At 41.8% G+C, this 71,320-nt stretch overlaps 4 protein-coding genes across 5 annotated transcripts; all 4 read right to left on the bottom strand.

Moving 5' to 3' along the window:
* Positions 1 to 9,868: 9,868 nt before the first annotated feature.
* On the bottom strand, positions 9,869 to 25,113 carry si:dkey-250d21.1 (uncharacterized). The gene is made up of 13 exons (XM_053516227.1): positions 24,781 to 25,113; positions 23,085 to 23,205; positions 22,907 to 23,008; positions 21,959 to 21,995; positions 20,054 to 21,864; positions 18,696 to 18,723; positions 16,804 to 18,572; positions 16,678 to 16,723; positions 16,494 to 16,577; positions 14,609 to 16,410; positions 14,466 to 14,502; positions 14,258 to 14,374; positions 9,869 to 14,160 (listed from the first exon to the last, which is right to left on the bottom strand). The coding sequence occupies exons 1-13, from the start codon at positions 24,867 to 24,869 to the stop codon at positions 10,697 to 10,699; spliced, it is 9,507 nt and encodes a 3,168-aa protein (XP_053372202.1). The 5' UTR covers positions 24,870 to 25,113; the 3' UTR covers positions 9,869 to 10,696.
* Positions 25,114 to 31,105: 5,992 nt separating this feature from the next.
* thap12a (THAP domain containing 12a) lies at positions 31,106 to 38,034 on the bottom strand. Of its 2 annotated transcripts, none has more exons than XM_053516230.1 (5): positions 37,423 to 38,034; positions 35,515 to 35,635; positions 35,254 to 35,334; positions 34,677 to 34,713; positions 31,106 to 34,568 (listed from the first exon to the last, which is right to left on the bottom strand). In XM_053516230.1, the coding sequence occupies exons 1-5, from the start codon at positions 37,509 to 37,511 to the stop codon at positions 32,692 to 32,694; spliced, it is 2,205 nt and encodes a 734-aa protein (XP_053372205.1). In that variant the 5' UTR covers positions 37,512 to 38,034; the 3' UTR covers positions 31,106 to 32,691. The 2 variants fall into 2 exon arrangements, with proteins under 2 accessions (XP_053372205.1, XP_053372204.1); XM_053516229.1 differs by having other exon boundaries at positions 34,677 to 34,716.
* Positions 38,035 to 38,880: 846 nt separating this feature from the next.
* si:ch211-266i6.3 (cytoskeleton-associated protein 2) lies at positions 38,881 to 44,352 on the bottom strand. Its single transcript, XM_053516232.1, has 7 exons — positions 44,092 to 44,352; positions 43,201 to 43,274; positions 42,134 to 43,065; positions 41,632 to 41,929; positions 41,008 to 41,068; positions 40,498 to 40,792; positions 38,881 to 40,065 (listed from the first exon to the last, which is right to left on the bottom strand). Exons 2-7 carry the CDS (start codon positions 43,219 to 43,221, stop codon positions 39,777 to 39,779), a joined length of 1,896 nt encoding a protein of 631 aa, XP_053372207.1. The 5' UTR covers positions 43,222 to 43,274; positions 44,092 to 44,352; the 3' UTR covers positions 38,881 to 39,776.
* Positions 44,353 to 45,668: 1,316 nt separating this feature from the next.
* Positions 45,669 to 57,888, bottom strand: lhfpl6 (LHFPL tetraspan subfamily member 6). Its single transcript, XM_053516234.1, has 4 exons — positions 57,726 to 57,888; positions 53,693 to 54,207; positions 46,842 to 46,940; positions 45,669 to 46,585 (listed from the first exon to the last, which is right to left on the bottom strand). The coding sequence occupies exons 2-4, from the start codon at positions 54,075 to 54,077 to the stop codon at positions 46,467 to 46,469; spliced, it is 603 nt and encodes a 200-aa protein (XP_053372209.1). The 5' UTR covers positions 54,078 to 54,207; positions 57,726 to 57,888; the 3' UTR covers positions 45,669 to 46,466.
* Positions 57,889 to 71,320: the final 13,432 nt, after the last annotated feature.

Here is a 71,320-nt window from a genome sequence, read left to right on the forward strand (position 1 = left end):
AATGTGTTTTGACGTGTATATGTGCAAGAGTGTATGAGCCTGTGCAGGCCCTGAGCCACAGCCGGACCCAGATGCTCAGGTGCAAAAATTGGGCAAAAAATCCTTTGAAGAACTATAGGACCTTTCGGACACTATGATGTCATAGGGCTGCTGTCATAGTGCTTGTGCAGGTGAGCAGTTGTTCAGATGTCTGTGCACATGGCTCGAGGCTCAGTCCAGGTTCCTGTATGCTGACCTGAAGATCAAATTTAACCCTACACTCTGTGTAAACGCACTGGAGTGGAGGATTAACACCTCTGAAGGAGCAGAGGATCAGGGTGAGTCTCTACTGGAGTTCTCACATCACCTGCACACATCGTGATCTACTAGACCACAACCTGATCTCTCTCTGCGAGTGCCGAGTCCTGATTGGTCCTTAGGTCTCGATTAAGTCTCTTTCACAGCAGCCCTGTCAGTATGCTGTTAACCTGATGCGTTATCGTTTCCATAGTAGCGGCCCGTTCACGGAGACGTGTGCTGTTGCTGATCCGGTGAAGATTTCTGTAAATATAACTTCAGTGGAAGGAGTCTCCAGTGTCAGAGCTGTGTAGCAGCTCACTGTTTTCAGGAAGGAGGAGCAAATAAAAGCATGTTAATATTTCTTTCACATAAACACGGTCAACTTTTGACCCTGAGGATTCCAGAGGATCAGAGAAGGATCGGGTTTTCATTAAACATCCAGTTTTATTGAAAATGACAGTGTTTTTTTTTAGTCATTTATTAAGGAAGCCGTGTGCTTCGACAGGAGAACAGCGTGTGCTCGTCTACAGTGAACCGTTTATGATTAAAACCACTTTCATGTCAGTTAAACAGAGCGAGAGAGAGAGAGAGAGAGAGAGAACTCAACTGAATTGTTTTTGCTTTTCATCTCATCGTTAAACTCGTTCGTCTTGTTTTGCACTCATCTTACAACAAATACACAGAACACCGAGTCCAAATTTTTACCTTAAACACCCTTTATATAAGCAGAGATTATACAAGACATGTTTAATTATACCAAAAATAAAAAGCTGGAAAATGAAAATGTAAAAATGGTCTATAAACACGGCTAACACAGAAAGCAAACATTCTCCGTCTCAGATGCCGTTCGAGCGGCTTTGTGTCTTCAAAAGTCTGTTATTGCAGCACAAACAGAGCAGGAATGAGTGTGTGACATCAAAAGCCCAGCAGTGTGCGTGTATATGTGTGTGTGTGTGTGTGTGTGAGTTAGATGGAGAGGCTTCTGCTGCCTGACTGTTTGAACTGAGTTGGAATCCATCACTCGAGCTGCAGTAAATACTCTCCTCCTCCATTTACTCGAGCCGCTTTTCTTTTGAAAATTTTTCACATTTTATCGAAGCATTTAATCAAATAAACATCCACAAAGAGACGCCACATGAAGAGATTGTCTAATTTTCAAACGCTTAAATATAAACGTTTATTATTTGTGCAGAAAGTTCTGAACGTGAAAATGTTCAACACTCGGAGTCTCAGATCAGTGTTTGCATGACGCATTGTTCTGATCTCTCATTACTGTCTGGTTTGTTAAATGAGTGAGTCTGCTCTGTGTGTGTGTGTGTGTGCGCGTGTGTAAGCGCAGTTGTGCAAACACACCCGAGGAGAATCGGTCTCAGCAGGAGCAGAAGGTTCCCGAGGCCACCGAAGCTGCTGCTCTTCAGAGGGTGCCATTTGTTTCGGAGCGCTCCTCCTTGTTGTAGGCCTCGGCTTCCTTTCATGTAGCAGATGAGAGGCGCTTGTCTAAACACGTCCTGTGGACTTCAATGGCTGTGGGGACACTGGTGACTCGAGCCATGGTGCGGAGAACAAGGTCCTGTCCGGCGTCGGTCACTCTGAGGTCACAGCGCTGGAGAGACGCTAACACACCACAGCTACAGAGTATTAAACATAACTGTAGTGTGTGTGTGTGTGTGTGTGTGTGTGTGTGAGGTTGTAAATGTGCTACTCATCTGCTTTGTCTGCTACATGGTGCCGTGTCTCGTCCATTGTCTGTACTAGAGATTCCAGACTAACAGAAGTTTCTTATAACGGTTTGGCATTAAGGCTTTATGCTAAGTTGTGGATACAATTAGGGTTTTGTACAACACTTCACCCCAAAGTCTGGTTCACACAATAGTTCTGCGCTCCATCCCAGAGTCTGCTTAAAAATTATACGAGTGTAAATCAAATCAGAAACAGAAGACATGCGTACCTGAGAGCGGAAGTAGATCACTGCTTAGACATGACGCCATCAGTGCCAAATTCTCAGCACGCGTGTAGCATGCTCCAATCTCATCATCTGCCCTAAACAGCCCATGAAGACACGCGAGAGCGTCACTCTCAAATATCAATAATATCAGGTACAGCGTAAAAGCTAACTTCCTTGTTCTCGTGTTTGACGCAGACTCACAAATAAAGTAGGTGCATACTGCCACCTGCTGTATCGGACAGTAAAATATGCAAGTGTACCCGAGAACGGAGCGCAAAAATCAATTTGAATGGAGCAATCGCTCCTGAGCAGGTATAAATCAATTGCTGCTAATGTGAAAACACCCTTAAAAACCTCGTACATGGATTCTAAAGGTTCTGACCCTTTAAGCCTTTGGACCTACAGACAAGTAAAAGAACCTTTAAGTGTTCTAAAAGTGCATCTGATCAGTTCTCTTTCACACTGAGGCTAGGGCTGTTAGACATAGAACAGAAACGAGACAAAACATAGAAAGGAAATATTTCTATCAAAAACAAACAAAAACCTCAGAGTGTCTTCTAGACGCGTCTTATTCTCCCCACACGTCCAGCACTCCCTGCTTCCACAGTGCAGTGTTTCTCTGGTGTCCGTGTTTGATCTTGGCGCTTGTGAACTATAGAATAGGTGACAGAAACGAGGAAGTGTAGGACGGGAAACAATGGTGGCTTGTTTCTGAATCAGCATGAGACACGGGTGAAAAATTAAACTGGAGTCCAACAAGAGGGAGCAAATCTGTACAGACCTCGCTCTCCCTCTGTGTGTGTGTGTGTGTGTGTGTGTGTGTGTGTGTGTTCTAAAACATTTGATTGCTTCCTGAATAACAAGATGAAAGCAGAGGTCCTCTGGTGAGAGGTGGTTTGAAAGGGTGTGTATTGAGGCGATGTTCTCATTACCGTCGTCCTGGGACGCATCCCGTGTTAGTAAGCAAAATGGCTTCCTCAGTGAACCTGTGCTAAATTCCATTAACCACAATCTGAACTGGGTAATGAAGCGGTTCTTGTGTGTGTGGGGGTGTGAGTGAGAAAAACAGTAGGAACATCTCAAGGACCTGGTGAGGACGATCTAAGACCAGAGTGAAGTTGCACCTGAGACAGTAGGAGAACACACACACACTCTGGGAGGTGAAGGCTCAGGCCCTGATGCTGAACACACTTATGCAGTGGAGATTTAAGGGGCACAAAGTGGCCACAGGACAGAACAATAGATAACTTGTGCCACCACATCTGGTTCTGATCGATCCGCCTGGGCCGGGATTATAGAGAAGAAATCAGAACCGGGTTATGAGGAGCTGAAAGACAATCCGCTGGCGGGGGAGGGGTTAGTGGGGTGGTGGAGGGGGGCACTAAAGCCAACAGTGCTGTAACTTAATCGCCCCCAATCACTCGGACTCGGCAGGTAAACCCCTCTCAGAGCCGAGCTCAGGCCCGACCCGCATCCGTAAAGCCACACAATTAATCAGCGGCACACAGCGCTAATGCTCCTGAAGTGGAGGAGCGGAGGAGTGGGCAATTCTCTCAGGATTTCTGCCCTAATCCCCCACAGGTCACACACACACACGCTAATGCACACACTTCTGTTTAAATCTGCAGCACAAAGAAAAAGAAAGAGAAAGAATGGTGGGAAGAAAGGGAAAGAGAAACAGAGAAAGAGAAATAGGGAAAATAAAAGTGTATTGAAGCACATAATGCAAAATTCAAAAGAAACGTTTCATCGTGTGTGTGTGTTACAGGAGGGATTGTCCGATTCTTCGTGTGTGTGTGTTACAGGAGGGATGTTGGTGATGAGGCTCGACCCGGTTTGGAGGTGAAGACGTACAGCTGGGAGTGCGGTTCTGGTTCCGAGCACCGGGGCCACGCAGCTCCAGGGTTCCGCTCAAGCCGCTCTGATGGAGCTGACCTTTGACCGGTGATTCCATGAACTTTGGTTCTGTCAGTAAGTGAACAGGAAGGTGGGGCTTTCAACTCGGTGCTCGGTGAAGGACACTTGTTTTTACCTTTCATTAAAAAAAAAAAGGTTCTCTGGAGGTTGATTTGTGCCTAAACTACCTGTTAGCCTAGCGCTCGCCCTCTCGTTAGCATGACCCTTACCTCTGTGGTCCCTCTAATTAAAAAGAAAACAATGTGCCTTAAGGGTTCCTCGCTTGTCCCCTTCAGGGAGAACCCAGGACTGCTCCATGAAACCGTTCTCTTCATTTTTACAACAAAGAGTTCTTTTAAGAGTTCTCTCTTTGCACTGTGTTCTTCTTCACAGTGAGAACCCGTCAGGAGTTCCGATCACATTAAAGGTTTCAGTAAATAATTAAGAGATCAAACCTTTTTACAGTAGATTTATTTTAATTAGAAGAAAGAGAGATTAGCTAAACGTCTGACAGCCTTCCTGGGTATGAGACAGGTTTTGCTAAACAGCAAAAGAGGTAAAGAAAGCTTTAATTACACTTAAAAGAACCACTTTCCCTACGAGTGTGTTGTTGTTTGTAATACACACTTACCTTGTTAAGTTACTGCTCATTATTCTGTTCTTACTAAACAAAACCTGTGAGGAATTAAACATTTAGCTCTTGCTGACACGCAAAAGATTAGATCCAAAGGTTAGATTCCGAGTTCCTGTCCTCTAGCTAACGTCTAATGACGTCCACACACACACACACACACACACGATCGGAGCTCCTTCTCGTAACCGAGAGCAAAACCCGCGTCTCCGCTCATCCTCTCAGTTTTCATAACTCCTGATAAAGCAGAAGAGGTTTTAAGCCGCGGCGAGATGCAGCTGATAAATTTTGCATTAAAATTCCTGGGCTGCAGGAAAGAGACGCTCAGAGCGCAGAAATAATCCTGTGTGTAAACGGGGCCGAGGCTTTCGGGGGAGATGGAGCCGTTTGCTGATGGGATGAAGCTCACGAAACAAACACAAAGGGATTTCGCTTTCACACCGACGGCAACGCCAACAATCAGGCCCTTGTGTGTGGTGGTAGTGGTGGTGGTGTGTGTGTGTGTGTGGGGGGGGGGGGGGGGACCAGGAGAGGGCACGTTCCAGCTGACGGACAGCGTTCCTGGGAGAGATCACAGAGCAGGAACGGTCCTGAGGAACAGCTGAAAGCGAAACAACAGGGTGAAGAACAGAAAGTAGACTAATCCCAGTGTCAAGAGCACGTGACGAGCTTCAGCATGTAAAGGGAAACTTGCTGGGAATTTTTTGTTTTGAGATTTGTAGTTGCTCCCAAACAAGTAAATTGTAATCACGGTTTAAGAAACAAGAGCTAGAGAACTACTAAATCCTTTGCGTGATTTTAGCGAGGAACGTGAACGTCGTGAGTGCGGACTCGACTCGTACGCCATATTATAAATATCAGTTACCTCAACATGTTTCAATCACTAACATTTACACACACCATGTAAATGTTTTACATTTTTTACTCATAAAAAAAAAAAAAAAAAAAAAAAGGCACTGGGATTAGTGTTTGCTTTCAGCTCTCTGAGAGTTTTGTGGGCGGGGCTAAATCTTATTCTACGTGCATTTTCGGATTTCCAGATAATGGAAGCTTAAGTGTTGTGTAATAGCAACCTTGATGCAAAGGAAGAACTCAAAAATCCAGGATGCACTGCAAACTCTCAGCTAATTAGAGATCTGAGAGGCAGCAGGCGTGCCGATGGCGGTGTGAGATCAGAAGCTGATATGTTGGAGTGGTGACAGAGCCAGACAGACTGAAGCACTAAAGCGGCGCTGCATCACGCTTTTTAAAGACGATACAAAAGCTAATGATGTGTTTGACGAAAAACCTGTAGCCGTGTGTACAAACCTGTAAAGATAAATGTCCTTGGGATTCTTTAAAGCAAACCTGAGAGCATGTGACGAGTGACGCAAAATCAACATGGCGGCTCGGAGCATCGGCAGCAGCCACTGCAGCTTTAAACATCGTCACCTGTTAAACCTGTAACACTGAACCTACAGATCTCACTCCTGACGAGGAATCACACATCACTCAGCTTAGTTAGCCACAGTTCGACTCCCCAAGACCTTGAATTTATTATAAAATAAAATCTGTCCAATGACACACAAATCACTCAACACGGACTTCCTTTAAAGCTCTAGACTTTAACATGGGACGCAGCTTCCACGCAGACAGAGCCTTCTGAAGAGGGAAGGATCCTATTCCTAAATTCATTAGTCACGGTGTTTAAACGTGAACACGTGTCGAACACGTTGCGACGAACCTGGCCTCATCTGAGTGTTGTGATTGTAAGAAATAATGAAGACGAAACACGGGTCTGAGATCACGCAAATAAAAATAATTGATGGCATCGGGAGAAGAAAGGGAAAAAAAAAAGAAAAGAAAAGGCTACGACTGAAGCGGGATGGAAAACACATTTGCAGACGAGAGAGGGACGAGGATCTGAGTAGAAATCAGCTCTTTGGGGAAAACAGCGAATGAGGGATCGATTTTAAGGAGGGTTATTTTACATTTTTATTTTTTTACATTTAATATGTCCCCCGGGAACAGACGTTTATCATGGACATGTGTGTAGCAATACAGCTCCAATCATCATCATCATCTCAGCAACGTTTACAGCAAATGAGCTGATGTGTGTGTGTGTGGAGTTGTTTAGTTATTCAGCTGAAGCTCTTAGAAAACTGTAAACGGTCGAGCTCGGGAAACGCACGCGCACACGGCTTTCTCTCGGCATTGTCGCGGCCGCACAAAAGCCTTCCTTCACAATTAAGTTAATACACTCTTCTTTGATTGATTTGTGGCCGCAATTACCGCAGTGGGGCCTCGTTACTGCCCCTCTATGGCTTTGCTCTCTAACCCCGCCGCCTTTCTCACAAGCAACAATCCTGAAAATAGGTCAGAGGTCATCGCCCCTGAAGCCAATCCCGGGTCCGAGAGTAAAGTGAAATGGGAGAGTGATTGCTTTTCAGCGGCATCTTAAAGATCTAACCCTGAAAACAATATTCAGTGATGGATCCCTTCTCTTTTTCTTTCAGGGACGTGCTGCAAATCATCCGGACGCTCCGAGCCAGCCGTGCCCACTGCATGAAAAGCTAAAGGAACAAAAAAAAAGCCTCCAGAGTTAAAGGATTAATGATTAACTTTGTTTAACCCAAAGCATGAATAGAAAGGGCTGCGGTAGGAAGTGCTGCACTCAACTAGGATTTATGCCAGTTTTTTTTTTTAAAACATGAACAAATAAAGCATTCTGGATGTAAAAGTGAAAAAAAAAACACCATCATGACATGAACAACTAAACAAATAACTGCTGTCTATATATTACTTTTACGCAGCAAACTGTTTCACTTAGAAACCTTGTCTGCTCGCAGAACAAAGCAGGACCTGAAAATATCCCCTGCACGGTTTCAGAATCATAATACACCATGCTGGTTAATGTATAAACTTCAAAATGTCCCAAAAGTCTCCAAAATCAGGGAAGGGTTGGATCAAGAGTTTCCGGTTTGCCGTGGCCCCATACTGTGGCCTCAGAAATCCCCAGATCAAAGCCCAGGGCTTGGTGGGGGGTTGGGAGCTGGTGAGGGGCATGGTGTACCAATTAATGTTCCAGTCCAAGTATCATGTAAAGTAGTACTTCTCAAGCCCAGTCCTGGAGAACCCCATTCCTGCACACGTCCTCTGTGCTTGTCCTGCTCCCTCACACTCTATTCAAGTGAGAAACAAATTTCAAAAGGTTTATCTTATTCATTAAAAGCTGTTAACTAGCCGATTCGTTAAATCAGGTGAGCCGAGAAGACAGGAGGTTCTGCAGGACTTGGGTTGAAAACCAGTGGTTTATAGGAACATAATTTGAAGTGCAGGTACACACAGGTGTGTTAGGATAACTGTGTGTGTGCATTTACAAAGGAACAGAGATCGTACTGAAAATGAGACCTTCGGGACAACCTGTGTGTACCTGAGCTCTCGTCAAACACTAACACACCCGTCTCTGCACTTTCTAATAAATCCCAGTTAATATGGCAACCTTCAGACTTACACACTTCCCAGAGAAAAGGAGCTGACTTAGCCCGGTGTCCGTCTTTTCTGAGGTCACTTTCAGTTTACTGTCCATTCCATTAATTTATTGATCCTTAAAATAAATACATAAGTAACAACACACTGCAGGACATACTGTTAGGAAAATAAGCTATGTTGGCATAGTGTTTATTATTATTATTAATGTAGCAGCTATAAACACTCTTGCATTTACAAGAGACTGTACACTTTCGCTTCAAGTTAATCAGAAAAGCACAAAATGTAATTGCAGCTTGTTCCTGAGAAACCACAAAGAAAAAGTAAGAAAAAAATGTCCTGAAGAGAGCAGAAAACTCAGTTCCAGCTCTACTTATGTTAGAAAACTAACACTGGAGACTCCTTTCATATTGTTGCTTAAATGTCACGTTTACGTAATGGTTATTTCAATATGAAGCATGTGCTATAAAAGCTGCTGTGAATGCGGTGTGACGATAAGAAAAAGCAGCGTAATGCGTGTCCAATCCGTTCATAAAAACCCGCGAAGCATGAAAAAGCAGAACACCACATCACGTTAAAAATAAACCAATGCAATGTTGTAGGAAGTAGATGTGAACGTTGTAATTTGGTTTTGTTTAAACTTGTAGACATGAGGCTGATGTATAAATCAGCATTTAGTTTTGTCATAGGTCTCGCATAGCCACGTAACGCTGCACTGTAGCCTGACATTCAACTTCCCAAGAATGTAACAGCATCAGAGCGACACACACCGCAACAACTGCAGAATTGCATTTCTTCCTCTGTGGATGTACGGCTTCTTTAGCCAAAACAACATGGACCAGATCAACAAAAGACTAACCGCTAAAGTCAAAATATTTTCTGATGCAAAATTTTTTATAAAAGTAACTTACTTGTTGTTTAGTGTGCATTAGCACGACTCCAACGATCCACCCATTTTCATTCACCACTGTTTGTATAAACACTAATAATAACAAGAACACCACTCCAGTAAGTGGTGAAGAGACTCAGCACAGTGGCATGGTAACCACAGCACCAACTAGAGGCCTGGGGCAATACACACACCAGCACACAAGCAAAAATGCTCACAACGTTTTAGGCCGCTTGTGTAGCCTCCGACTTAGGCTCTGCATAGACTCGAAACAGAAGCATAAATCAACCTTAACTATGCACAAAGCGACACTCAAATTACCGAGAGTTACTTTCTCTCACATTACTTTGTGCATCACCACCACATAATACACATAAGTATTTAGGATTCTCTTGCAATAAACAAAAAATGGTGCAATGACAAAATTGTAACACATTCAGAGGTTTTAGTTCAGACACGTCCTTAATCCTAAGATGGCAGTGTTCATCTTTAAAACTACAGGACTTCAGAATGGGCCTTTTAACAAGTAATTATTTTATAATTTGGAAATTATAATAATTTAAAGTCAGTTTGTGAATGCTAAAAAAAAAAACAATGCCTAAAAAGCAGAACAAAAGAAAATGTTTTTTTACACACATACTTGAAAATTCCAGCCTGGAGGAACTTCCTGCACAACACAAAGCCAACACTGCCCTCTTGTGGACATTTTCCTGACCTTGCTCACAAAGTTTTAGAATCAGAATCCAACATTGAAAAAAGATTTCATTTAAATCATTTTTATTTATTTTTAGTCAAATATATATATTTGAATCCTTCTTTTTCCGTGAGAAGGATTTATGGGAGAAAGTGTTTACAGAAACCAATGCATCCAAGTCAAACTGCAAACAAATAAAACTTTTTTTTTTTTTTTTTGACACATAATGGAACGAAAGCCTTTCACCAGTTGTGCCATGTGGATGATCGATCGTGACATGATCCAGGTGATCTGAAACCCACAGGTTATCTGACTAAATGAGTGGAACTGGATCGGACATTTTCTTTTTATAGGATTACATGATTAAAAATAAAAAGTCGTAAAAGTTCCTGAAGATGCTGGGAAGCTTCCAAAAAGCTTGGCTTGAAAGCGCTCTTGCAGACAAACGTAGTCCTTATGTTCCGAGAGTCAGGGAAAGGTTTTGCATAAAGGCACAAAAGCATTAGAGCCCTGGCTGGGGCGTGGTTTTCTTCTTTCCTGCTATTTTTTTTTTTAAATTTCAATTTTTTTTGGCAAGACATTGGTCCCTGTAGGCAGTCCTCTTTCTTAGTCCACATCACACACAAGATAAAAATAAGACAAAACAAAATAATAAAACAATTAGATTATACTTAAAGTGTACAATTCTAATTAGAGCTCTAATTTTTTTTCTTAAAAAAGGAAAAGAAAGGGAAAAAAAAACACTACTGAAACCTACGCTCAGATCTGATCGGCTGTAACCAGGGATACAGTGAGTTAAACACACCGAGCACTTCAGCAGTATACGACACCCTAATTAATGGAAAGCTAGTTTTCGGGGCAGTTTGAGGGTGGACAGGTTGTCGGCTTTTCGCTCTAAAGAGGATACAGCTCGAGTAAAGATCTCTGTTGGTTAAACTCAATGAGACTCTTCTTTCCCTGTCTGATCAAGTCCTCTTTTCTAAAACAGGGCAAGACCGTGAGGAGCCTGAGAAGCGTCTCGATGTTGGGGAAAGCCGCAGAGTCTGTGGCGTTCAGAGTGTCTAGGAGACCAGCAGGAAGAGGATCTTGTGTTGCGTCGGCGTTCAACCACTTCTCCCGCCACTTTAGGAGCTCCGCCCCCAGAGAGTTCGAGTCTGGGAGATCGTCCTGGTACGCCTTGAAAAGGTCCGCGTCCGCGCAGCACCCTTCTGTCTGGGACACGACATAAGGCACAATCTGCATGCAGCGCACGGCCGACAGGGCACGCTCCGAGAAGAGCTCTGTGATCTCACAGATGGAGTGATCTATGGCTCCTTTGCTGACGATGTCTCTACAGTAAATAATCAAGCACTCTTGTGAGGTGTGATCTACGCTGATCCTTAACTTGGACGCAAACCCCACTGCTTCTTGGTACCAGCTTTGAAGGTGTGTGTCGATGTTGGTTTTCATGTCGCTTAGTGAAGAAAGTACTTCGGTCAGATTGCTCACAGCTTGATACACATCCAGGGGATGGCCCTGGAGATTTTGGCTTAAACTTTTAATCGGACTCAGGACGTTCTTCATGATCACTAGCGTCAGGATAAACTCAAAGTTTTGCAGGATGATGAGGAAGTCATCAGCCTGTGTTCTTTCCGTCTGGACATCATGGTTTTCTTTTATATCGTTCAAACTGAGCATGATGGCTTCCAGAATGTCTACGGTGAGATCCAGAGTGTCATGGCTTCTCTCCCACTGGCTCCTGCTAAGCCTATCGGTCAAGTCACTGTGCTTCGCAGGATCCTGCTGGAACAGGGTCGCAACCATTTTGTGCAATACCGCACGCTTGTCTTCGTCCTCAGTCACCCACTGGAGCATCCTCTCCACCCAAGTAAAGCTGTCCGCTATCTCAGAGATGATGCACGATTTGGCCAGCCATGTATTCAGGGACACAGAGGAGCTGAAAGTGCGCACAGCATCCGGGTACCTCTGAGACAACAATGACGCCGCTGCTCTCACTTGCGCACCCGCGGCGCCAACGGTCAGCAGGCTTTGCCCCCGACAGAGGGCCAAGTTTAGACCCCACTTCTCGGACAGAGCTGCTGTCATAGAATCAACAAAGAGATCGATGTCTTGGTCAAGCGGGACATATGCCAAAACATCCTCACATGGCGTCTTCCGTTTCTCCAAGTAACAGATCCCGACGGGAATATACGTATGTCCTTCGATCTCGATTTGCTGCTCACATATAATAGAAAAGAACTTTGCATTTTGAATTTCACTGAAAAATGACTCTTGGGCAGGGGTACTGTAAAACGATAAGACCCCCTTGTGAGGTTCAGCTGCATCTTCACATGCTGCTTGTGCTACTTCTGTGGAGGGATCTGTGCCATCTTGAGCTATTGCATAGGGTTGATTGACACCGTCTTGAACAGTTGTATGCTTGACCTCGTCTGCATTACTCTCTTTTTCGGCAGGTATGGCTCCATCTGACTCGAGGATTCCGGACTCGGATGTCCCATTCTGAGCAGTTGCCACAACCTCATCGGTAACTTCTTGAACCTCACCCTTTAGACCTGTATCTCGAGGTTCTGCTTTGAGGTCTTCAGCGGGATCCATGGGGACATCCTGTATTGCTAGAATAGGCACCATGGCGACATCCTGAGCCACTTGTTTGGACTCATCTTGGGACTCCATGACATCTTTGACTGGTTCTGTGGTCACTTTTTCTGATGCGCCCTCCAGCTCCATAGGCACGTGGTCGGCTGTTGATTCAGTAGGAAGTGTTGCTGTTGGTTCTGAGGACACACCCTGCTCTGCCTCAGTGGTGTCCATTGGGGAATCTTTGTCTCCTGGCATGCTGGCCTCTTGCTCAGCTTTAACAGGCTCCTCACTCTGCACTGCTTCCGTAAAATTTGTGGCATCTTGGGACACTGTTATTGGTTCTTTGGTGACACTCGCATCATCTGCGGTGACAGGTTGTGTGTTAACATCCTGGACAAGGTTCTGGGCTTCTGATGCAGTCAAAGAGGTTACTTCCTGAGCTACGTCGGCCTCACTGTTTGTGACAGGTTGTGTGTTAACATCCTGGACAAGGTTCTGGGCTTCTGATGCAGTCAAAGAGGTTACTTCCTGAGCTACGTCGGCCTCACTGTTTGTATCCTGAGGTAACTTCACAGGTTCAACATCCATTTCCAGGGGCATTGTGGGTTTACTACTAGGGGAGACAGGTTGAGCATTTCGGGGTGCCACTGTGGTGTCTCCGGACGTTGTCTTGTGATTTGAGGATTCGTTTTGGTGGCACTCAGTGGTGGCATCCGGTTCCATTACTAGAGAAAAATCTTTGGGTATGTCCTCAATTTCTGTCATGTTTTGGGGTGGCATTACAGTCTCAGGTGCTGCTGTTACACTCTGGACTTCCACACCAGACTCAGTAGTGACTTCCTGGGCATCATGCTCTGTAGTGGCATCTTGTCCAGTTAAAACAAGCTCCTTGGTGATCTCCTGGGGTTCTGGGACTAGGTTTGTACTAATACCAGGAATTGCTGAAGACATCTCCTCAGCAGCAGCACACTGGTTTGCTGCTTCTTTAGTAAAACTCATGGTGTCTGTAACAGGCTCTCTGATTTCATGCTCACTTGTGAGACTTCGTTCTTCTGCTTCGTGTTCAACAGTAGTGTCTTTGTCCCCATGATCAGGCCAGGGAGTTGAATCTTCCACCACTACAATGGTCTCTTTTGGGATGTCCATATCAGGCTCTGTGCTGGTAACCTGAGCTTCTTCTTCAGTTACAGGCTCTATGCTGACACTTTGCTCTGTTATGACACCCAGGCCTGCCACTTCGTTCACAGGTTCTTCATGCTCCGTGGAGACATCCACAGCCGGCTCTGAAATAATATCTTGTGTTGACGTCACGGGCTCTTCCTGAGCCTCTATTTCTGGTTGTGTGTCAGCAAATTGACTCACTGCCGCCACGTCCATGGTGGCCTCACTGATAGTGGCTGCTGTGCTTGGTTCTACAGCGACAGGTTCCAAGCTCTGTTCTGGCACTTTTGATTCTGTTGTGACCTCCTCAGCTGCGGGTTCAACATGCTCCATGGTGACGTCCACTGCCTCAGCGGTGACACTTTGGGCTGCTGATTCAGTTAGAAGCTCTGTGTTTCTATTTTGTAACTCTGCGGTTGCTTTTTGCTCTTTGGGAACGTCCTGTTCTCCGAGTGTGCTGTGAGACAACACTGTGGATGAACTAATTTCTGTATCGTTTGGATGTCCAGCTGTTGACTGACCATCTGTGATGATTGGAGAAGGCTCTTGTAGTGCGGCTTGTCCATTGGAAGCATTTATTTCCATGGCACTATCCTTTGGAATTGGAGAAGTACCATCTAGTGTAGAAGAAAAGTATAATAGCTTAAAATGGCAAAGAAATAAAAGCTAAAACTAATTTTGTTTTATTAGAATGAAGATTGTTCATTTGCACACCTCCAGTGTCGCAATGAGCTGTAGTTGTGAGCTGGTCTTGTGTGATGCCATTTATCATCTCTGAAACCCCAGAGCTAGTAGTATCGACCCGTTCTTCTAAAAGAAGCTCATCCACCTCTAAAGAAACAAAAGACAATAGCATTATTCTTTCACTTTACAACAGTTTACTGGGTCAAAAAAAAAAAAAAAAAAAAAAAAGACTACTCACCGTTACATATTTTCATTACACAGAAACACTCTTTCACCTAAAACACAAACATCAGATACACCTTTAGAGTACAACAATTGCAATGAAAAACAAAGCCAACAACAAATCTCTGAATATGTATCATGTACTGTGCAAAAACACACCGGAGACAGAACTCCATGGCTCTTTGCATCAAGCTCCATACACCTGTCGATGACTTGCTCCAGAGTCCGCAGCATGGGACGATGCATAAGAAGCATGACCGCGTCTGTCTTAACGGCGCTTCCGTAGTCATTCCCAATCAGCCTCCTTAATGAGTTAAGAGTGGTCTTCATCAAATCACACTCCATGCTAATGCTAGGTAGCACAGCAACAATCCTCATAAGAGTCGTCACGTTAGGATGACCCTTAGCCTCAGGGTGGTGCAGCGTCTCCGAGATGGATGTGGGCAAAGCGCTGTCTTGATACTTCTCTCGCCAAACTGCGGCCCAGGCGTTTATCTCTTCTTCTGCCGCGTCCGGTTCGGGTAGATCGCTTTGGTAGATAGTGTAGAGTTTATCTGGTGCCTCTGGCAGAATAGGCAGCGGATTGCACGTGGGAAGAAGAGAAAGAACTCTCAAAGCTTTTAGGTGACACTCTGAGAAGTTAAACTTCATTTCCTCAATCAGACCACTCAAGACAGGTATGCTAACTGTCTCTCTGTAGCCCACTTCCGGAGAGTCATAGCTGCTGACCACGTCCGGATACGAGAGCGCTCCTGCAACTTTAACAGCCAGCTGCGTTGCCTCCTCGAACCAGGTACTATGCACTACAGTAATGTTTTCCAGCATCTTAACAAGGGTCTCTATTATAACTGGGATCTTTTCAAGCTCGCAGATAATATCGGCCGGATTTCCGCAGCGCAAGACCGTGCTGCAGTTCCGCAGGGGAGCGCAGGCGTTCTTCAGAATGACAAGGGAAATGACAAAGTCCGATTCCCTAATGGCCGTGGAAAGCATCAGCGCGTGTATTGACATGCTGTTGCTCCATGACCCATCAGCGTTGTTGCTTACTGAGTCCAGGCAACTCAGTGCTCCCTCCAGCATGTCCACCAAAATGTCAAAGAAGTCCTCTGTCTTTTTCCACTTGGACAAGCACGTTTCTGGGACTTCTGCCAGCGCTTCCCGAGGAGTGTTCAAAAGACCTTCACGTGTCTGAGAAAGCTCAAAGTGCAGTCTTGGTGACTGATCAAAAAAAACTAACAGATCCTCGACTACGCCGAGAACCTTCGCAATGGGGTCGTTATGAAGGCTGACTGCCAGCCAATACGCAAGGCCACAGGACTCGCTGGGTGTGTTCACAGCCAGGGGAAAGCTCTCCAGGAATCCTAGAGATAGTCTTCTCAGACCTTGACCCCCAGCACCCATGCACATAAACGACTGGCCACGACAGCATCCCATCTGGAGTCCCCACTCGTCAGAAAGGATGCTTGCGAGAGTCTTAGCTTGGGTATCTGCATCAAGGTTTGAGTCTAGGGTGAGGAACCCTAAAAGCTCCACTCTGGGGGTAAAATTGTCCACATAACGGACAAACACAGGAACGTACTTCTTGTCATCAACAGAAACCGCTTTGTCAATAATGATGGAAAAAAATGGAGATTCTTGAACTTCTGTAAGGATCGTTTCCCTCAGCGACTTTACAACGCGCTCCACCATGTCCGTGTCTGATAGACGTTTCAGGTCCCAGTTACACACACCAAGTTCTTGCATGACAAGGTCTTGCTCTTCCCTGGGGAGATCCAGGAACAGGAGTTTTTTCCTGGCCAGTCTGGCCGCCACCATGAAGACCCTTTGAAGATCTTCCTCAGGCTGGTCAGGGTGACCGTTCTCATCCAAAGGCTTGGTCCCCTGCTCCTCCATTACTAAAGCAGGCGCAACTTCAGGAACCTTTTCATTCTCGGCTTTGTTAGAAGCAGCCATGCAGTTACCTTAAAAAACAAACAAATATTAATGTTAACTGGAAATGTTAAGTCATGGTTATACAAATTATCTTTACGGAAAGAGACCCTACCCTCTGCCTTCAACTCGTTGAAGTCTGGGAGCTTTTTAGTTGACACGTCCTGTTGAACTTCCATCTCCTCGTCATTGTGGTTGTCTGGTATAAAGACAAAAGAAAAAGTGGTCAAGTATAAAATACAAGCTGAAACGAGAGACTTAAAAATGGAGAAATGCAGAATGGAGAAATGCTGACAAACCTTCTGTTCTTATTTCAGAATTCCTCAGGTTTTTTGCTTCTTTGTCCTGGGAGGAGTAAATAGTAGTCAATAAAGTGACCTTAAGCATGTTAAATACTGGATAAAGAACTTAAAAAGGAACCTTACCAGGCAGATGCCTTCCAGCGTCTTTGGAGTGACTTTCAAACACTGAGTGACCATCCGATCCAGGTCTCTGTTAAAATTTGTGCCAACCTGAAGCATAGCCAAACACAAAGTCCTGTCCTTGGCGTACGTGTTCCTCAAGTAGTCCTGAAACATTTTATGCCGGTTTACCTCGCCGCTATGCTCCACCGTGGTGCTGGGTAAAACTGACATGATCTTCAGCAATGTGTTTATGTTGGCGAAATACTGCATCAGGGGCAGACGGAGAGTCTGGAATATAGTGTCCGGTATTGTTGGGGAAACCACTTTGGTTTTCCATTTCACCTTCCAGCACGAAAGTTCCGTGAAGAAGTTCTCTGGATCGGGAAGGTCGCCAACGTACAACGGAGGCTTTGACTTTAGGCTTTCAAAGGTGTAGCTCATGGTGACGGAGCATGGGACTAGAGACAGGAAGTTCAGAGCCTCTTTGTGGTCATCAGAGAAATGGTCCTTGACAGAGTCGATAATGTGATCGACTAAAGGAACGCTGATCGAGTCCTTATAGTAGCCGCCGGGTTTTAGCAGGCTGTCCCTAAAACACGGAGCACTGTCGGGTACTTTAACCTGCACGCCTAAAGTTTGAGCGATGGCGCATGCTTCGTCGAACCAGTTTTGGTGAAACACTTTTATGTTGGTTTTGAGGCGGTTGAGCGTCGCTACGATGCCGCTGATCTGGCAGAGCTGTGAGGCTGCACTGAAATGGTCTTTCTGCAGAGCCGCGCTCAGCTCTCTGGTGAAAGATGAGACGTTCTTCAGTGCCACTATCGCTACGATGAAGTCAAAGTCACGGATCAGCTGAAGAAGTTTCTTCGCTTGGTTGATCACGGATAGACTCCACATCGGCGGTGTGCTGTTATGGAACCGCTCCAGACAATCGACTAGAGGTTCTAGCATCTGACAGAAGACATCATAGGAGTCGTGCTTTTCCTGCCAAGAGGAACAGAAGTTCCCTTGAAACTCGTGGATCTTCTCGAAGCTCTCACGTAGACCCACGGCTATGACTTGGTCCAGCTGTTTTTCAAGTTCGGTTGAGCTGCTGAAAAACAAAACTACCTTCTCAAGTACATCTAGAGCTCTGCTGATGGAGAATACAGGAACTGACCTTGACCACCACGTGTTAAAAGAGTAACAGGAACAGTAAGTGCATATCGCAAGAGGATACTTTTCCTGAACTTTGCACGCAAACGCCTTGAGCTTGTACGAGATTTCTCCAGAACCTAGGTAAGCCTGGCCTCTGCAGTACTTGAAATCGAGACGCCATTCTTTGGTGACAAGGTCAAAAAGGCGTTCGCACATCTCCTCTGTATGGAGGTTCGCTTCCACAAACCCCATCAGTTCCAAACGCATGACGTCAAAACTGTCCACAAACCTGAGAAACAGTGGGAGGAAGTCAGTTTCGCCAAACTTCACTGCTCGATCGATGAACAGGGAGAAGAAAGAGTTTCCAGTTTCTGAAATAATCCCGTCCTGCACGACGTCCGCGCACACTTTCAGCACTTCATTCATTTCGGATTTGGTGACGTATTCGACCTCGCCCTCCGAGCCTCCTGGACACTGTCTGCTTTGGCTGTTGCATGCTGCAGTGAGCGCCGCCTTCAGCGCAGATTTCAGCGCCTCTTTATCGGTCCCTGAACACTCTGCAGGTTTTGGTCTCTCCAGCTCCATGTCCAAAATGATTTCTCTCGGTTCCTCAGCATCGTCCTTTGAGGCATCGTTTGTGTTATTTTCTGTTGCTGGAAAACATGCAAAAAAATATATATTTTTTAATGACACCAAAATTTCTCATGTACAATCATACAATTATTAATGTGAATTAATCTCTTTAAAAGTATTCAGAGCATGACGAGATGTTTTACCTGAAGGCTGAACTTCCATCACATCATCCTAAAAAACACACACAAAAAAAAAAAAAAAACATTACAAATGATGTACTGATTAATGCAACTGAATACACCACTTATAGAAAAAACATAAGTACTGGCACCCACATTACATCTCTGAAATTTACAAAGACAATAACTGAAATTTTTTATTTAACGGCTTTTTTAATGGCTTTCATTTCCTCTTAAAAAAAAAAACAAAAAAAAAAAAAAGCAAATTTATTGCCACCCGTAATCCAGTGTTTCTCCAGACACACAATATATACGGGATTATATTGACAGATGCCCAAGTATATTTGTCTGCAATCGATTAACTAGTAGTGGAGGGTACCCTCTCACGCTACTGTACCTGTTTACTCTGCTACCGTGAGAGCGATGTACTGAGAGGTAGAAAATGCTTTAAAAGAATAAGAAGGGTGTACTGACGGTCATGCATTCTCTGCAGTAAAACCCAGTTTTGCACGGTAAACGAGACTAAAAAAAACACTTAAAGTCCTGACAATGTTTGTCGATAAAGGATGCTTCAGACATCAAACTGTGCATTTGGGTTTTTTGATACGTCACGTAGAAGCAAAGTTATCATCACTTTTACAAACTTAAATTTTAATGCTACTAAAATATGGGAATAACGTCGCAAAAATGTAGGACTCATGCACATAATTAGGTCAAAGAAACAACCCTAAAAACATGTGATCTAAAACGATGCTATTTCTGCGCATATATGACGCTTATATGATTTATTTATTAATACAGAAACGGAAAATGAAAAAATGGCTAAAAATGCTCTGGGGTTTAAGGGGATAAACAGTGCCATAGCTGTACACCAAAGACTTTTTTTACTTTGTTTTTCTCTCCACACATGGGAAGATGTAGGGGAGGGCAAGTGTGTTGGATGTCTGAAATGTGAAACTGACAGAAGCATCATATGAAACTAAATATTGTGTTAAAGGTCCTATGTATTTATTTGTTATATGTAGTAGAACACTTTTGTGAAGGCAGGAAATGCTGACCCGCTCCATTGGCGACCATGTATTTTATATCTGTGGGGAAAAACTACAAACAATACCTAAAATATATTACATAAATTATTGAATCAGCATTATTGCTTATTTTTTTAAATAATTTTATTTAATGAAAAACCTAGGAGGTGTGTTAATTCACCACACATCAAACAACCTATCAAATGCTTGATGTGGCTCTAAATATCTCCTACAGCATGTGCAGGTCACTTTATTGAAGGGTGCTAATACTTTTGAATGTGGCCATTACGTAAGGAACCAAGATTACTATTTACCATTAGGAATAACATCTAACCTGTACTATCGGCCATTTACCTTACAAAGCAGCTGCAGAACGTCAGGGTGGCTTTCTACGTACGACTGCACCATGTCGTCGATGTTGAAGTGCACGTCCTGATTGACGTAAACGAACGCCATGTTGCACAGTCTTTTCTCCGCCGGAACCATCTTCATGTAGGAGCGATACCTCTCGAGCACCATATCGTACTGCACGTACACGTCTGCGTCCGCGTTAATGCACGGGATCGAACCCAGGACTCGCAGCAGACTCTGCACGTTGGGATAGAATCCAATATCGGGGATCTTCAAGGTGGCGAAGACGCCGGTGGGCAGAATCCGGCGCTTGCTTGCATGCCTCCACTTGACCTCCCAGCAGCCGAGCTCATCGTAGAAGGAGTCCGGACGAGCCAGATTGTTCAGGTTAGCGTCGGCGACCTTGTCCTTGCGGATACTAAAATTGTGGTCGGCCATGTATGAGGGCACTAGAGAGAGCCATCTCAGAATTCGGACCATCTCGATACCGAGGACTCTTTTCACCTCATCGATGAGGTACTGCAGGACCATTTTGCTTAGTGTTTCCCTGTAGTAGTCCTCCGGCGATGTCGGCGCATTGGTGTCAGAGCCGCCATTTGCAGCAGTGTCCACCGGCAGAGTGACCGTCACGCCCAGCTTTTTGGCCCTGCCCACAGCATCAGAGAACCACTTCCTGTGGAAAATAGGGATTTCCTGGAGGTGCTTGTTGAGCAGCTTTAAGGCATTGGAGATAGTGTATTGCAAAGTGCTGCTGATGCTGATGATCCCCCTCAGGCTCGGGTTCAGGATGCTCACGCAGCACAGAGTGTTCTTCAGGATCACCAGGGTGATAATGAAGTTGAAGTTCTTGAGCTTCTCCTTAAGCTTGAGCAGCTGTTCCACGACAGTCGCGTCCACCTCCGACAGTGCGCTGGTGCACATCTCCCCAATGCTGTTCAGCAGAGGCTCCAGGATGTCCAGCATCGTCTGGAAAGCATCCGTGCTGTATTCCCAATAGTTCTGGCACGACTCCTTGACGCGTTCGACCTCGCCCTTGATGTGGCAGTATGCTGCCGTGATCCTAGCGATCAGCTTTTTCATAAGTGTCTCGGACTGTCTCAGGACGGTGGCCACCTCCTCTACGGTGTCGACCACATCCTGAACGGAAAGGACGGGCAAAGAGCGAATCAGCCACATGTTGAAAGCGTAAGGGTCACTGGGAGCCAGGACAACCTGAGGGAAATCCCGGAGCATGCGACAGGAGAACTCCTTCAGCTTCTGACATAAGGTGCCTGTCGTCAGGTACGTGAACCCTCGACAATGCTCCATCCGGAGACCCCACTTGTTGCGAATCTCGGACATGAGCATGAGGTACAGGCTGTCCGAATCCACATCGCAGGGCAGGAACCCCAGCAGGTGCTTCTGGGGAAACCCATCGCTGCTGACGGAGCGGACAAACACAGGGATCTGATCCTTGCCTTCAATGTTCATCTTGTCCTGGAGAAGGATGGAGAAAAAACGAGCCATGCGCAAACTGTTTCTGATCTCCTCACGCATCGCTTCCTCTCCGAGTCTCAGCACGTCTTTTGAGTCTATCTTTTCTGCACAGACCGGGTCAACTGCGAGTGGCCCGACGGTGGTGGTGGTGTTGACGATGCTGAAGCCAGTGAAAGCTAACGTCTCCTTAAAGTGGATCTTCAGGACTTCCTTGGCTTTAGACATGGCAGGATCTTCCTTCTCCGGTCTAACCGGTGTAGGATCCTGTTCCACAGCGCTCTCTGCAGAGTCTTCCACCACATTCTGCTCCACTGTCTGCGTCACCGGCTGGGTTTCATCTTTAAGGGAAAACACATTAATGTTAGATCTTTTATTCGTAAGGTGTAAAAACGTGTCAAACAAACTTATATCAGTAAAAACTCCATCACTAACCTTTCACCTTTTTTGTTTCCACAGGATCAGCTGCAGTCTGTAAATAACAATTGAAGAAAGAGAAAAAAAAATTCACTGCATGTTATGCAATCATCATCATCATCATCATCATCATCATGTGCCTAATTTGTATTATCTTTATTAAACATGTTACGACAAAAAATAAATGGTCTGGGCAAAGATAGTGTTAGTGCACATTCTAAAGAAGAACTGGCCCAAACAGGAACTGAAACAGACCTTATAGAACCATTCACACTGGAGTTGTGTCGAATGGGACAATAAGACTGATAAACAGTTTGTGCAATAATATAAATTCAACAGGTGGAGATTTTTCCAACCATTCAAGCTACAAGTGTGTCGTTATATCCGGCACAACACAGCGTTAGTAAGCAATAAATATCTAGGGTCATTGTTTACACTTGGCTAGATTAATCAGTTAAAGCTGATAAACACGTATTTAATAAACTAGATAAATTTTAGTGTAAAAAACAATTAGAATCCGAACTTTGAACCTTTTCTAAAGAATTAGAGCAGGCTAGGCAATAATGTCCAGTAGATTAGATGGTCAGTATTAAATGCATTTTAAACTTTCACAGCATATGATGGGTCTATTGGGACATAATCCAACTAAACAGAGAAAAGTTTAATCTGTCCACAGTTCTTTGTAGTTGATGTGTACTTCAGCAAAAGCTCGAGTGCTGCCAGAACAGTCCTGACATCTACTGCAGGACAGAAACACAGTGCACGCCTAGGCGCTTATTTTACATTCATCACAACAACGGCTGAACTTCATAATCGTCTGCCAATGCCTTTAATATTAATTAAAGGAGAATAAACGATAGCGCAGATATTGTAGTGTAACAGGTTAAACAGGTATTAAAACCTGAAGGAATAACTAAATAAATGGAGAAAATGAAAAAAAAAAAAAAGTTTATATTCGAAACGTACAGCTTGGATCTTTCTTTTCCTGTTCTGTGCATTGCCCTTCTTGGTCGTGAAGTCAAATATGGTCGGGATGGCGCCATCCTTTAAAACCGTCTTGAGATCACTCTGAAAGACAAGCAGAATTTAAAATGAGCTGTGAATATGGTTCACCTAAACATTACAAGAACAAGAGTGCACTTACCTCCTTTTGTATCAGAGACACCTCAAAGTGTCTTGAGCACAGTTTAAAGTTCCTGTGTAAGTACTCGGGAGACTTATTCTGCAGGTCGGGTCTGCGACAGTTCCCCACCCACTGCTTACATCTGATGACAGAGTGGAAAAGACACACACATGTCTTTAAAAAAAAAAAAAACTCAACAAACAAAAAAAGAAATTTCATTAAACACACACATGTCCTAATTTGGGAGTGGGAAACTTAAAATGATCAGCATGGGATGTTTAATTTATTAACTCAAATTCTACGCTTTGCTGTAATTCGTAATTCAGTCAGACATACCTGTAATAACAACAAGAGGCTATAAAGATTAGTATTTAAACTTTTAATATGTGAAAGTTACTGGACTTTCCCCTTGGACCTCACCCAAAAACAAATTAACAACAAAAAAATTTAATTCAGGTGCTTCGGTCTGATCGTGATCCTGACTGATTTACACAACAGCCAATAGCCCCGTGTCTTACTCTAATTGATCAAGGATCCCTGATAGAGTAAAATGACAGGACTAGTTAGAAAGAGAGACATTACAGCACATAACTGCCCCAAATCAGAACTCACAAACTCTGCCCACTTCCACATAAATAACAAAACCATTTATACTCCACAGGACAACATTTTAAAAAGGAAAATACACAAGCAAACTACGATTACAGATGATTTAGAAAATATTTCATTGGTTAAACGGAAGACAGGATGAGTCATCGAAAATATTACATTTACAAATCATAAAACATCGGAATATGAACGCCCGGCTTTAAGAATTTTCGCTGTAAGAACTGAAATCAGCGGTGCCAAGAGGAATCAAATTAAAGTTAAGTGAGATTTAATGTCTATTTATTTCACATTTTACAGGACATTTACATGTCTTTCCTAAATCTTAATCTAAAACTGTTATTATATGCACAAATATAATTATAGTGCTGGAATATTTTTGGGTGGCTGTGACACATCCACATAAAAACCTTCACAAGAAACGGAAAACGCACAAGCAAAAATACAGGAAAACAATCATGATTACAGACAACATACTATTACATCTACCCTTTAGAAAGCATTTCATTGGTCAAACAGAAGACAGGATAAGTCATCAAAAATATTAGTGACAAATGTCCAAAATTAATTTTCCGCAAATATTTAATAGTATTTTGTCCACAATCTGTGTATTCATGCAGAAATAAAACGCTTTAAAACACCACTGTTGACATTTCCAGTTTTATAAATCGCCTGTTGTTTTAAGGCGGGCCTGAAGATGGCGCTCAAGGACACAAAGCGTTCTCGTGCGAAAAAAAAAGGTGGAAAAAAAAGCTAAACCTTTCGACTGGTACTTACACAAAAGAGTGATAATGCAGACAATATAAAGTGTTACAATAAAGCTTGGTAAAACATTTCACTGAACATTTATCACAGAGCTGGGGAAAGGAGGCGGATTAGCGAGCTAGCTCGCATTCAATGAATCAAAAGAGAGAAATTAGCGAGCTAAGTGGCTAACCCGCTAGCGGAGGATGCTAACCTGGGTTCATTCTGAGCAGAACAAACACACAGCGGCACCGCGAGGGGAAATACACACACACCGAATAAACCGTCGTAAATACACAGAGAGAGAGACAGAGACAGAGACAGATAAAGATTAGGGGAGAGAGGGGGAGAGAGATCCCGTCCTCACCGCTCGGGCTCCAGAGGAAATCTGAAGAACGAGACGTCGCGCTGCTCGGGGCTCTGCTTACACTCGGCTGCGGCGCAGCTCTCGGGCATTTTGGACTCACACTGCGCTCCCGGTCAGTCAGAACATCGAGCTGCGCATGGCCGAGACAACAACCGGAAGCTCGCGCTCTGTAAACCATCTAACGTGAACGGCGGGGTGCGCGCGCGGAGCTCGAGCTCAGCGTTTAAAGCCGAAGCATCGTTTCCTTGTTGTGATGTTTGTGCGCGTGTGTGTGTGTGAGTGAGTGAGGGATTTCACAGCGAGATTTTAGCAGGGCTGCTTAATCCGAGCCGGAAGTGAGCGAAGAGACAGAGCGGAAGTGAACAGTGCGCGCGAGGGACACGCGCGAGCGCGTCGTCAGAGAGAATCAGGAGGCACGCTCACAAACGCGTGATAGTTTATTTTTTATGTACAGTTAAGTTTATTTACTTGACTCACCTCTGCAAAATAAAGTACTGGAATATTATTATTATTATTATTATTATTAGCAATAATAATAATAATTATTATTATTATTATTAACAATAATAATAATAGGCACCGCAAGGAGCTTAAAGTATGCTGCGCGCGCACACACCCATTTTTTATAGGTTCAGCGATACCTCGGCATACGAATTTAATCCGTTCAGGAGGCGAGTTCTTAGGGTGAAACGCATTTGCTCACAGGAAATAATGTAAAGGCAGATAATCCGTTCCAGTCACCCAAAAATATTTGCAATATTATCAATTTCCAACACTATACTCATATTTTTGCCTATAAAAACAATCATGCTATGATGCTATGTCTTTACTAAATCTTGTATAAAATGCAAAAAGAAAAAAAAAGTAAGTTAACCAGAAGTACATATGATTGACCAGCTTGGTCGATCATATTGCAAAAATTCTTGGTATGCTGAGGCAAATTAATTGCAAAATTTTAGTTCTTAAGTTTGTATGCCGAGGTACCACTACAGTGTTACCCCACAGATGCAAGTATATTTGTCAACCCTTTTTAAAAATATGTTCTTCTGCCATGGATTAAGACAGTTCGTAGCGACACTGAGACACAGTAAATGCAGTGATTGAAGCAGAATAAGAATGCCATAGGAATCACAGTTTCTCTCAGTGAACAGGCTCTTCTTTATAAAAAACACAGAAGGATTAACCCTTAAAACTCAAGCAGCACAGATCCGTGCAACACAAAAAAATAAATCGCTTATACAGAAGTCTTCCCGGTGTGTGTGTATATGAGTACAGTATATATATAAAATCAATGTGGCACATACATAAGTATGTGTTCCTTATAATCTCTTCCATGCTTCAAGGGATCAGGACCAAACTTCAATTGTTTTCAGTTTCAAATTCAGTTGAATTAAATTTTATTTGTATAGCGCTTTTAACAATTGTCATTGTCGCAAAGCAGCTTTACACAATCAAAAGAATTATTTAGGTTTGTATGGAATGTGAATGTGTATGAATCAAAATGGTCAGATAGGCCCTGATGAACAAGTCGAGGGCGACAGTGGCAAGGGAAAAACTCCCTGAGATGGTAAAAGGAAGAAACCTTGAGAGGAACCAGACTCAACAGGGAACCCATCCTCAACTGGGTGACACAGAGAGCAGGAATTGATCTGTATTTATACTGTGTTAGGTGGCAGGCAGTTCAGCATAACGGTTCATGTTAATTGATTTTAATATGGAGTCCATATTAGGCTCAGGTAGACTCGTAGGAAATTCCAGTCCTGAACTATTGAGCAACTGCAGTTAAGTCAAGTCCTTAGAGAAACAGCTGTCAACACCAGTCGAGGCCAGAACCATCTTCATGGTAGAGTGAAACCGTCCCCAGACACTGGACGCATCCCAAAAAGACACACAGGGCATCTATGTGACAAGATCTCCAACCTGAAGCGGGGCACCAAGATGGGTCAGGCAGGTCCAGAGGGCAGAGGCAGTCTGGATCTAGTTCAAGTTCAAGTAGGCTTTATTGTCACTTAAACCATATACAGTTAGTACACAGTAAAAAAAAAAAAACAACGTTCCTCCAGGATCAAGGTGCTACATGCAACATAAACTCACAACATAAATTAACAGAGAAGCTAAACTAGCTAACTAAGAGGCCTAGTTAGCTGGCTAGCAGAGACAAGACAGATAGTCCTAACATAAATTACAACATAAATTAACAAAAACTAACTAAAACTAACTAAGGAAGACTATCTACAGGTTTTACAGACAACAGACATCATAAAGTGCACGTGCAAATGTGCAAACGAGCAACAACAAAGTGACAGTGCGACAGTTGACATATCAGAACATAAAATATGGTGTTGAGGTAGTAAACATAGCAGCAAGAATTGAGGAATTAGTGCAAAAAGTAATAAATATTGTGCAAAAGAGATAAACAGTGAAGCATTTACAGATTTGTGTGTACGATAGTTTGGTGGTGTAGGTCAGTGTGTCTGCGCTTGTGTTGATTAGTCAGTCCAGTCCCAATGTTTTGATGTATTGATGTTTTGATGTAGTTGAGTTAAGCTGAGCGATAATGTTTGTGTGTGTGTGTGTGTGTGTTTATCAGTCCAGTCCCTTTTTGTTGAGGAGACGGATGGCTTGTGGAAAAAAGCTGTTGCACAGTCTGGATGTGTGTGTCCGAATGCTTCGGTACCTTTTTCCAGATGGCAGGAGTGTGAAGTGTGTGTGAGAGGGGTGTGTCCGATCAGCAACAATGCTGGTGGGTTTGCAGATGCAGCATGTGGTGTAGATGTCTTCAATAGAGGGAACAGAGACCCTGATGATCTTTTCCGCTGTCCTCACTATCCGCTGTAGGGTTTTGCGGTCCAATATGGCACAATTCCCAAACCAGACAGTGATGCAGCCGCTCATCGTTGCTAATGAGACCCACCACGGTCGTGTCATCAGCGAACTTAATGATGTGATTCGAACTGTGTGTTGCTACACAGTCGTGAGTCAGCAGTGTGAACAGCAGGGGACTGAGCACACAGCCTTGTGGGGCCCCAGTGCTCAGTGTGGTGGTGCTGGAGGTGCAATTCCCGATCCGTACTGACTGAGGCCTTCCGGTCAGAAAGTCTAGGATCCAGTTGCAGAGGGAGGTGTTCAGGCTCAACTTCCCGATCAGTTGTTGGGGGATGATAGTGTTGAATGCTGAGCTAAAATCTATGTACAGCATTCGAACGTATGTGTCCTTCTTGTCCAAGTGTGTAAGGGCAAGATGGAGTGTAGTGGAGATGGCATCGTTCATTGAGCGGTTAGGATGTTACGCAAATTGCAGTGGGTCCAGTGAGGGGGGCAGCAGGGTCTTGATGTGTCTCATGACGAGCCGCTCAAAGCTCTTCATGATGGTGGGTGTAAGTGCAATGGGACGGTAGTCATTGAGACAGGACACAGTAGACTTCTTGGGCACGGGGACGATGGTGGTGGCTTTGAAGCTTGTGGGAACGACGGCGCTGCTCAGAGAGAAAGAGAAGGGAAAACAGAACAGGAGATGGGAGAGCAGAAGAGGAGAGATAACAGTTAGGTATGATCACAGTCACATAATGTGAATGTATATTTAGTGCGGAGTGCAAGCAGGAACTTCATCAGGACTAACTATAACAGCATAACTAAAAGGGAGAGCCAGAAGGAAACACAGACATGAGGGCTCCCTGACATCTAAAGCAAACAATCACTTCGCTGAGTCCCAAACACTATTTGGAAGACTACTCCATAACTTTGTAACAAAAAGCTCTGCCCCTGCTGTAGTTGAGACACTAGCAGTTCACTTAGATACTGTGGCGCGGGACCATTTAATGCTTTAAATGTAAAAAGTAGTATTTTATAACCAATGCTAAATTTCGCAGGGAGGAAGTAAAGATAAGATAGGGGTGATGTGCTCATATCTTCTGGTTCTGGTGAGAACTCTCGCTGCTGCATTCTGGACTAACCGAAGCTTGTTTATGCACCAAGTTGAACAACCTGACAGTAAGGCGTTACAATAGTGATAAAAGCATGAACTAGTTTTTCTGCATCGTTTAGTGACAATATATTCCTTAACTTGGCAATATGTCTAAGGTAAAAGAATGCTATCCTGGTAATATTTTTTACATGAGCTTCAAATGAAAGACTAGAATCTATAATCACACAGTGCTTACGGATTATGTTGTCCCAAGGAAGCATGTAAAGGGAAAAAGGCAGTGGGCCTAAAACTGAACCCTGTGGAACACCAAACTCCACTAGAGAACATGCAGAATAATTATCATTTAAATCTACATACTGATAACGATCAGTTAAATAGGATCTGAGCCAGAAGAGGGCTGTACCCTTAATTCCTACTAAATTTTTTACTCTATGAAGAAGAATACTATGATCAATGGTGTCAAAAGCTGCACTGAGGTCGAGTAATACAAGCATAGTTACACAACCCTGATCAGAGGCCAATAGAATGTCATTTACTACTTTAACAAGTGCTGTCTCTGTGCTGTGATGGGGCCTAAATCCTGACTGATACAATTCCAGTATGCTATTTCTATGTAGATATGAACATAGCTGCTCCGCTACTATTTTTTCCAGAATCTTAGGGATAAAGGGGAGGTTTGATATTGGCCTGTAATTGGACAACTGACAGGGGCTGAGGTCAGACTTCTTAATTATCGGTTTAATAACTGCTAATGTAAAAGATTTGGAACATACCCAATACTAAGTGAAAAAATGATTATTTTCAACAGGGGTTCTGTTATTTCTGGCACTATTTGTTTGAGATAATGAATTTGCAGAAGAGATGAGTAAAATTAGTTCATTTTCTTCAAGGGGAGTAAAGTATTCTAGGTTCCGATCTGACATGGCTAGTTTAACATCTGCATCAATTACATTGTCTGATTTCAAAGCCTTCATTTTATGCCTAATATTTACAATTTTATTATTTAAAAAGTTCATGACGTCCTTGCTATTGTATGACGTATGATCTTGTTCTATATTTCTTTATACATTCTTCAAATATTTTCTATATTGTGTATTTTTATTGCACAAGTTATTTATTTATTTAAAATAAAACTTATTTATTTATTTTTTTACTTTAGTTTTTATATTTTATTTTATTCTTTCCTGGTTTTATTTACCCTATATTTTAATTTTCATATTTATTTCCTTTACTATTCAGTCTTCTATTTTTAGGTCACGAGCAGTTGTCTAAGCATTGTACTGCATATCGTACTGTGTATGACTGTGTATGTGACAAATACAATTTGAATTTGATGTTGTTGTGGAGATTTCTGCAGTGGTCTTATTTCTGGTTAATTTGGCTACGGTATTAAATAAAATCTAGGATTATTTTTACTATTTTCTGTAAGAGTGGAGAGATACATTGATCTAGCTACACTAAGAGCTTTTCTATAGTTCAGGACGCTCTCCTTCCATGCCATTTAAAATACTAACAATTTAGTTTGACAATTTGACACACACGTCATCCCTCTGGTCAAAATTCTTTCATGGTTTCATCCCCAATTACTCACTCATTTTTAAGAACATACTGATTTCATTTTGTTACACTCTGATTACACACTTATTTTCAAAATGGCAGGTGAGAGACTTTTCAATATTTTGTGAATGTTCTGGGAGGAGCCGAGAATATAAAATTTTAATTGAAAATTCCTAATGAAACATACAAGGAAATACAAAATTAATACAGTGTTTTCTTTCCCTTTCCACCACAAGGTTTCAACTATGAAAAGCCCGGGCACTGCCTAGTACTACGGCTAATATGTACAGTATATAAATAAAAGAAAGGTTTTATTTAAACCTTTGCCTTACTTAGATATCTGTCTGAAGTTTAATCTCTACCATAAGTGAAATTAAAATGTTAAATAAGTAAAAAAGATATTATGAACAGTTATGTCCCAAATTTAATGATCTACTTTAAAATAAGCTACTTATGCACTACTTGCTCAATGTAAACAAACACCTGCACCAATAGATATTAATTAGAAAAGCTAATCTGAATATTTTCACTTTAGCTGAAATAACAGTGCTTAAGTGGTATAAGTGAATTTTAACAGGCTGGAGTGATTTTAAGACAAAACGTCATCTTTATCCTTTTATCTGCTTTTTCCATTTCTCAACTGTGGTTCACTCTCCGATTACCGAACAGGGAGTGTATTTGTCTGAGCACCAAGGAAGGACAACTTAGTGTAAACAAGGCGTAAGATACTCAACCTTTAAAGTTTATTTCTTTGTATTAATAAGTTAGACAGAGGAAAGACAAATGATGAAATAAACTAATAATCAAGTAAGAGAAAATAAAGCAGAACTGAAGATGCTTTGATTTGCTTTGGAAGTGACAAGAACAGACAGGTTTAGAAATAAGTATATTAGAGGAAGTGCAGATAGGACAGTTTGGGGACAAAGTTAGAGAGGCCAGATTAAGATGATTTGGACATGTGAAGAGGAGGCACGAGGGGTGTATTGGAAGGAGTGTTAGAGATGGAGCTGAGAGGCAGGAGAAGAAGAAGGCCCAAAAGAGGTTTACGGTGAAGGAGGACATGCAGGAGGTTGAAGTGTCAGGGATAGATGGAGAAGTCAGAGTTATATGGGGAGAAATGGTCTGCTGTGGCGACCCCTTACAGGAGCATCTGAAAGCAGGAGAAGAACAGAGATGATGTGAAAGATTAAGAGTAATAACCAAATATACTCCTTTTTATAAGGCAGTGTTCACAGACTCGTTTATTAGTTTATAATGCAACACCTTTATATTCATAAAAAAAAAAAAAAAAAAACAGACATGTGACAACTTTATTACTCAAACGCTTCAGGTGAGTTTAGTAAAAAACCTTGGGGGGGGGGGGGCAAAAAAATATATATAGCAGAAACATAACCAAGGAATTCAGGTATTGAGTAGATTACTAACACACACTTTCCTGTCTCTGAAGTGGCACAGGGATTTCATGGCACAAGTGTGTACGCTTACATATAGTGATGTCTAAAATAAAAATATTTATATGTATATTTTTCTTTTCCTAATGAGGGAGCAAAAAGCAAAATGTTTTTACAAGCTGCTGAGATCAGAAACATAACTTTATTACACACAGTTTGATTAATTTCCATTACACCTTGATCTCTCTCTCTCTCTCTCTCTCTCTCTCGCGCGCGCGCGCACACACACACACACACACACACACACACACAATGAAGAAAAGAGGAAACCTAAAATCTGACAGTAAGGAAGAGGGAGAAGTACATTTTTGTGCAGCGTTCATGTGGGCAGAGCTTAATTTAAATTTGAGAAACCAATAAGAAAGATCATGTGAGTATGAGGTGTTTGGTAAAAAACGCTAAGATCGGCTCGGCTGGACACGTCTACCTGAGAACATAGAAAACACTTGGTAGGGACAAATAAAATGGAAGGAAAAGAGAATAGAGAAACATCTAAAAAAAAAAATTTAGAAAAAAAAGAAAGAAAGAAAAATAAATGTTTAAGTAAAAACCTAAGAACAGAAGTTTAAAAAAAAGACAGGAAGAAGGAAAGAATAGTTTAGGTGGGTTATGTAACAGGAAAGAGAAAAAAGAAGGTTAAGAAAAGTAATAGACTTGGAAAGAATGAATGAACAGTTTAGAAAAGAAATCTAAGAGTAGAACAGAGAGGTGTTCTCTCGTAATATACAAGAGTCAAAAAAGAAAAGAAAAAGAAGGAAGAAATTTCAATTATAATCACTAATCATTTCATCACACTGAGAATATTTAAAGCCGACGCCCAGTGATGACATCATAAAAACGTAGTTGTGATCGGCCGATCAAACGCGACATAAACTCAGGTGTTGCTATGGCAACAAGGGCGGTCAAGCTGCTAAATTGATGGCCAAACAAACATGGAGCGCTAATTCATGTTTCTGGCGCGTCACATGCTAGTGTTAATCACGCAGGTTCCTCCGTTGTCTCTTTGTCGGGATACGTGGCAAGATACGCCTCAACCATCAGGTCCACATCCACTCTCGCCTCACAATTGATGCTGAACAGTGCCAGGCTCTTCTGTCTGTGCCTGGGGGGCGTGTCCTGCAGGTACGCCGTCAGACGCCTCCTCGCCTCGCCGCCCTTCTCGTCCGCGAGTGACAGCACCGGGAGGCAGTGAAGGACCTTAAGGAGTGCGCAGACGTTGGGAAAGAACTTAACGTCAGACAGCTGGAGCGTCTCATAGATGGTGGAGGGCAGCGTGACGTTCTTGGCGCCATGCTTCCACTTGATCTTCCAGCAGTTGAGCTCGGTGGGAAGAGTCTCCGGATTGGGAAGGTCATCCTTGTAGATGTCAGTGCTATTCTCCTCCGTGTTGAACTTCAGCTGCGACATGATCGCCGGGACGAGCGACAGGGACCTGAGCGCGTTAAGGTGATTCTCAGAGAAGAACTCACTCAGCTCCCTGATGACCTGAGTGACGACCGGGTACGTCAGATGGACCTTGTAGTACGTCTCGGGCTGGATCTCGTCTCCAGCGTCGGCGCGCTGCTTCCTAAAGAAGAGCCTGGGGATTTTGACGGGAATCTCCAAGGCGGCGGCGAGGTTGATGGCCTCCTCGAACCAGAACTCGTGATAAACCTCGATGTTCTCGAGGATCTCGTTGAGAGAGTGCAGGACAGCCGTCAAGCTGTTGGCGGCGAAGAAGGCCTCGCTGGTTTGTCCCTGCAGGTTCTTCCCGAACGCCCTGGAAAACGAGAGCGTGTTCTTCAAGACCACAAGCGCCATCACAAACTCGAAGTCCGCCAGCGCCTCGGAGACGACGAAGGCCTCGTGCGCGATCTCATCGCTCCACTTCAGCTCCTCGTTGTCGTGGACACTGTCCATGCAGAGCAGCAGGGACTCGAGTAGGTCGACGGCCACCTCGAAGACGTCGTGCTGCTGTGTCCAGTCGGTGCGACACGTCTGCTTGAGCAGGTTCGCCTTGTCTTCGTTCCCCTGGTAATAAATCGAGATTGCACTCGTCAGCTGATCCAGGAGGAGAGGAGACCTGCTGAAGAAGGCGTCCAACTTCTTTAGGGTTGACATGACCAGATGCACACTCGTCAGGTCCATGCTGTGGGCCAGACTGATGTTCAGGGCGTGGCCGGAGCTGGGCGTGAGCACGGCTAATGGATAGCGCTGGCTCAGTTTCATAGCGACGGCTTTTACTTTGGCGGCGTTGACGCCGGTGCTAAAGTACGCCTGGCCTCTGCAGTCCTCCATGTTCAGCCCGTTTTTCCCGATTATTTCGGCAAGGAGGTTTTCTGCGATGCTATCGACATCTCCTTCGAAGAGCAGGAATCCTAAAAACTCCTCGCGCAAGCAGTTGTTCTGATCCACGAAGCGGATGAACGTGGGAAGTCTGCTGTCCTCGCTGATCTCCACCACATTTTCCATGACCAGGGAAAAAAAGCGGGCCTCCTTGACCTCGGAGATCAGCTCCTCGCAAACGCACTTCTCGCCCACCTCCAGGATCTGGGGCAGCTCCGTGGACGAGCAGAACTCCAAACTGGTGGGCGAGCTCTCAAAACGCCTCCGGAGTGCGTCGTCACCGGCGTTGATGCGGAACTCCAGCAGCGCCTGGAAGTTGCTCGGGGTGAAGGCTTTGCTCCTCGGCTCTCGGTCAGAGTGGCCCTGCAGGGGGATGTTCTGGCGCCCCATCATGACCACGACGTCGAACAGGGAGCGGAGGTACTCGCGCTGATCCCGCTCCTTATCCGGGACCTGCGGTTCCTCAGGAGGCTCTTGTCCGTTAGCACTTTCCGCAGCGTTTTCCGCATCCTTGTCCTGACTCTCTTCCACTTATACGCAGAAATAAAAAAACACTATGAACTCACGAGCAGTAAGATATAAGCAATAAAACTTCTGTGTAACAAAAAACTCACTCTTGTCTCCGGAGTTAAACTCACCTTTCTGCACTTTCACCTGCAGTGCGTTATCTGCCTCCTGCTGAAAAAAAAAAAAAAAAAAAAGCTTATATTAATAAATCGTTGTTTTAATTCATTCAGAGATTTAATTTATCTTGAGCTCATAATTTACACACACACAAAAACTATCAGAGCATCATTAATCGAATTATCACTTAAACAAAAGTCTCAACACACAATCACTCCTCACTGTACTGTCTTACTGAGCGTGCTCAGAAATGTGATCCTGTGATTAGATACCCCATATCTCGAAAAGTATGTGCACCCCTGACCGAATAAACTGAGCATCCAATGCTAGGTTTATTTCCATATTACTGCTGTTGTAACAGAAAGAGAGAGAGAGATGAGCGCTGTAAGAGGAGTAACTTCAAAAATATATTTACACTTTTGCACTCCTCTACAGCGTTTAACACTGACAGTGTTTCCTGTACAAGGCTGAATATTTAAATTAGGGTTAAAATCCCTGTAACCCTACAGCACGCTCGGTTATGTGCCCCAGCATTTTGGAGTTTCAGGATCACTAAACACACACACACACTCGCTGAAGGAAAACCCGAACCTTTTCATTTGTCCGTTTGCGGTTGGGATGGTCGAAGATGGTGGGTATCGCCGTGTCCTTTAGAACTGTCCTGAACGGACTCTGAGGGAGGAAAAACACACACACACATCAGCGGAACATTAACAGGAAGAACAACAAAAACAACAACGATAATGATAACTTGTTTGAAGACACCATAGTGAAAATCACTCACACTCTCTCTCTCTTACCCCCACCTCACCCCTCTCACACACACACAAACACACACACACATCTGCTTACGGTTTTTAAGATCAGATCAGGTTCGAAGTGTCTGGCACACAGTCTGTGGTACTTGTTCAGGTGTTCTGGAGTTTTATCTCTCAGATCTGACCGACTGCAGTTTTCCACCCACTTCCTACACCTACACACACACAAGTTATTAATAGTGCTCCGGATATAGTTGTATCAAAAGTGCACATGTGATGTGCAGGTTGTGTGTTTAAAAAGCAGACGCAGAGGCGGGGATGATGATCTGTGTGAAACACGACGACCTTAAACACCTTAACAGAAATCTGGAGATGAAAACACACTGGAACCGATGGAACACACCACTCACACTGTGTGTGTGTGTGTGTGTGTGTGTGTGTGAGGAAACTTAATTCCGCTCTCTGCTGGAGGTAAGGAGAAGCGCAACACTGTGGTGATGATCAGACTAAGACGCTAATTTTAACAGGCAAGAACAAACAAATAATACTAAAAATGACTAAAATAAACATTTAAACAGATGAGTAAAAACTAGTCATTTTATGTTATAAAGGAAATATTTAAGTAATATACAAGAGTGAATCAAAAATGATCCACAATCAGGTTATAATAAAACGGCTGTTGGTCTCATCAGCGCTTTCTGTTCGAGGCTCCTGTCTCCCCGTCTCAGGTGAACCTGGTGCTGAAATAACTCAGAAGTGTTTAGATATCTGTGAACAGAACATGGAGTGATACTCTAAGGAAGGTGAAAGTTTCTTAAAGGGAATCATTACTGGTGACGAGACACGGATTCATCACTACCAGCCCGACACACTTCTGCTCCACACTGGGGACACTCTGAGGTGTTAAAGCGTCTTCCCTATAGTCCTGATCTTACTCCATCATACTTTCACGTGTTTGTTCCCTGAAAGCAGAACTACGAGGACAAAGATTCACTTCTGATGAAGAACTGAAGACAGCGGTGCGTTCATGGCTCACAGCTCAGACTAAAACATTTTTGTTATGAGGGAATACGAAAATGTGTTGACAGACGGTATGTCTGTTAGCACGATGACATGTTTTTTTTATAAAAGTTAGTCGGCGGCACAGTGGCGTAGTGGTTAGCACTGTCGCCTCCCACCCCCAGAGTCGAGGGTTCGACTCCCTTCTCGGGGTCTGTGTGTGTGGAGTTTGCATGTTCTCCCCGTGCTTTGTGGCTTTCCTCTGTGTACTCTGTTTTTATCCCACAGTTCAAAGACACGCAGATTAGGCCAACTGTCTGTAGTGTGTGAAAGTTGAGCGAAGGTCCTGCCACTGACGGACAAATAAGAATTTATACCATGATAATCACCACTGGCGTCCTCTGCCCCTAGTTGGACTACAGAGGTCCCTGGATGGATTATGGAAAAGGTTACTGAAATAAATTCTAGAGCCAGAGTGCTGATCATTTTTACTTATCATATGACATATCATGTGAAGGAATTAAAATAAGTAAGATCCTAATCGAGCAAATAAACAAATCTTTGTTTAATAAGTGTTTGATATAAGTGATTAAGTGTGTATAACAAGTGATCTCTCTCTTCTAGCTGCTTAGTTGCTGGTCTCTCTCTCTCTGTCTCTGTCTCTGAGTCCTGTAGATGGTGTAGACTGTTAGACAGGTGAAGGGGCGGACAGAGAGAGAGAGAGACAGAGAGAGACTAATGTACAAAGAGACAGATACAGATATATATATATAGAGAGAGACGGAATGACAGTGTGTGTGTGTGTGTGTGTGTGTGACCCCACTAAACTTCACCTCGACACTGAGTCTGTAGTCAAACCGACACCCGTGTGACACGGCGCGGTGTGTGTGTGTGTGTGTGTCCGCTGTGAGACCAGGACTGAGACCCCAGCAGAGCGGTGCCGGGTTTAAGCGAGTGAGTATGAGTCGGTGTGTGTGTGTGTGTGTGTGTCGGTGCTACTCGCCTCTCGGGATCCCGCGGAAACCTGAAGAAAGCCAGCACGGAGTGTGAGCTCATCCGGGAACAGTGCAGCGCCGCGCAGAAATTCGGCATCGCGCGTCTGAGTCATACAAATTCACTTTTTAAACAACAAAAAAACTTTTATTTAATTATTTTTATCCGTTTCTTTTGATTAGTTTAATTGTATTCGCTGAATTTATTCGGCACTCTAGTGCTTTGTGTGGCCTGGAGGAGTTAGCACGAAGAACTCGCCTCCTTCCCACAATGCCTTGCGCGGCGCTTCCTCAGCGACCCGGGGCTTTTTAACCAATCACAAAGCGAGGTTTTATCCTTCACAAAATTAATTATTTTTAAAAATGTTAAATAATTAGAATTCCATGATTATATGAATGAATAATTTACCCAGGTATATATTATATCGACATTGTTCCAATAAAGACTACTTTACTTTATTTTTTTTAACTACATATCGTTAGCGTGCGGCTAAGCATACACTTTTGAAGTCATTCCCAATTTATATATAAGAGTAAAATATATAATTCTTATTTACAAAAACGCAGGTAAAATTCCGTCTTGATTAGAAAACAAACAAACACCGTCATGATCTGACTGACGGGCCGTTACAGCAGGAGTGCCAGTACCCGGATGAGAAGGCGGCACGTGATTGGTCCAGCTGACTTCCGGGTTGTTCAAAGAACGTGTAATTCAGAAATGACTTTTTCTATGGAGTTCTTTTCATCACTAATAGAAAATGTCCAGTAAACATATACGTCAAAGCGGTCACGATTTAAACAAGAATGTAACAAAATGATCTGTATATATAATAAAATAATTTATATTATATTATAAATAATATATTTATTGGGCTTCAATAATTTATTACATAAATTATAAAAAAATCATGGCTCAGTTCTATAAATATCTTATTCCTAACAAGGTAAAGAAGTTACCCTGTATTTATCCTGTTAATTCCAAAATTGCTAAATATGTGGACGCTGTGGATCTGTGTCCTTTCTGCAACCATCAGAAAGAATGTATTCCTCATCTTTTTTTACCTGTGGAGTGGTACAGTGGTACAGTAAGCATTCTGGCGGCAACTTGGAAATGATATTTTTAGTTTTATTCATGAATCTTACAATCTTACAATAAAGACATTATACTTTTTCCATCACGGTAAAAAAAATCATTTAAAGTTATACAAAATGAGAAAACCTATTTAACTGTGCAGTTATTTGTATTACAATCGTTTATACCTGAATCTTGTACCTTAATATGTTTCATATTGTAATTGTCATTTTTTGTGATTTAATAAAAAAGCCAAAATGGAATGAATTTCAAAACATCACATCATAAGTATAATTATCAACTTATAAATATTACATTTTATGCATCATTTATAATTTATTTATTTATTTCCAAGTGTAACTAAATGTTATTCTAAAATAAAATAACGATAAAGACATTTCATTTAAAAGAAAGCGGAGTTTATTTCTGTAACACTGGATAAATATATACAGGAAAAAGAAACAGGCCTGCAGAAACAGCAGCAGTTATGGATCAATACGATATGATGATTAACTGATGAAAATTAAAGGTGATTAATTGAGTCTGAGTTAAAGAAAGTTTTAGGAAAGGTAATGTGTTTAGGGCAGCTGGCGCACATCAACAGCATTAGTCACATCTGCAGTGAGCTGACGATGCAAGATAAAAGTACAGATGCACATTAGAGTATTAAAATATAGCACATTTCCCATGGCAGGTAGTTAGACCATAGAGCAGCTTGTGTTGCTAGGTTACACACCTGTCAATCACACATACTGTTAAATAGGTTATAATGTTACAAGCATTTAGTAGAATGAAGAAGTTAACTTTCAGAGTAAAATATCTGCACCCCTTTCTTCAAATCATTCCTCTAATCCAGTACATCTATAAACACTATTTTCAATACAGGAAACTTGTGTTTTTTCAACATTTTAACCTTCCTTTTGGGTTCAGTGGTTCTTTAGTGTAAAGTAAAACTTTATGCATCTAAAATATGTTTATACATTGCAAGCCTTCACCACTTTGTCTGTTTTAAGTTTTCAATTGAGTTTTTTTTTTTTTAGCATGGTCGAGTAAAACGAACATTAAATTACATTTTCAGTTTGTACAAAAAAAAACATTGTTAAACCTGTTAGTGTAGCATTAACTTTCATATTTTTATATTTAAACATTCGCTTTTCTGCTGTGTGTGTTTGTGTATGTGTTTAAGTGAACCAATAGAAACTCACATATTTACATATTCAAATCAACCCACTGTAATTTCTGCAACATTTAACGTTTACATATTAAAGGTTAAAGTGTCCAGGTTTCTCAGCATTACTCAGAGCTCTGGGACTCGGGATGCTGGTCGGGGAGGTGCTGCAGGAGCGCAGGGTTCTTCCTGTAGATGTAGGCGTTGGAGTCGTCGCCGTCCAGCACCTCCAGCTCAGCCAGAGAGGACACGCAGGGGTCGTGTTCGTTCAGCATCCCCGGCAGACGAGACGAGTTCCTGTGGATCCGGGACGAGCGGCGCACCGGTGTCAGGAACTTCAGCTCTTTAATGGAATTTTTACAGCGAGAGCCTGGAGTCCCTGGAGCCATTTCTCCCTCCATCCTCTTCTTCACACTGATTAGAGCAAAAAAGGACAAAACATAACACCGATTTAATCAATCGGCTTACAGACATACAGAGCAGCCCGTAAAACAGTAACAGTAAATAAATAAATCAGTACATTTAAATAACGCAAACAGAACATGCAATTTAAAACAAAATACTTATTTAAAAGGTAAAAGAGAAATGACGTACAATCAAAAAGTAATTACTGTCTTATAAATAAACACAAAATTGTAATAAAAAAATGCAAACATGTTATAAAATAATACAGTTGTAGATAATTAAAGTTAAACAGATTAACCAGATTAGAATATTAAAGTTAAACAAAACGTTAAATATTCAAATTAAATTAATAATTAAACGAGTACCAATATTGTCTACTGAAATTATTCTAGTAATTAGAGTCGTTAGAAGATTACAGAACAATGACACATGAAACGTCACCTCTGCAGAAACGGTGTGGTTTTTACGCTGTACTTCACAACACACGCATCCATAACATCTGCAGCCGTGGAGTCCATCTCCTCCTCCTCATCATCATCGTTCTCAAACCACAACTTCTTTTCCTCTGCCTCATGCTTCAACTTTTTCTTTTCTTCCTCTTCATCCTCCTCTTCCTCCTGCTTCACCTCTTTCTTCTCCACTCCAGAAGCGTCCTTTATTTCTTCCTCCTCCAGGATCTCGTACTCACGCGTTTCTTCTTCTACCTTCACCTCGCCGTTTCCTGCCGCCGTCACGTCTGCCAGGGATTATACAGCCGTTTGATTATTCAAGTTACGCAAAATAAATATAAAAATATATTTTGCATTATGTGCAAGGTGTATGTGCAGAAGAGCATCATTCTAACAAACTTCAGTCCTATTGACTGATTAAAAAAATTCTACATTTTATATATACACACAAATACACACTAAAATAATAATAAAAATACAGTTTTAAAATTAATAAACTTACGGCTCTTGCATGAGGATGGAGTTTCCATCGCCTCTAATCGCTCACACAGGTTCATCACTAGCTACAGAGAGAAAAACAACACTAAAATAAACCATACATTCAAATACAATTTGAACGTGACCTATAAAAAGAAATAACATTAAATAAACAACATATTAAAAATAATTCATAAATGAATTTACATAAACAGTTCTAAAGTTATAATTTATTATTTAACAGTTTTAATTAACTAGATTATTTATAATTATTATTGAAGAAGAGCTAAAATCTTAACCAAAAAAAAAAACATAAATGCGAGTGAAAGTCAAAGGTAATAATTACAAATGGAAGCAAAGGAAATAATAAGAAACCTGTAACATTTGGAGGAGAATTTGAGGACAAATCAGAGTCTCTCACAGTAAATATTCCACATATTATACCCACTTTTTAATAATTTTTTTATCATCGTTTCAACCATTTTTTAAAAACAATTTCTTTTTCTATTAACAATGCTTGCTTATGACACTGTAAAATATATTCTCATAAATACACACATTCAGACTGTTTAAAAGCTCTGTGTGTGTGTGTGTGTGTGTGTGTGTGTGTGTGTGTGTGTGTGTGTGTGTGTGTTCAGAGTAGTAATACCGATTCCATCCTGATCTCGGGCTCTGCAGACAGCTCCGTGTCCGAGTTGTCCAGCAGGTCCAGCGTGATGTTGAGGATGTGACTCGGACTGCTGGAGAACGCGGCTTTCCCCTTTGGAACTTCGATCTGTTTAGTGTCTCTGACCGTCTCCGTTTCCACTCGTTCCCTCGCCTTGGCCTGAGCCTCCTCTCCACAATCAGCGAGCTGAGGCTTACTGCTCTGAGACACAGACTTTTCCGTCATCGCCGGCCTTTTCAGGGATTTCCCTTTTGAGGCCAGCCATTCTGCCAACCTCGCCCTGAGAGAAAGAGAGAGAGAGAGAGAGAGAAAGTTACACAAAAAGCTGATTATTTTCCTCCGACCGCATGTCCACGACTGCCCTATTTCTCTCAAACCACAGCAATTTACCAGTTATCACACCAAATACTTCTTTTTTGTGTTAATATTGTGAAAATATTTCCTACACTAATTTCCGTAAAGAGCTGTAAGGTTACCGACTCACCGTCTCTCCTCGGCTGACTCCACACGGACTCGGTACTGGCTGATGCCGTTCGTGACAGACTTCTGTGGCTTTTGCTCACTAACAGCTGCAGGTTTTGATGGTTCCTTCTTCTTGATAAATGATGTGACTGTCCCTGGTCTTGCTGACCCCGTTGATGGTTCCTTCTTCTTGATGAATGAAGTTACTCTTGGTGGTCTTGCTGACATCGTTGATGGTTCCTTCTTTTTGATGAATGAGGTCACTGTCGGTGGTCTTGCTGACATAGTTACTGGTTTCCTAGAGACAGTAGACGGTTTGGTGGAGACAGTAGACGGTTTGGTGGAGACAGTAGACGGTTTGGTGGAGACAGTAGACGGTTTGGTGGAGACAGTAGCTGTCCTAGCTGGAGGTTTGTTCTGTATCCGTGTCTGAGGAAGCGTCTGCTGCACGTTTCCTTGGGCATCTGGCCCTGACTTCGTTCTGCTCTCTACACCAGACCGGATTCCTGCTCTCGAGGAAGCGTACAGCGTCGTGGCGGGTTTGGCCCGACCCGCTGTCTCAGCTCTAGACTTGTTCTCGCTGGGTTTCGTCACATGGCCGCTCGACGGCTTCCTGAAGCAGTCTATTTTGGACTGTACCACTCGGCCCTTGTAGGTACCGGGAAGGGCAGGTTTAGGAGGAACAGACGAAGGAGGCTTTTGGGTTTCCAGCACCAGTTTCCTGTGTCTCAGGGTTTGTTCGGTGCGGAAGGTCTGACTCAGAGTTTTCCTCTGTGTGGCATCAGGAGCACTGCTCTTGGCTGGTTTTGACGGTTTGACCTGTACCTTGTCTCCTGCGGGTTCTGCCCTCGGGTCGTTTTTGGCCCTCAGCGGCTCAGGTCTTGTCAGCTTCTGCTTTGATATTATAACTGTTGTTTTTGGACCAACCTCCGGTTTGGAGTTTTCTTTATTACTCTGAAAGAGATTCATTAACATATACATATAAAATAAATATAATGATAAAATGACATCATAACGTTTGTATTTTCACATGTTTGTCCTAAACCTGTCCCCTTCCCCGCCCCTTCATCCAGGTCACTTAGTTATTACCTTTTTTACCGCCGTGTCCATCTTTTTTGTCACAGTCACTGCCTCACACTGCGTCCGCAGGGTTAAACGATCACCTGTACAGAAGACACAGTAAATTAAGCTGATTAAGAGAGCGTAATTAACTAACTGCCTCCAGCCTGAGTGCGTGTGCCGCACTGATCAGGGCCTGATTACTGACATCTCTCTCTCTCTCTCACTACATTCCAGTGGCGAGGCGGTGCTATCGTTGATACGGCTGAATGAATGTTTGGGGCGTTTCTGCCCTGCAGGTCAGTTCTGCTTTATTCAAACAGCAGCTTTAGGGGCAACTGATAGGAAATCTGATTTATCGCTTATAAAACAATCAGTGCTCTCTTATCTGTACAGTTAATAAAGTTAAAACAGTGTGCTGTCAGTCACACTGAGGAATATATACTCATAGATATTACAGATAAAAACCAATAAGGAAAAAAAAAGACTCAAAACCTGACCGTTTAGTTAAATAATAAAACTTTGGTGCCGCGCATGCGCAGTAGACGATCAGAAACAGTGAGACTGTTATTATTATAATTATCATTATTTATGTTTTGTTTTTTCTAAAGAAATCTTTAAGCAGATTATAGCAGCATTTTACTGATATTAACCTTATATTAATGTCACTAATTACAATTTAATTAATTATTAATTAAACACCAAATAATGAAAAACAGTTCGCCTTAGTTCGCACGAGACGCTTGACACAGTTTATAATTAATAAAAACTCAAAAATGTATAATGACATCCACGTTTATAGTTAATAATTCATTCAGTTAGTTCAATTCTGTCCGAAACTTAACATTCCTGACTCAGACTTGTGTTTATTAAGTTAAACATCGAATTCAAAGTTGCGGTTTGCAAAATAAAAACACTCACCTTGACTCCTGAAGATTCGTCAATGTAATATTTGATGAGAATCGCCTTGAAAACTGTACAATAACCCCAACAGTGTGTTTGTATTGAACTCACGCCTGCTCTCACGCCGCTGCTTTCAAACTCTAAACCTTCAAACTGATTTGACTTTGGCGCTGGAGTTCTTCGTCCTGATTGGCCGGTGGATGTTCGTGACGCCCTCAGTTTAGCCAATGAAATTAAAGAACCATGGTCACGTGTCAGAAAGAGCTCCAACCCCTTTTTTCAACCGTCGCTTTTGAACCAAAATAACAGCAAACATCCGGATATAACGTTTTTTTGTTTTCTTTTGCTGTACGGAATGTAGTTATTAGTGATATTATGATTAATGAGTTTTAAATACATTCTTCTTTAATGTCAAGTCTAAAAGTTAACGCGTTCCTATCTTTTTTATTTGATCGCGAATTCCAGTGAAATCCTACACTACCCATAATTCCCAAGAGAAACCCACCAATCAGAGGGGGCACTGCTGTTGCCATGGAAGTAGCAACGGTGACGTCATTGTTGAAGAGCGTAAATGAGTCGGCACAATTAAACTTACCAAACCATTTAATTTATTGTTAGGCAAAGAAGAACAATCTGAGCTAAAAACATAAAAAAAATCATAGTGTAAACACTTTGTCATGTATTGAAAAAGAAACAGTGAGGCGTTAAAGACCCGGAGTAATCAGGTTTTACTGGTGAGCCGAATCAAATTAACCGACTCACTGAATATGAATCGATTCAGAGAAAATGAGTCAAATTTCAGATTGTGCTGAATTTCCATACACGTCATTATCTTCTCAAATTAGGAGAGATAATAATATAATTCGGTTATCTTTTATTAATATTATTAGTATTATTTTAATTAGCACATAGTCATACAGATTTAACACTAGATGGCAGAATATTTACACTACAGCAAAAACATGTTTACTGTGACCCAAATCAACTTATATCAAAAATCGTTATTTATAGGGGAAAATGTGTGTGTGTGTGTGTGTGTGTAATTTGGAACATCTGCCATGTTGGATCATGCTCCAAATCTCCAAATCAATCAAACTCATGAAAACTGTGATGTGCTTCTCATTTAAATGTACATAGATACAAGATATAAAGTGTAAAATAAGGTCAGAATGTGTGTGTGTTTGGACACGTTGCTGTATATAAATAGGCTCATTTTCAAACCATCCCATGTGATCGTAACCCACGTGTCTCAATAACTGCTGTTATGAGTTTGTTTATTGAAAAGCGTGTAAAGAGAGAGAGAAAAAACGTTGCAGACGATGAGCACACTATGCATTTTTACTAAAACACATCCAAGCATGGTCATTATGTGATTACATCATGTTTAAGATCTTTGATCTAAATCCTCTGATATCCAAAGGAACACTCATGTGCTTGGTATATCACACAGCATCTGAGAAACATTCCTTTTAACTTAAGGATGGAAGCTTAAAAAGAGAGAAAAAAAGCACTTATAATACTTTTTATTGCTTGTAAAATATTTAAGGCGATAAACAGATTATATTATTTAAATATAAAGCATTACAGCACTAAAATTAAATAAAATGAATAGTGTTTTAGTTATCATCAATAACTAATAAATTGAGACAACTGTGACCTGAATAACTCTAGTTATACACTGAGGAAAAATATATACAGTATATATACAACTGTTATATGTGCAAACACAAATAATTAAAAGGAAGAAAAAGAGCCGAATTTCCTCTCCACTCTGAAGAAAGAAAAATCTATAAAAAAAAAACACCTTGGAAAGGTTAAAGGTCAATCATGCAATAACCTTGCTCCATCTGGGTCTTTCAGGAGTCCCAAAATATAAATGTCTGTACAAGTGTGTAAGGTTTTGTAAAATGATGAAATGATGTGAACTTCCCCTGTGCCCATGTGCTCCTAAAACAACCCCGTCCTGTGTTTCCTGATTCCTTCTATGGTAACGCTTCCTATAGTCCATGTCCAGACGAATAAACGTCCAGACAGCTCGTGTCCGCTGGAACCCTTTTGTCTAACCGGAAAATGCTAATGTATTTCCTATCGTCTGTCTGTCTCCAGGCCTCTCCATGACTGACATGTAATTGATGTATGTGACATCACACCTGGCCAAAACCTTAAATCTGCTCTCTTTGTTGATACTAAACAAAGATCTTCAGACACATCATAGTTGTGTTTGTCCTTCGTGGTTCGGGACACCGCCTGTAAGTGTATCATGGCATGTTGGACTCATCAAGCAAACAAATCTTTTTTTAATTCATTTTGATATGTAAGAATTTGGACACTCTTCTGACACCTAAAAAAGTGTGTGTGTGTGTGTGTGTGTGTGTGTGTGTGTGTGTTGTCTCTCAGTATGGGTAGTGTTTCTGTTTTTTCCCAGCGAAGCAGGACATCCAGGTACACAGCAGCAGGCTGACGGCAGCACCAACACACGTGCAGTAAAACGCCCAGCCGAGTTCACACGAACCTGCGCGCACACACACACACACACACACAGAACTTAGCAAACAAAATCTGTTATTTTATTATCTAAAAAACTAATAAAATAATTTTCTGATAACTAAAACTATCATTATTATCCCACAGCACTTATATTGCAAATGTTTCATTAAAATAAACAAAAGTGTGCCGTGTTCTTTAGTGTCGTGTGAGGGTGAGAGGAATAACACACTTTGGGACATGCTGTAAGAGGAAAATAATGTTCAAACACAGGAGTACGTTACCGAGGTTGAACTGGTCCGAGGCGTTGCTGCAGGTCTCCTTCACCTCCTCGCTGTTCCATCCAAGAGGATACAGAGCGCACCCGGAGCCGATCAACAAGCCTACACACACACACACACACACACACACACACACACACATACAGAGTCTAAGTCATGTTATCAAGGCACACTGACCACCTACATGCAGTGAGTCATTTTACTGAGTCGACTCTTTTGAACATGAATCAAGTTAATGATTCACAGAACACCTCAGGTTTGTTTTTGCCTCACACAGAATGATTCATTTTGTACGAGGGATCATTTACAAATCATCCTAGCTTGCTTTCCATATCTTCTATACGCATTTCCCATGAGTCCACACTAAACAGGAAGCACCTTGCGGGACTGAAGTGATCAGGTGACCATGGAGAAGGACGAACAGTCTTCAGTAATTTACTGTTTGATGTAAAGGAGTCAGAAACAGAGTCCTTACGATAAGCACCTCAAATCTGTCCCTGTGGAAACCTGATCCTGTCCAAATAGAGCTCGTGTTTTACATTAATAATCAGGTGCGTGCTTGTTTTAACTTTCTAACCGAATATTTTTTTATCTCTGACCCAAATTTTGCCCCGAATTGAGCCGTCAGGGCGCTGAAACCCCCTTCAGCACCGCGCCATCTGCCGCCTCTCACACCACTAATAACCATCGCTCTCAAAATAATCCTGGCAGCGCGTCACCACAGCGTGTAGAGGATGCTGGGGGAATAAGCAGCTGGGAAGACCACGGGAAAGGCGCAGTCCGATCTGCCGGCACGTCGGAAACGTGCGTGAAAGCAGCTGGTGGACGAAGATCTCACGCACCTCCATCTGCTTAACATCAAGACCACGAGCATGCTAACAGGGCTGATCAGGAGCGCTTTTATGAGTTTACTGTTTTATTAGGACCCTCATTAGCTGTTCGCACTCAGCAGCTGTTCCTCATGTGCGAGTGTGTCTCGCTTTCACTCGGGTCATGGCTGAGGTCACGTCCCCAAACCCTCTGAATTACAGGAAGGTAGGACGCTGGGACATCTACCGCTTTTACACAGAACTACCTGTGTGTGAGAGCCTTCACACACACAATACGTTGTCCAAGCACAGAACTAGGGCACTAGGTAGGGTGGACAGATCCATGTGTAGTGCACAAACAAAGTGAACAGGAAGTTCATTGAACTAATACTAAAGTCCAATCACGGCTGTGTTCCAAAACGGTTTTAACACGCCCTTGTCCACTCAATCGCACCACTAAAGATGCGTTTTGAGTTTTACCCAGAATGCACTGTAGTCTTACTCATGTTCCACACTAAGGTGACGGATTCCTGATACACACTTTGAAGGAAAAGTCTACGAGTGCACACTACACACAGTATTAGAACACAGGGTGTATCTTAAGGTATTATCACACTGAATCTGTGTGTGTGTGTGTGTGTCCTGTCCCTATTATTAACATTTTTAACTCCCTTTCTCTCTCTCGCACACGCGCACGCACACACACACCTCAAACCCCTCATTAGGAACCTTCACATGGCTTTGAGGTTTTTCATTTACACCAAAATTTTCTAAAAGCAGCTCTGAAGCGAGAGACAACGGAGCTCAGTCGCCCCAAAGCTTCCTATCAAAGAGAATAAAAAGCACACACACACCTGTTATCTCCAGCTCCCAGTTTATACACAAATTTGTGCTTTTGTGTAAAATATTCTCCTAGAAGGCTGCTTTGTCTTGAAGCTGTTTAAAGCCTGTCAAGCAAAAGTCCTGAAGAGAGCGCTTCATCTACGTCTCTGAATGGGGACGGGTTTCCCACCACTGTTTTTAATATTAACATATATAATATTCAATGGTAATCTTTAACATTTGTTCATTTTTGTTCATTGGTTTATCTTCACTAGGAACCGAACCCTGGCCCGAGAACACACACACAGCCAGGCAGAATGAGTTCAAGTAGAACCAACAGGGTGTGAATATCCCCGAACATCAGAACTCACTGTCTGTATCAGCTAAAGATATTTACTAAATAATATTATGATTATATTATTATTAATTATTAATCATTTATTATAATTATGACATGAAGAAAGTCGATAAAGTCAAAACTGTAATAATCTCTTCTTGCGTGTGCGATGGTTTGATATACTGTATATCCACCTCTTCACTTAAAGTTAAATCAATAAGAGTCTTCGCTGTCTCAGTCACTGTTGTTGTAATTGTGTAAGTTGTGTTTGTCTCTTCACTTTTATGTTTCTTTTTTCAAACCAATTAACAACCCACTGCTGTCTGACATCATCTCTGAAAAATAATTATTAATCTTTAGTATGGATCAGTTTGAACAGACTGTATAGTGCACTACACAGGGCGCCTACAGCATACATAAAGTAGTAAGGTACGAATTACGGAAAAAAACATTTTTTTATATATATTGATTTTCTGAATGCAGCACAATTAAAACACCAACATTAATCACTAGATACAGGCGATCATTTAGCTTATTCCAAACATCTATTACTTTCCTCACTAAATGAGAATAAGAATAAGAGCACATTTTATTGCAATCAACACACACACACACACACACACACCTAATGTGAAAGCACTGCTCAACCTCTCCTTAATGATGTCTCTCAGTTCAGTTGCTGCTTTTTCATGAAATGGAAACTCTTCCTCCTCGAGTCGGCTGTGGAATTTTCCAGAACAACAGAAGGACACAGCGGGGGTCGCACGAAGCCATGTGCCATGTTTTTCCTTCTGCTCTCTGAAAATATGATCATGAGGACATTCAGTGGCTTCTGAGGGTGAAAAAAAAAATATATATATATATATATATGCACCGATCGGTGCTGGTGGTTTTAAGGAGATATATATATATATATATATATATACAGTATATTAGGTGTAAAAAAAAAATAAGCAAATGAAAAGTTTATGATCTTGGAGGGAGGACGAGGAGGAGGTGGAGAAAAGGTTCTTCTAAGGGTTCCTTGGACCGACTGGTTCACTTGAGAATGCCTGAGCAATTATACACCTCAAGAGTTAGTAGGTTTCGTCCCAGATGCATGGTCCTGTCCTTCTGTGATGCAGAGGTGACGAGGAGAGCCCTAAGGATTCTACGCAGAACCCCGCAAACAGGTCAGGCAGGGGTGAAGCAGAACGCTTAAAGAACTCCATTTCATAGCGTGCTCCATCTACATGACGTTTATGGTTGTTTTAAAAGAAACGTTCGGTTCTAAAGCTTGCGAAACAAAAAAAGTTTCCTAATTGTACGCTTAACTTGAAAATCTATTCACTTTTATTAAATGAGCAAACATCCTCATGGCCACGCCCCTTTTTTCCTTAATGGGACAGTTCCACAGTTCCTCTGGGAGTGGTTCTCATTAGGTCATCACACATCGCTGCCCCCTGCTGGTGTCTTAACACTGTGTTCTCACACTCCCTCCACTGTGTGTGTGTGTGTGTGTGTGTGTGTGTGGAGTTTGCATGTTCTTGGTGTGTTTCCTCCCACAGTCCAAAGACAGGCATTGTAGGCTGACTGGTGTTTCCAAATTGCCTGTAGAGTGTCATCAGGGACGTGTGTGTGTGTGTGTGTGTGTGTGTGTGTGTACTTGTGCTCTGTGATGAGTTGGAACCCCATAGAGGGTGCACCCCATCCTTCCCTGTGTCCTGTAACAGGCTCCAGGCCACATGTGACCAGGAGAATACACACAGGATAAGCACTATGGATGGATGATGGATGGATGGATGGATGGATGATGGATGGATGGATGGATGGATGCCCCCTGCTGGTGCGGAGAGTCATTTCCTCACATCTGTTGCTGTAAATCCAGACTGATCACTAGCGCAATAAAAGTCCACACAGGCTTTTTGAGACCTGCTGTTCCAGGTTCCTGCTGTTCCCATGATGGGTCACATGATTTCACAGACCTTAGACTTTGAAAAGATGTTGGAATCTAAGCGTTGTGTGTGTTTAGAGTTTAAAGTTCAGAGTGTAAGGTGTAGTTGCACCCAACCGGTGGATTCAATAGTGTGTTTGATCACACTCACATTTTCAAGATAAAGTGTCCTTTACATCATTGTCCCCTGTCATTACACTGGAGTCCCTTAAATGCAGGACAGTAACACAATGAACTCCGCCATCTTGGACTCGTGCGGGTCATGTGACTTACCCGGGGGCTTGTCATGATATAGTCACTTTTGGAGAGAGGATAGAGAAAAGTGTGTGTATGGCTGTGTGTCAACCCAAGCTTTTAACACACCCCAATACACAAGGACACAGAACATATCGCTCCAAACATCCACACACACACCCACACACACAGAGTAGATGTGTGTGTATCCATGCATGGACATGAACTCATTTTCTTTTCAGCCACAGATGATAAAGGCGTGTTCATGAGCAGAACAACGTGAGATTTATCTCAGGAACACTGCCGCCTTTCTTCTGTCCGGCTTCCTGCAAAGAGCGAACGTCCTCTCTCACACACACACACACACACACACACACACACACACACAGACACACAGTCACACACACACACAGACACATAAGACGGACAGTTCAACTGGACCAGCTTGATCTATTCGATCTCTTCATAATTCGAATAAGAAGAGCACAATCCCATGATTCTGTTCACCGAACAAAAGGAAACCCGTCGCCCGGCGCCTTCATGTTCATCAGACACAAGAAGTTACTTTAAACCTAAAGAGACGTCCTGCAGTACCCGACCCCACCATGCAGCGACATGAAGGAACGCAGGTTTACTTCTCCGTCAGAGGGGAACGAGGGAACATTCCAGACTTATTGCTCTGAAAGAATGTAGCACCGCATACCTTATAGAGGACCTGATAGAGACCATGTGCACTGAGACACTTCACTTCACCTGCTCGTGGTAAGTGTGTGATGAAATAATACCTCCAGTTCCACGATATGTTCACACCGGCTAGCTGCGAGCCTCGCATGCTGCCTTACAGACGCGCGAAATCGCTGATAATCACATGTGATTGATTGGCTAGTGTCACTCAGGAAGTGTGCCCCGCCCACCTAGACCACACAATTCCATCCATCCAATCAGACATGGTTTTTTAAAAACATCTCTGCCCTGAGAGTGAGAACATCTGTACAAGTGTGGGCGGAGCTTCAGATTCCCGCCTACCCCGTCGTGGTCTCCTAGCGATACACAACTCAGCATTATTTTGAAAAGAATTCTGATTAAGAGCGACAGGACATGATCGAATCTGCGCAGCCTGCGAAGCAGTCACGCGTCACAATCTGCTCTGGAAAAAAACAACAAAACAACAACAGAGCAGCAAATCGAGGTTCGTTACGCACCGCTGCACGCTAGCAACATTAACACACTCTTCACGCAACACACCTGAGGCGCGAACGTCCTTCTGATGAAATAAAGAGTAAACGCTCTCATCTCCGTCTCGCTCCCAATCGCCCGTCTCTCAACTAACCGTAACCTGTGTGTTTATACCGATAAGAGAGTGGAAATGGACTGATAACGAAACACACACACACACACACACTCCAAAAAAGTGGTGTACTATCTACAGATTTCTGGCTCACACACATCACTATGGGAAACATTCTTTACATTCCTGAGGGAGACATGAGGGAGTCCTGTGGGAGAACACACACACACACACGCACACACACATACACACACACACAGGGTTTATATCCACCCTGCTTATATCCTTATATGAGCAATTCCATCTCTCTCTCTTTCTCTCACACACACACACACACACACACACACACACACACTCTCTATGTCTCTCTCACACACACACATTTCCGTGAGTCTGAGGCACAGAGCATCACCAGTTATTATGATGTTATTATTTCTGTCCACTTGTGTGTGATCAAGTGCACAGAGCCAGAGACGAAAAGTGAAAAGGAAAAAGAGAGAGAGAGAAACATTTCACACCCGAATAAGAGAAAATGAAGTTTGTTTCTCACTACACCGACTCCACTCTTTATCACCCGCCTGTAAGTTTGGCACCTTAAACCTAATCAACAAAAGGTCACGACCTCTCAACTTCCAATACACAAGACGACCACACACGAACACACACACATATCATGTAATGACAAAGATTATAAACTAAAATTAAATGAAGACACAATGAAGGGACGAATACACAAGACACTCATCCGCTAATCCTTTCATTCATCCATCTCTCTATAAACCCGTATATCTGATAACACGTCCATCCCTCAGGTCATTCCGTTCATTCATTTATCCATTGAGTCATTAACACATGCATCCATCCATCCATCCACACATCCATCCATCCACACCTCAGGCCTTTCACCCACCACTTCTTTTAATCCTTATCCATTCATCCACCATCCAACCACAGACCTCCTACTACCCTCAATCCATTTGTTCAACTTTCTGCTTAGTTTATTATGCAAGTTACATCATTCAATCCATCTACACATCCATCCATCCTTTCATTCATCCACCTATCTCTTCATATACCCAATAGCTCCTTCACCATCTAATCCTATAATTTATTCATCTGTCTATTCATCCATCCATCCGTCAGTCCAAAACATTCAAACCTCAAACATTCCATTCATCCATCCCCCTAGTTCATAATGCAGAGAGATCAAACACTGTGGACCAAATGTTTCACATCCATCCATCCATTCAAACAGCTATATCAAGTCCATTCGTGTTTTTAAACTACTACTAACTAAGCTTTCTGCCTATCTGTCTCTCAGTCTGACCAAACATATTAGGACACACGTGTATGTTAAAGCCCGTTCATCCATTAAACAAAGATCTCTCTCTTATCTTTTAACCATCCATCCATTTATTCTCCCGAACTCACCTCCCACAAACTGGATCCCTCCGGCTGCTCGCCCGACTGAGCGTGATATGATGTCTGACAGGCAGCAGCCCATGAGTGCGGTCAGGGCCACGAGCAGCAGCAGGCCACACCCGATTCCTGTCACCACCGTACAGATCCTCCATTCCAGACTGGGGATGCTCAGGAAGGAGGCATAGCGTCCGCAATGCTCCATCATCACCGTGCCACCATGGACCTCATCTCGCACTGGGTACGAGCAGCGCCGGAACGTCCCGAACGACACCGGCTTCCCCATCTGAAAGCCCAGGAGCCAGTAGGGCATGAAGAATCCGACACAGGACACAGCGGCACTCAGCAGTGAGATCAGAGCCCACACTACGCCAACTCGCGTCAGACTATAGCCCATCTCTCACACAAGTCTTATGTATACGTGTGTGTGAAGGTTGTCCCTTGGTGATACACATGCCCTGTGTCGAGTCCTTTGGAACTCAAGTTAGTAAACTTGGTGGTCTGGTATCCATCTCTCCAGCTAAGACCTGTAATGAGGAAAAGAGAATGAAACACCTGAGAAGTTCCTCTGGTGCATCTGTTGTCCATCAGCTGGTCACCCACTACCTGTTTGACATACCATATCTCCTCAACTTGGTCATAAACAAACTGATAAATGGAATCAAGTGGGTTCAATCAAACATTCTTGATCCAGTTCCTCATGTCACCACACTGTCTAACATCCTAACAGACCTGATTACCTGGAACCTTCCTGGATTCCAGACACACTGTCTCTAAACTGATTATCATTCATCAAGTTTAATCTCAACCAGCACCAGAAAAAAAAGTGTTGATTCCTGGATCATCAATCCCCGCTCTGAAGGTATGATCTGATAAAGCGGACGGCTTAAGAGATGATATCTTTGTGTTACCATGACAACAGCAACTGTATTTGTGACCAACATTAAACTGGATCAAGAACACTTTTAAAGCTGAAAAAACAACATCACGTGGTGCAAAATTTATGAAAGTTTTTAAAAAATTTTTTTATTAATGATCCCAGTGAACAAGTCTAACATCATATCATACTGGTAATTTGGGCTTGAAACTATAATAAATAAATAAGTATAATACATTATATTAAAAGACATATCACAGACACTGGATGGTAAATTAACTAAATTATCAGTCTTGAGTTGTGAAGTAACACTCTTCTCAAGATATTTACAATTATTTTAATAATATATATTTTATAATATATATTATTATATTTAATATTATTATAATATATATATATATATATATATATATATATATATATATATTTTATAATGTTATTTTTGTCCTATTATCCACACACATTTTATCCACACATACACACACCTGCATACCTGCTTATATTCCTGCTTATATCTGGCATATATTCGCTGCATAGGCAAGTTATACTGTATAATATTACATTATATATAAATATAATATTATATAAATAATATTCACTGCATATATATACTGTATATATTAGGGCTGACTTCTAATAGTCGAGGATTCGACGATTCGATTCGTAGACGTCTGATTCGACTATGAACCTCATAGTCGAATAGTAGGAAAGTGTTATGTAACCAATGAGAAGCAGCACACTACAGGCCTGTAACGTCCGGACCGCATTTGTTAGCATTTACGGATTTATTGGCTCACAATGGCTTCTAAAAAATTATCAAAAGTGTGGGAGTATTTCGAGAAGGTTAAAGATGACCCAAAGAAAGTTAAGTGCAAGTTGTGTCAGCAGCTTCTTTCATATCACACGACGACAACCAACATGGCTTATCATTTGAAACGGTTACACCCGCAGTTTCATGACGACAGCTCAGGCAGTACGTCTACATCAGCGGCGGCCCCGAGATTAACGCAAAAAAAATTGATTTGAGACCACCACTTTCAGAGAAGAGAAAAAAGGAAATTACTGAAAAGATTGCGGAGTTTGTGGCACTTTATATGAGGCCCGTGCGCATTGTTGAGGGTGAGGGATTTAAAGAACTCTTGCGCACACTTGAGCCAGACTACACCGTCCCTACAAGAGCTACAGTGATGGATGTCGTGCACACAAAATATCTATCGATACGGTCAGATATTTACATGGCTATACAGGACTGTGAAGCTGTCAGTTTCACAACTGATATCTGGACCTCACTTCAGATGGAGGCTTATCTCACAGTCACGTCACATTTCATCACCGGAGACTGGCGACTGGAGAGTTTCGTTTTAGAAACAAAAAAAATGGAGGACAGTCACACAGCTGATCACATTGCACGAGAACTGACGGAGATCATTTGTGAGTGGGACATTCCAAGTAGCAAGATCGTTTCTGTGGTTCGTGATAACGCAGCAAACATGGTTGCGTGCACCAACCAGTTGGTCCAGCAGCCCCGCTGGGGAAAGATGAAAGGAGTGCGCTGCGCGGGCCACACATTACAACTCTGCATAAACAGCGCTCTGAAGCAGGACCCCATCTGGCTTTAAATGAATAAAAGGTATTTGTTACACACCATGTTTTTCTTTTAGTTTTTTTTAAACTCTTTTGTTTGAAATGGAAAAAATCTAGCTGCTATCTAAAAAAAAAAAAAAAAGGTTCGACTATCAGTCGACTACGGCAAAATCAAACGAATCAGATTCGACTATGAAAATCCTTAGTCGAAAACAGCCCTAGTATATATATATATATATATACTGTATATATAGTACATATTTTACCTGCACCATACAAGTTGCACAATGCCAATATTTCCACTGATATATAAACTACAATTTGTACTTCTGGTAGATAATAATAATAATAATAATAATAATAATAATAATGTCTATAAATACAATATACTGTATAATAACTGGAAATTGAGTTACAAAATAGAATTAAAATAGACAATATATTGTAAGTATATAAATTACACAGGAACAGAATTTACAAATTAAATGTGTAAACTGTAAAGTATAAATATATAAACTCATGAAAATGTGTGTGTGGATGACAGCAGCAGTAAGAAACATTGTGTATAAAACAACGTGTCTGTCAGCAGTAGTGTGATTATATCCAGTCATGCTGTGTTTGTAATAATCCAAGTGTTTATTTGTTTATTTATTTAAGTGATAATTAAATACAGGTAAACATCTTCTCAAGGAGATCATTTGAGCTGATATTAACTGTTTGTCTGGATAAATACTTTTGATAGTTACCTATTACAGTAAAATCGTGATATGTGTCAAAATAATCGCAATGTGAATTCTTTTAAAAATAGATTTTCAGTACTTACTTGATTCCTCTGAAACATATTTTTGTCAAGGTCATAAACGTTGTATCATATAACAAACATCAAAACACTAGAAGACACACTCGGTAAGTAAGAGTTCATAATGATAATAAAGTCAGGTGAGTTCAGATAAGAGCTACAAACCTCGCTGACAGAACAGGAGGAAGAACCTTGAGAGGAACAAGACTCTAATTGGTCCCAGTCCTAGTCTGGGCAAATAAACCATTACCGTATACTGGTGTAGTATGAGTACTGTACTGTAGTGAGGTGTGAGCGGCGTGTGTGAGTGCTGGGGTGAGCGGCTCAGAGTGAACACTCAGGGGTGTAACACGGCCCTGGGGATCTCAGAACCTGAACAGAGAACCGAGTTTGTGTGTGTAGGACCCGATCTCCTCCTCTCTTTAGAACCAGTGAGATGGGTTATAAAGTTCAACTAGTTTAGTTTTAGTCTGTAGTGTGGACTTTACAATCAGTGTTACCATGATACACCAAGGTACAGTATGTAACACACACACACACACACACACACAGGAGGTAGTTAAATATTCGCCTATTTTATCTGGTGGTGTAAATGAAAGCTCTGAGTCTCTCTCACACACACACACACACACACACACTGCTGGAATCCACTGAACAACACGAACATGACCTCTAATGTATGTATGAATAATAAATAAATAATAATAACAGCTCTAAAGTGGATGTTACACAGAAACACCGACTCACGTGAGAAACAGTTAAATATAGAAAGTAAAAGCTCTTACACGTGCCGGTGTCGGATCCTCCTAGACAAACAACAACAACAACAACAACAACAACAGAACACTCTTCACGGACACCGCGTTCAGCCCCTCGCGCTCTTCACGCGCTCCTCGAAGTTTTGCTCACCGACAGAGCGCGAGACGGGCACAGTTCCGCCGCCACGCACGTGCGCCCGCTGAGCGCCCGCCCTTGGTAAACCCCGCCCTCGTAGCGCGAGCCTCGCGCCTGTGTGTCCGGGGGCCGGAGTGACTGTAGATTATTATACAGGAGATGATTAAATCCCACACAGAACTGATCGGAACATCACTTTTACTCCACGTGTAGATTCACTGATGGTGCGAATTAAACCTCAGGTCCAGTATCCACAAAGCTCCTAAAGCCGAAGAGTTACGGCGAAATTCTAAGAAAATCCTTCGAATTATGACATTTTCTCAGAATTTTCCATTAGATTTAGGATTAAATCTTAGTTAAGATAAAAATGGAGACTCCTTCCCCTGATTTTACACAAACACAAACACATCTCCTTACAGGTGAACAATTTGACACGTTTTACAAACGTGTTTATTATCATTGGAGGGTCCATCATGCGTCTCTGTGAATGAGCTGTTGCTATAGAAACAATAATGTATTAGCATAAAGGAGCACATGAATATAAAGCTGCACTAATGTCAGTGCTGCTGCTCGAGAGAGAATTAATCAACACCTTCCTCAAGCAGTCAGCAGCTTCTTAGTTAATGTGCTGCACATCCACGTAGTGAAGACTTTGTTCCAGCAAAAAGATGTGCACATTTAAATTGACTGATTGATTGATTGATTGATTGATCTGCTTCTGCTGGCAAGTTTTCCAACTGAACTCACGAATGAGAAACAAATCATCACTGCTGCTGAGGGACTAAGCTGGGGTTTAAATCCATAAGTGTGTGTGTGTGTGTGTGTGTGTGTGTGTGTGTGAATTATACATTGCAGAAGTGTGTTACGTTTTCATGTGATCTTTCTAAGCTGCAGATCTGTTAGACATGTGTTTAAAACACTGAGATTTATTGTATTACAAAGAAACAAAGAGTTAATTTTGTTTTCATGTCTTTTATTTCTATAAAATTAACCATTTTCCATTTTCTCCCACTTCTGATGTTCTCTGAGAATTACAGTATGTGAGCAGATTCACAGGAGTGTTAAAATAGATTCCTGATGTGTGTGTGTGTGTGTGTGTGTGTGTGTGTGTGTGTGTGAAATACTGTACTCCTAAAATGACACATTTACAGTCTTCATGAAAGACACAACGAGTCTGATGTAAATGCGAAATGAACTCTCTCTCTAACACACACACACACACACACACACACACACACACACACACACGGTCACACCTGCTATAGCGTCATGTTTTCTCACCTCAGGAGGAGATGATGAGTTGAACACATCATCGTCTCTCTCTCTCTCTCTCACACACACACACACACACACACACACACACTGGTTTCTAAAATGTTTACAAAACACAGGGCTCTTTGTTTGAGTTCTGAAATGAGATTTCGAACTAAATCGATGAATGTAAAGTTTGAAGAAGTCCCTCTGTGTGGGCATGTGATCAGACTTTTGCCTCGACATGGAGAGAAGAAAACAGAGAGAAAGGGAGAGAAGCAAGAGGAAGAAAATAAAAGATTTTTACCATATTACACACTGGCCAATTTAATAGCCACTAAATGTACACTTGCATAACTTGCTGATTCAGGTCAGGATCTCCAGCTAATGTTCACATCAACCATCAGAATGAGACAATAAAATCACAGGCCAAAACACCAAAACTGTCCAGTGATCATCAGTTCTGCAAGTCAAAAGACCCTGTTGATGAGCGAGATCAGTGGAGAACATCCAGGCTGGAGCTAAGCAGGAATGCAGAAGACAAAATTCTTTTTTTATTTTTTAGTTCTTTTAGGAATCTAAAAGACTACAGAGGACACCAGGTCCCTCAAGTCTGACTGCTCAAGACTGTAGTAATGGAGTTTGGGGGGGGGGATAATGATGATTGACTGGACGCACTAGACGCCCTCACACATACCCCCTAATCACAGAGAAGTCTGTCACCTACAGTCCAGCCCACAAGTGTGCACTTATACACTAGAGGGAGAGTGTGGGGCAGGAAGAAGCAGCATAACGCTTATTAGCACTATTGCTAGGCTAACCATCTAGTAACTAATGTGTAGATGTGAAAAAACTTTTATACAAAACGCTGTGATGACAAATTGACAGTTAAAATGAGACGGAAATATCTCCCTTTACCTCAGATGTGTTGTTAAATACTGTATGTTTTTATTATTTGGGTTTAGTATCAACTGTACTGCTGTGCTCTCTGTGTGTGTGTGTGTGTGTGTGTGTGATTCAGAGCCAGCTGCTCTATAAGACACTATAATTAGTGGCCCTGATCTCAGCCCATCACGCTAACACACTAACACACTGTCTTACACCCTCAGGGCCAAACGACAAAGACCCAGACGGAGAGAGAGATTCCAGCAGAGAATAGTTTCTTGCACAACCTTTCAAAGTGATTTGCAATCAAACGATTCCTGTCCCTGTCAGTGAGACCTCTGCACCTCCTCATGAGCAAACTGCTCCAGTTGTTTCCGGTTTGAAGTGCGCCTTTTCCAAACGGCTTGTTTCAGCTCCTTCCAAAGTTGATCAATAGGATTGAGGTCAGAGCTCGTAGACGGCCACTTTAGAACAGTCCCCTGATTACCTCTTAGACATTCTTGGGTGTTTTTAGCTGTGTGTTTTGGGTCATTGTCCTGTTGCAAGACCCATGACCTGCGACTGAGCCCAAGCTTTCTGACACTGACCAGCTCATTTCTCTCTAGAATCCCTTGATAGTCTTGAGATTTTATTGCATCCTGCACAGATTCAAGACACCCTGTGCCAGATGCAGCAAAGCAGCCCCAGAACATTACAGAGCCTCGTCCATGGTTCACAGCAGGGACTGTGTTCTTTTCTTGATATGCTTCATTTTTCCATCTGTAAACAGTGTGTGTGTGTGTGTGTGTGTGTGTGTGTGTATGTGTGTGTGTGTGTAAAAAACAAATGAATTTTAATCCATTACAGAAAAACTTCATATTCTAATTCTATACTGTAGGTAATTTTATAAAATTAGAATTTAAATTAAATTTTTGTCATTTAATCTTTGTGACAAAGTGGTTTATTGTTAATATTACAACACATCTTCATTTCCTAATTTTTTTTATATTTATGCCCCAGCCTTGTCTCATCCCTAGCACTACAACGTCATACTTTTTCCTTTCCATATTTATATGTTACACAGATCATAAAGCTTCCATAGTAAAAAAAAAAAAAAAAAAAAACCTCCAGAAAGTGTACAGCTTTGCCTGTGCAGTGTGTATCCTCCGTGTCCTCTGGTTTACAGAGTTGCTCAGATGATAATCCTAGCTGGAGACACGGGACCCTGTTACCTGCAGCCTAACCATCGCCTCGGCTCTTTGAACCTCTCCGGTTAATTAATAGATGCCGTTCTGTAACGTGTCTAATTAAACACTAACAGCAGCCTTGTGGTGCGACTCCAAAGCCTGGCGTTAAACAGAAACCACTCCACCCGTCTCATGTCTACAAAACTTCCATCACATCAAGAGAAACATCATGCAGGTAAAACTTGGGTTATTTTGTTACGGTGTGATTTTAGCAGAATTACTGTTTCATTCCTTTTTTAACACAAAAATTAGGGTTATAGTTTGATGTTCATGTTGTCACTTACTAGCATCTACAAACACTCTTTCCTTTACTAGCCCTCTCTTTATTCCCTGACTTAAGTGTAAAGTTTTACAAAGCCTTAACACTGCAAACTCCTTCTAAACATGAAGGGGGGGGGGGGGGGGGTGTTAATAATGGGGTGTTTGGATCAGTATTTAAACCCAGACTGTAACTGACAAAATAATAGGGGTTTTATTTAATTTCGGTTGTTGGGAGGCATCTAGTGGTCACATTGGGAATTGCAGCAAAACTGCCATATGTGATTAGAAATGAGTATTAATACAGTTCAGTTATTTAACTCTGATACTGAGGAGCTATGTTCAATGTAAATGTAAAAGCATTTCCACACTAACAGTGTGAAGAGAAGGCAAGGAATTGGGGACTAAACTTAAGAAAAACACTTATCGAGGTTAATCAGAAAGAGAGGCTTCAGTTTGATGGGGCATCAGGGTAAAAAAAGAGGAGGATGAGGCGATGCAACCATCATGCTTAGTGTCCACTGTACAAACCTCTATAAATGAAGTGAATCTACTTAATGACCAGGTCACCACATCTATGGAGCTTTTCTTACCTGATGGTTTGGCCTTAACCCAATGATTAATTGGGAATCAGACTGTGAAAGAGTGGTTCAGGGAGCATGAGACATCATTTCCACACATGGTTGGCCACCACAGGGTCCAGGCCTTAACCCTCCTGAGAATCTTATGCAGCGGCCTGACTCTACTATCATCAGTACAAGATCTGGGAGAAAAAAATAATGAGACTCTGGAGGTCCTATGAAATATTGTGTGTGTGTGTGTGTGTGTGTGTGTGACCTTTTTTTTGTCAGAGGAGTATATAAAAACCCTCCTTTATATCCTTGTGTGTATTTCCTGCACTGGCCACCAACCTCCAGCAGAGGGAGATATTTATCTAAAGGTGAAAGCTTTTAATTATAGTATTATCAGATAAAATATCAGACAATATACTATATGTGTATAGAGATGTTTAAAAAAGCTTGGAGACAGGTCAGAGGTCAGTTAACTTAAACTTAGCATGGCAGGTCTTTGATTGACCTTTTTATAAATTAAAATAAAGATTTCAGTGTGAGGCGGTCAGTAGTGCAAAAAAAAAATGTCTTTAGGTCTTTAAACTGTCCTACTGTATTTCCTGTACAGACTGCGTTCCTAATCGACAGCAATAAAGCTGCACTTCATGCTCAGGTGACATGAGAGAGACGGGTTATACCAGGGTTTATATAAGTGACGAGGACTCCAGAGGAGCTGATTAGTCGACCCAAAGGGACACAATCGAAGGGAAACGATCTGGGCCCCCGGGTGATTCAATCAACAACCTTTTTGGCACCTTTTATGCAAACACAGAACACATGTAGGAGTAATTATTTCTTTTTATTAATTACAAGGGTTTGTGTCGATTAGGTTCATCTGAACACCGTGTTATACATTAAAACACTGCTTAATTGATTTCAAAATTCTTGGCACCTCACAATTAACATTTGATGAAACTTTCCTGTGAAGACAATAACATCCTTAAGTCTTTTTTTTTTCTTCTTTATTTTTAAATATAATGCCTTCCTGACTACAGATTCTTCTTTTTCATTATGGATGATTTTGCTTAATGATTTTCTTATGTCCCTTCAAGGGCCCGTGCAGGTCACCATCAGTTTCTCTAAAGATATAAAATAGAAGTTTTTAAAAAATAGATTTGTTATGTTTGATCAATAGCACCAAATGATGGAAATGTTAAGTCATTTGAATTCGCCCTCAGTATTCCTCTTAGTGTCTGAAACATGACGTCATATAAACGTAAGGAACACCATTTCTTTACAAATTGTTTAACTGGAATAAATTTCATTTCTGCAATAATTTTTCTTTACAGGTGCCAATAATTTTGACCATTAGCAGATGACTGTTTTGATACTTTCACTGTGTGAATATTTTGCATTTTAATTCAAATTTAATGTACACTCTTAACACTTCTTGGTTTGTCCCTTTAAATGTTCTATGTGGAACCCTAGAACCGAATCGAGTGTAAAATTCACAAATTAAAACACTAACCAGGAAATGAAGAACTACAGAACAAGTTTCAAGAACAGAAACAAGCCACAGCTAAGAAAGTTAAAGCTGAACTCGATCGGAGTGTAAAACACACATGAGCGCAGGTGTCTAAGAAGGGCACTTCCTGACCCCTGTATTTTTCACAAAGCTAGCATCCCGTACGAACCCAAAGAACCCTCGAAGATCTTAAAATGAAATGACATACGGTATGTAAATCATCACGCAATCAGTATCACTTGTACATAACACTTTTCTAAATCTGCATCGTAAGTCTTAAAAATAAGTCCAGAAATAAGTGTGTAATGTTTTTCAAGCCCGAGCCGGACAGAAGGAGTTGTTCCACCTGGTAGAAGAACAGGAGTTGGACAGAGAGCTGCGTCTCCACAGATGGCCAGCGATGACTCTCGTCTGACTCGAATATGAGCAACGTGGTGTTAATTAGCACAACTTACGTGCTAAACTCTTCTTCTCAGAAAGCACACAAGAGTCACTGAAGTCTGGCAGGTTCGGAGAAAACACACCTCGGTTTATGTCTGTTAGTGAAGCTGAGACACTTTTATTTATTTATTCAGTTCAGTTGTCGAACATGTGAGCTTCAGTGCTGAAGAACACCGTGCATGATAAATAACGTTCGCTGGGAGACATCCTCACAAGCTCCTTCTCGATCCCCCGTTCACACACTGCTCACTTTGTTCATTTCCAACAGTAGGCCTTGTGAATGTCAGTCCTCAGGTACGGGGACGAGGCTTGCATTCAGGTGTTTAATAATATGGATAAAAAATGTTTTATCAGTTTGAATTTGTACAAATTTTAGTTAATAAAACAAAGTCAATCTTCCAAGTTTCACAAAGGTGGACAAGTTCAGATTCCCAGGGTTGAGTGGAGAAACTAAAACAGGGAATATTGCGTAATGAACGAGACATTAATGGGATCAAACATGGGGTGTTCACTTGATTCATGGATTAATGCAAAAATACTTGCATGCATTTTAATGATTATGTATTGTGCATTATAGTCACAAAAATAGTATTTCCTACATGTAGATCTGTCCTCTAGCTCTTAGAACTAAAATCAAATGTTCAATTACTGATCAAATGTATCTGTGACTAGAAGCAAAGCTCAGGTTCTTAATTAATAAATGAAGAATTGTTGTGTAAGTTGTGTAAGAGAAATATCACACACACACACACACACACACACACACACACACAGACCTGAGGCGGGATGAGTTCACGGTGCTAACCACTACAGGACCGTGCATCCCCGTGATACAGTGATGTTTTCTGTAGCATGTAACGTCAGTGGAAGGAGTCTCCAGTGTCAGGGTTGCGTAACAGTCAGAAATAAGGGTGTGACCATGGAGAGAAGTTTTTGTCTTTCTGACAAGTTTAATGTTTTTCATGGTAAATTAAATGGAACTTTAAATAGATACAAAGCTTCTTTAATAAACGGTTGTGGTATAAAAGAAACTAAACTCTAGACAAGATGCTGTTTTGGGAAAATACCTATCTTTAGAGAGGTAACAGTAACTGCGCTTCATCACGCCATCCTGTCGTTAATGATTTTCCTACGTCCGCATGACACACGCTGCATTATTCCTGTAGTTAAGGATTAAAAAACGTGTATTTTTATGGAACTTACAGTGAAGTGCCCCATGTTCCTCTGACACTTGGACCTCCTGTGTAAATATACAGCTCTGTGCGCATCCTTTTTTGGGGATGTTAAACTGCGGTTAATCATCGCCTCGGTGATGGAAGGAGAATCTGCGAAGGCCGAGCTTTAATAGAGAAATGCATTAAACCCGTAACCTGATTAGACGAGTCGTAATCGAATCACTCAAGCCCATGATCGTTTGCTTTGCGTCACCGATTAGACACAATTTCCTGGAGAGTTAAAGCGAGGCAGAATCTCCACTGAACGAGATTAGACTCTAAACGCCAAGGAGGAGGATAGAAAGAGAGAGAGAGAGAGAGAGATCGAGAGAAGTGATTATAAGAAGCAGGTGCAAAATCAATCGAAGGGGACGACTGATGGACGCATTGCTCCTGAGAGCGCTGGCCTGGACTAAAAAATTTACCTTAATTTTTTGCTTTTGTTGCTGTGCCACTTAACTTGTGTAACTCGTATGAATCAATTTAAACCCATTTAATGCAGCAGATATTAAATTTTTATTGGGAATTTGTTACAAAAAATGAATAAGCACACAATATATATTAGAAATGGGAGGGAAAACATCACGATTCTTTTGTGTTGCATTTCATGTATGGCCACACATACTCCAGAATCGATTTCAAAAAATGAATTCTTATTTGAAATTTTTTTAATGTGTTTGCATTTGGCACGATGCTGTAGTGGTTAGCACTGTCGCCTTGCACCTCCAGGGTCCGAGTTTGATTCGCGGCCAGACTCGATTCCCGTCTCTGTGTGTGTGGAGTTCAGGTTCTCCCCGTGCTTGGTGGGTTTCCTCTGGGTTCTCCGGTTTCCTCCCACAGTCCAAAGACCTGCAGGTTAGGCTAAATGGCGTTCCCAAATTGCCAGTAGTGTGTGAATGAAAGTGTGAATGTGTGTGTGTGTGCGTGTGTGCCCTGCGATGGATTGGCACCCTGTCCAGTGTAAGGAAATGTTGCAGTTCCTCTATAATCATACAGGTGGTGCTCTAATCTATTCACACATCGGCAGGCAGCACAGCATCCTGTGTGATGGGAGGGGATTACTTGCTTATTCAATTCGATTAGAATTGCGACAAAATCTGAAAAAAGATTCAGGATACTAAAATAATTGCAATATAAATGAAATCAACATGTAGTTATTGTGATAATATTGTATCGGGAGGTCCGTGGTGATTCCCATTCCTGGTTAATTAGCAGCAGATAATTCAGAGGATGCAGCTTCCAGTTGAACATGTGACTTCTTTCAAGGTACACAAAGGTGGACAAGTTCAGATTCCCAGGGTTGAGTGAAGAAACTAAAACAGGGAATATTGCGTAATGAACGAGACATTAATGGGATCAAACATGGGATGTTCACTTGATTAACGGCTTATTGCAAAAATATTTCATGCATTTTAATGATTATGTATTGTGCATTAAAGTCACAAAATAGTATTTCCTACATGTAGATCTGTCCTCTAACTCTTAGAACTAAAATCAAATGTTTAATTACTGAAGTTTGATTTTAAGTTAAGTTTGTTAGGTCCGATTAAAAAACTAAATAAATAAGTACGATTATTGCTCTAACTGTATGTACTATAATGTGTTCTTCAGTAATGGAAACCTTTGTCTCGACCCTATTCATAAAAAATCTTAGCACCCGCTCTGGACAGATGCTAACGAGCTATTTGGTTAATTAGTTATGAAATAACACATTATCTTAATGTCCTGGACAGAACATGGCAGTAAATCTCTGAAACTTGGTGTAAAAGTTTGGCATCTGTTTGCAATTCTATATTCCTTACGCTCTTCTTGTAAATATCTCGACTCATAAACAACGGCCGTATGTACTTTCCTTCCTTGCAGTCATATGAGAATATTACCCATAATGCAATGCAATTGCACGGGTCATTACACTTTTTTCCCTGATGGTCTTTAATTCAAATCAAATCTGCTGCCTTTTCATAAAGACACAATTACAGTGTGACGGTAGAAGATCGAGCCGCAGCTAAAAGTAGCAGGCTAATTAAGATTGACCTTTTGCTAACACGTTGAAAAAAAAGGACCCCGTGATTAGCGCTTTTATTCCCTTTCACATGTTCAATGACACCCTCTTATCCCTCATGTTTCTCTTTTTGTATCAGACGGAGCAATTATCCGCTGTTCCATTAGGCGGGAACGTCCCTTTAATTCACTCTCTGCCGGATCGTGTGCTCGGTGCGTCCATGCGTTTTGTTCTCATCACGCACAGAGAAAAAGGACAAGGAGAGAGAGAGAGAGAGAGAGAGATGGACCTGAGAAATCATCAGATCATCAGCAACATCTGAAGTGCTACATCACCTCCACCCACCTACTCAGCGATGCACAGAGCGCTAATGCATTAGCTCCATACGCAGCTACGCCTGGCTTTCAGGAGAAAATGTTCCGCTAATGCTCTGCAGATTTACATTATTATAATTAGGACGTGCTGATCGGGATAATAAGAGGGTCTGACAATCGTTAAGGACTTCTTTTTAGAGTTTTTTTTTTATTATGATGAAGTGCAGGAGACGAGTGTAGAGGTCTACTTTTTGAAAATGGTGGTAGACGTGTGCAGTGATTAAAAAAAGAAAAGAAACGAGGGCTTACTTGTTTACTTACTGTTACATAGAACATGTAGATGATCAAAAAAATCAGGACTGTTTTATGTGTAGCACAAACTTCAGACTTTTCAGTTAAAAGTTTCAACTTTTTGCTGTGTAACAAATTCTTTGAACATTTTTTCTTTTAAAAAATACAACACGTTTATTGAATTTGGAACAAAATTTTAATAAGCCTTTTAAAAGTGTAACAAGTAAATTGGTTTACAAGTAAGATCTCAATAGAACTTTCTAAACATTTTAGGAGCTTTTTTGAAGAAGTTCTTTAAACTCTTTGTCATGTGTTACAATGTAAATACATGTTAGTGTTCTTCAGTAAACCTTTTATCGTTTTTTTTTAAACAAAAATATCTATTTAACAAGTACAGTACACTTTCATCCCCAGGTTTTTATACTTTTACAGGTAATTCAGCTTACACCATCTGCACCTTCCCTCTAAAGGTTCTATAGGACGTTCCATGTTGATTCTACCATATGCCACAATAAATTAAAGTACAGTTTACCACCTTTGCTAACAAAAGTTAAAAGTGCTTCACAAGAAAAAATAACATTACATCATACACCAGATCATTCTTCAGTTTTAGAATATTTCTCCTTGATGCTTCGTCTCTCCTTCGCTGCTCATCAACACCAAACACGGTGCCTCGTCCCTGGAGATGAAGGTGAGTTGCTCAGCGGCTCCGCCCGGGTTCTCCTCACCTGTCCAGGCTTGCCTGAGTGCTCTACATCTTTTCATCTCCTGCTCACAGGGGCCTCATCCACGTTTAAAGTGCGGTAATTAAGCAGTGCCACGCAGCTGGGGCTCCGGCGGCCATGTTAGATCCCACAGCAGGACGACAATTTTCCAATTATAATTGTTATTATTCTTATCAGATCATTTTAAATTCCCTGGGAGAAGTTCTTTCTCTCTCTCTCCCTCTCTCTGCCTTTCTCCCTCTCTCTCTCTGTTGCCGTGGGCTAGCATGGGAATGGAGCGTGAGTGAAGTGAAGTGGAAGTGCGCTGAAGATGAGCACTGGTCCCTCGCTTCGCACTTTCTTTTAAAGCTTTATGCCTTGAAGCAAGTGATGCAGCCATTGCGTGCGGTGTTTGCTTTCTCTCTCAGGTGGTCGTGTCTCATTTGGACTTCTGGCAGGCATGGGAATAGATTTTACCATGCCAATGATCGCGTGATTGAAGCTTTATGTCTTACACCAAGTGAAGCATGAGATCTCTGTCCCCAATACACCTGATAGCTAATGATTACCCCTCCGCGCTAGGCGGGCTGCGTCTCATTTCATACATCTCACATCTGATAAAAAGTATATGATCAGGAATGACCCGGTGTCCCACTAGGTTCTTTCTTAGGCCCCTTCCTTTTTCCCCAATAATTATACACATGCAGCATATGGATATTGTATAAAGGGGCCGGTCTTATTCATATCAAGTAAATAATATAATGTTTAAACTTTACATGTTTTCTTGCACGCACAGAAAATTAAAACACGCGTTGCATCCAGCTTTTATCGTCGTGTCTCATTTCACATTCAACAAAAAGGCAACCATGAAGAAACGTACACAGTTTGTGTCCACTCAGTGTTGTCATGGTTTTAACTGGGCTGCGTTCTCGTTTATCATTATCCCTTAAACGAGCGATAAACACAAAAGTCCAGGGTGGTGTTTCTTTACATTCAGTGCAGAAGTGTATCTGTCCCTCTTCACTCTTGTCTGTTGATTTGTGTAAAGTTTGAGTAGTGAATATAAACTGATTTTAATTTCACAAGCTCAGGCTGAATAACTGAGACAAGGTTTGTATACTTCACTCCAGCATTATGCGTACTGAAAATTTATTAATTTCATTATTAGTTTATTTATCCTTGTTTTTAATTCTGTGTTTTTTGTCTGTAAAAAAACAAAAAGTAGGCTTTGGCTTCACTGTCCTTAACACATGAAAGGAAATATATAAATTAAGTTTGTCCAGCTGTCCTCTCTACACCTCCGTGCGTGGGAGAACGAGAGGATTTTCTGCCTTTTCTCTAGTTTCATGACTTTTTTTGTCCCTATTGTTCGTCGTCCTCCGGGGTTTAACACGTCCAGCGGGAGATGTTCCGTGTAGGAGGAATCCTGTGACTCATTAACACAATGATTAAAAGTTATTGCGTGAAAGTTCCCACAGATTACTGCGAGCGAGAACTTCTCGTTTTAGATCCATTATAAGTCCTATCACCTTGTAGAGTTCAGAGTTTCAGAGTTATGAGTCTTTTAAAGACTTGTTACTGACATGAAAACACTCTGTAACAGAGCACTTAAGAGTTCCTCAAAGGGACGTAATGGAAAAACTCTTATGGTAGTCATACTGCTTGAATAAAACACAAGTTCTTTACATTACAAAGCTTGTGTTAAGTGGTTTAATGAACGATCACAAGCCCCGCCTTGTTTTTTTGTGCCTCTGGTCACTGCTTGGCTACTTTCATTACTTAGTTCACAGACATTTTGGGCAAACGACCCGGAGCCCTGTTTTCTTTTGTCCCAGGGTAGATTGGTGGAAAATTGTTTTTTGAGAGCTTCATGTAAAAATCATGTTTAGAAATGCAATCTGTCTTCAGAGTGATATTTGTAAAGTTAATCTGTAACATGAATAAAAGTAATGGAGAGATTATGAGTCTCACGCTCCTACTGTAATGTCTCTCAGCTCATGAGGTGGAACCTACGATATAGCACCTGTCTCTATTTATAATGGGACTGCACCGTACACGTTTTATGTGCTTTAAACCCAGCTATGGGAGTTGGGAAACATTCTGGGGAAGTGAAAACAGTTTAATCAAACCCTGCTCATGGACACAGGCTGCTCTCCTGTTCCCTCCCTGTTAGCCTGTAATTCTCCCCTGCAGTGTGTTAATGCATGTGTCACCTCGTCTATCCCACAAAACCAGGCAAAATGCAAGTAGAAAATAACGATTTAGAGCTGAGTATGATAAAAGATGCAACATGTTCAGAATTAAAGATCAATATGCTGAACATGCTGCTCGATGATTTAAAGACCAGACTCACAAGACATTTTTAGATTTTAGCACAGCTTCCCAATTCTTTTTAAAAATGTTAAGAAGTGGTTTAAGTGCACTTTAAGTCTCTGAACAGCATCTTTGGGATTGCATATTGCAGCATATACTACAGTACCATAACGTATTGTGTAATATCATATTGTATCATAGAATATTGTATTATAATCATATTATATTGCAATGTCTTATCATAAATCATATAATATAATGTATTGTATCACATTGCATCATAACGTACTGTAACATATTATATAATATCTTAAATAACAGTTAGTTAGGCCTGAGTAATCTGATTGGAGTACAACTGGGACTGTATGCATCACTCCGTGTCACATGTGTTCTAACAAACGTCAATTACACTAACTGCAAGTTACTATTTGTATTGGCATGTGTTGATATTAAATACAACTGCGTTCCCTCTCATGTCAAAAAAATAAAATTAAATCTGAAAATTGCTATG

This window comes from Clarias gariepinus, chromosome 17, assembly GCF_024256425.1.
Source record: "Clarias gariepinus isolate MV-2021 ecotype Netherlands chromosome 17, CGAR_prim_01v2, whole genome shotgun sequence".
Lineage (NCBI taxonomy): Eukaryota > Metazoa > Chordata > Actinopteri > Siluriformes > Clariidae > Clarias > Clarias gariepinus.

What these genes read in the sequence shown, in the direction of transcription:
- si:dkey-250d21.1 (XM_053516227.1), bottom strand. Translation starts at nt 24,869, where the DNA reads ATGCCCGAGAGCTGCGCCGCAGCCGAGTGTAAGCAGAGCCCCGAGCAG. An exon ending in TTCTGCAGCTGCTTTGTAAG is followed by an intron (nt 18,724 to 20,053) that starts GTAAATGGCCGA and finishes TGTGTTTTTTAG; the next exon opens with GATGATGTGATGGAAGTTCA. An exon ending in AGCTCATTGCGACACTGGAG is followed by an intron (nt 14,161 to 14,257) that starts GTGTGCAAATGA and finishes CTTCTACACTAG; the next exon opens with ATGGTACTTCTCCAATTCCA.
- thap12a (XM_053516229.1), bottom strand. Translation starts at nt 37,511, where the DNA reads ATGCCGAATTTCTGCGCGGCGCTGCACTGTTCCCGGATGAGCTCACAC. An exon ending in CTGATCTGATCTTAAAAACC is followed by an intron (nt 35,335 to 35,514) that starts GTAAGCAGATGT and finishes TTCCTCCCTCAG; the next exon opens with AGTCCGTTCAGGACAGTTCT. An exon ending in GCAAACGGACAAATGAAAAG is followed by an intron (nt 34,717 to 35,253) that starts GTTCGGGTTTTC and finishes TTTTTTTTTCAG; the next exon opens with CAGGAGGCAGATAACGCACT.
- si:ch211-266i6.3 (XM_053516232.1), bottom strand. Translation starts at nt 43,221, where the DNA reads ATGGACACGGCGGTAAAAAAG. An exon ending in CCGAGATCAGGATGGAATCG is followed by an intron (nt 41,069 to 41,631) that starts GTATTACTACTC and finishes TTCTCTCTGTAG; the next exon opens with CTAGTGATGAACCTGTGTGA. An exon ending in TCCATCCTCATGCAAGAGCC is followed by an intron (nt 40,793 to 41,007) that starts GTAAGTTTATTA and finishes AATCCCTGGCAG; the next exon opens with ACGTGACGGCGGCAGGAAAC.
- lhfpl6 (XM_053516234.1), bottom strand. Translation starts at nt 54,077, where the DNA reads ATGGGCTATAGTCTGACGCGAGTTGGCGTAGTGTGGGCTCTGATCTCA. An exon ending in AGGGATCCAGTTTGTGGGAG is followed by an intron (nt 46,941 to 53,692) that starts GTGAGTTCGGGA and finishes GTGTGTGTGTAG; the next exon opens with GCTTGTTGATCGGCTCCGGG. An exon ending in CTCGGACCAGTTCAACCTCG is followed by an intron (nt 46,586 to 46,841) that starts GTAACGTACTCC and finishes GTGTGCGCGCAG; the next exon opens with GTTCGTGTGAACTCGGCTGG.